The sequence below is a fragment of the Strongylocentrotus purpuratus genome, unplaced genomic scaffold (genome assembly GCF_000002235.5).
Source record: "Strongylocentrotus purpuratus isolate Spur 01 unplaced genomic scaffold, Spur_5.0 spur5_scaffold_11, whole genome shotgun sequence".
Lineage (NCBI taxonomy): Eukaryota > Metazoa > Echinodermata > Echinoidea > Camarodonta > Strongylocentrotidae > Strongylocentrotus > Strongylocentrotus purpuratus.
In genome coordinates, this window is record NW_022145596.1 from 29,411,625 (window position 1) to 29,483,713 (window position 72,089).

At 37.4% G+C, this 72,089-nt stretch overlaps 1 protein-coding gene and 1 non-coding gene across 2 annotated transcripts; both read right to left on the reverse strand.

The window, feature by feature from the left end:
* Positions 1 to 427: 427 nt before the first annotated feature.
* Positions 428 to 40,557, reverse strand: LOC577301 (cholecystokinin receptor type A). Its single transcript, XM_030981130.1, has 6 exons — positions 39,229 to 40,557; positions 18,721 to 18,974; positions 12,449 to 12,566; positions 9,666 to 9,982; positions 8,964 to 9,182; positions 428 to 3,295 (listed from the first exon to the last, which is right to left on the reverse strand). Exons 1-6 carry the CDS (start codon positions 39,590 to 39,592, stop codon positions 3,206 to 3,208), a joined length of 1,362 nt encoding a protein of 453 aa, XP_030836990.1. The 5' UTR covers positions 39,593 to 40,557; the 3' UTR covers positions 428 to 3,205.
* Positions 29,587 to 29,659, reverse strand: TRNAL-CAA. Its single transcript has one exon. It is a non-coding gene; the product is annotated as a tRNA-Leu (tRNA).
* Positions 40,558 to 72,089: the final 31,532 nt, after the last annotated feature.

A 72,089-nucleotide genomic window follows, 5' to 3' on the forward strand; every position in this document is an offset into this window, starting at 1 on the left:
AACCTTTCTATCCATCCCCTTGCCATTGCCCCTCTTTCAATATTCACGTCACACATTATACTTTTATATTCATAATCTTTCCTCACGCTATCTTTCGCTCATCACAGCACCGACATTAACACTTCGGTTGCTTTCTTTGCCCTTGTGCACCGTCACTCGTTTGGCACATGTGTGATTTTGCACAAAACAATACTCACCAATTGATGGAAGTGTTGCGTTGTGAAAAACAATGACATTGAACAATTTCCCTTTGAGAATCCAATAAGCTCCGTGATAATCCTTTTAACACGGGTATAGATTAATTTTGTACGGGAAACAGTTGAATTATCTTGAAGCCTTTGGTATATCTATTCCATCATAGATACAAAGTGACACAGGAAGATCATTTGTGTGACACAGTGAAAGAAGAACCACGTGACACATTCAATGTTGAGATAGGTAGCTTTATTATACAAAACGTTCAGTGAAGCATAGTCATGTCAAGTAAACACACTAAAATATAAGGTCGCAAACAATATGACGAAGGAGGAAGCAACGATTGTAAGGTAAATATCACAATTTAGAATCTTAACGTAAGAAAACAAAGCAAATAATCTAACATTTTGCGGGCTATGTATTGTTGCTCTCAAAGAAAAAATAGTGATGCAATACACAGTTCGTGTTCTTTTTTCTAGCTTTACTTCATCTGACAGGAGAAGGGGAAGTGTGATTTAGAAGTACGGTATGAATTTTCTTCAGTGTATGTTCCTAAGGAAATAAAGTACGATATCGTTCGAAATCCATAGTCATTAGGGACAATTTTTTAATCAGTTTTCCCTCATACTTGAGCTTAATGTAAGCCGTTATACATCGCCGAGCAAATCGATTTTTCAGTGATTGATTTCCTAAAAATAATTTTTTACAAATATGGGATAAAATGTATTAACCCTAACATAAATAACATATCAGTTAATTTTCTGTCCAAAGATAGAGTAACTTACATTTTTCTTTCATTACACATATTGATTAAAAACCCAGATTAATACTGCTTTGGGCTGTTTCAGACAAACTGAGAAATTATTAAAAAAGAAATATCGCTACCTCAGGCAGCAATTTCTTTTTCTTTATGGAGAGTCAATCGGTTCGTTCTTTTTTAATCATTGATCTCAATCCCAAAGACAGTCTGTACCATCATAAATTTCTTGGTATTTTAAACAAATGTTTGAAATACTATGTAATACTCGTTTAGCTGATAGAGTTTGGTAAAGATTTTGTAGACAATTTTTGTGAACTTTGAATTGTGAATCCTGAAAAGAAATTATGTGAATTTTGTTGCTGTGTGTCTAAAAGGGGGTTATTATTACATGAGAACATTATCATTTCAAAAGATCTGAATATGAGCGAATTGAACGGTCAGTGTTGTCACTCCAACTCATATAGCATTTATGGAGTTACAAACGAGGTAGCTAATTCTTCAATACATATTTTGAAATAAATTGAGGAAAAAGCTGATACTATCCTGACAAAGTGTACAATGAAATATCCCGACTTCGGGCTACTAGGAGAGAGACTACATTTTACTTTCACAACCACACTTGTTACGTTTCTTTATCATGTTTTTGCGAAACTCACTTATTTTGAATACGTTTCTTTTCTATCAGTGGAGAAAAAGTACACATAATTTCATCACAATAAAACATCCACAACTCTTCATTGATACACCTTTTCAATCAATTTTGAATAAAGCATTTTATCCATTACATGACACCATTACATGATTGCTTTTACTTTACACTTTAATTTATTTTTCAATCAGAACAATTTGTCAACGTGGAGAGAAGTGAACAGTTCATGAACCGGAAACCTAGTGTGAAAATATGGTCAACAAAGACACTTCATAACGTCTTATTTCTAATAAACGTAGTAATATTTTGCTATTTAATAAAGAAGTCGTCGGTCACACGTGTATTGCAAAACCACCAATCAATTGACGGAATTATTTTTAGATGTTTGGTTAAGAATGAAAATGAATCTTAAAAGTATAAAAACAATATAAGTTTCATTGCCTTTTATCAACACACACATACATCGAAATGCAGCAAAGTGAATGAAATGGAACTTAACAATGCGTTGGTGGTCATTATACCGATAACAAAATAATGACATTTTTGCTATGACGATGATTGCGGAGAAAATATACTTTGAGTTGACCCTTTTGGTCCATGTTATAATATATGTTATCCTATTAATAATGTGATAAAAGCACGTATCTTATTTTATATCTTGTCTATCGTCATCATCATCATCATCATTATTTATACCATGATATCGACGTTATCAATGTTCTCAAATAAGCCTATGTGAATTTAATTCATTTAAACTATTTAACGAACAAAGATTCTAAATGAATGCCATGTTAGCCCCATTATACTTCATCACTTACCACATCACTTTGCTTTTCCATAGCCATTCACACATACATCCAAACGATCGACTATATTTTCGTAATATTTTTTACTTGTTCTGTAACACCTTTAAATAAATTGAATATTAATTGACATAACTATGTTCGTTACGAATAGCTGCAAAACTTACAAAGAAAATTGTAAATGTATGAATTCGAAAATCAATGCAATGACGCGATAGAATGCGACATCAAAATCCCATATCAATAACTCATATAGGTTACATCTTAGTATGTTTTCTTTTAATCTAGATTATTTTTCTTATTTTAGACAAAACTGAAACTGAAAATCATCTTTTAATTTAATCATAGTTACAATGGCATCGTAATGTTTAAAAGTGCCAGCGCACAGAGATGAATCATAATTATGTCTTGTTAACACCTATAAATAAAGAGACATTGATATATTCCATAAAATGTAATCAAATACTGTATTACATTCAATTATCACAGAAAACATTTCATGATAATTGTCTCACCCTGTATTAGTTAAAAATAGATGGACCTAAATGTATATTCATTTCAGAATTTCAGATCGCAAGAACTAAATATTCTTAAATATTTTAATTCGTTTCTTTAATCTCTTTATCGTTCACTTTAAATCCAATTTGAAGATTCAGGTTACAATTTCTTCAATAATTATTGATATTATTTTTCGGTACAATGACCACCAAGTAAAACCCTTCGGGTAGTTTGTTTATCTTTAAATGAAGGAGAAGAATAATACGAGCCTTGGAATCAATGTTAGTCCTACGAAAATCGTTATACTGCCCTCACCAGACCCGGAGTGGTAATTTTGTTGAATTGTTGCGAGTGAACGATAAGTCGTAGAGCAGATTGCCCCGGCCATCTCTGTATAAATTTTGGTCAGGGAAAGTAATTTTTACACAAGTTTGCCTGCTCTTTTTTTATATTTTGCAAAATAATAGGTGATGCGAAAATTACTCATTTTATAATACAAAAGAATCCATAATTTCAGTGTAAGTGAATCATAAAATTTGTGGAGTAGGGAGATATTTAGAAAGTAAAGTCTTCGTTCGTTTTGTAGCTGTATGTGGTTCTTTCTTATGCTTAATTTTGGATTGTGTCGGGGGTTTTTCTTTTTGTTCATTGATATGTGGAGATATTAAACAAAATAATTTGCCCAGGAATAACGTAATTCACTCCCGACCTGGTCAAAGGCTCAAACAGGCTCATTCTCCTAAATATGGAGGTGATTATTCCAATAAGGTTTATTCTTCAACTCCTATTGCAGAAGCAAAACTGACGATCTGAAACTTCTGAAAGGAAAATAATCGCTATAAATTTACAAAATAAATGTACATATAAAGTAAGCGTAAATAATATGTGCAGCATGCAAAATGTAAGCATGGGTGATATAAACGACATTGATTGATAATGAATACTATAATAGAGTCGTGCAAACGTGTTCAACTACAAAGCATTTCTACTGACAATTCTGGCGCCCTAATATGTTAAAGGCATTTGTTTTTCGCGCAGTTTTTTTTTTTCAATTCCAAATTTATAAACTGAACATCAATTCAATTAACAAATAGTAAACATGCCTTGGACATTTGTTTGTAAAAATCTAGCTCCCTTTTTTTCTCTCTAAAATGACATGATATGATATAATTCACTTTATGATAATAAATACTCTTTTATACAAAGATGATACACAATATTTACGTAATAGTTTCTCTTAATATAATAAATACAAAAATGTACAAGCATGCACTTCATAGGTTTTCTTTTTACAGAATGGTACACAATTTATATAAGATAGAAAATAAGAACTAACCGAAAAAGATGCAATTTACACTCAGGAGTGACATTTTTTGTTCTTCTGTTGAAAAGGGGGTAGGGTTTTCACTTTCCTCTTGCTATGCCAGTCTTATTAATCCGTCAAGTTTACTTTCGTCGTCTGAATATTTTCAAACTACATTACGTAATGTCAATGGAAGCGAGGAAATAGGCACTTTCATCCCTCATATCAAATTTGGAAAGGGAAGTACGTCCTTGTAGGTCTCCGGTGTGGTAATGGTTGCATGATGGAATGAATGTCGGCATCAATGCTAAAATGTATCCTTGAGTTCGAGTGACGATGAAAACAAAAAAATAACAAATTTAAACCACCTTCAGAATGAAATATAAAAGAGTTTAAAGAAATCCGTCAAAATGTTTCGTATTTGCAAACAAGAAAGCGTACTTGTTCCCTCTTCTGCAAATGTGACTTTCTGCCTTCCAGTATCTATCAGCACGTTTGAATAAGGTAATTTTATTTTACTGACATAATGACACTGTGCTTCATGATGAAGAAGTGATGATTTGTTAAAAGGCAATTTCTCTCGAGAAGTCAAGATTACATATCATTGTGTCCGCTCGTATAAAACCCGTCAGTAATCTAATGGTAAATATTTGCCGTTGATCAGCTGGGAATTCGACAGTCAAAGTAGACAAAGATCGTCTTCAGTCAGGTAAATTGTCCTTTAACGGTCTCCGTGATGTCTGCAATCGCTTCCTTAAAAAAAATCACACGCATGAATCCGCTGTTATTAGTTTTATCCGTACAGGGAATTCAGTCGTGCATCAATTGCTCAGTGTCTATACTATCGAAGTTGTCTCCTATGTAATACAAAGTTGAGAAGGTAGAGTTGAGAGCGGTTGTAATAATATTTTTAAGTCGTGTTAAAGGTACAGTAGTGTTGCTAGAGTTGTCCAGATGTGTCTTTTTAAATGCGTCAAAGCAGTTTGGACGATTTTCATTCTACGGAGTAAAATAGATATAGATAACCTCGCAAGTAACATACATGAAATGTCGTCATGGTCTTCTGATATTTGACTGTCCGGATTGTCTTCGTTCATCCTGATAACACAGTCACATCGACGAGACCAATACCGGACCGAACAAACAATTACTTTACTCCGAAGGGAAAATAATCGGTCGGTTTGGAATCGCTATGGAGACGTTTGGCGGTGTAATGCCTCGGTCAGACCACCGGACCAAATACAAACCGGCCCTAGACCGACTGATTTAGGGCTCTATGCAATTGTTCTTCCGGTATATTGTCGGTCTTCTGTTGGACTCGTTTCGGTCACGTTGATATGACTAAGGTAAACTACACTCGTTCGCGGTCGAGTGGCGTCATGTCAATTGTCTGCTATCTACCTGCTCTGAAAGAAAAATATTAATTTTCAATGACTAGGCCTATACATATATGTCTCTAGTTTTTCGGATACTCCGTCTTCAGTTCTTGTCTAACTTGTAAGGTAGTAAGTTGTGAAAGCTGACTACAGAATGTCTCGGTCATGACTATGTATATTCATTTGGCTGTCAAAATTATCATAACATGCGTCCATTCGTTTTTGAAGCGATGCCACCTGATCTGGCGTTATAAGCTTTTTAGATATGAATAAACAGCTTACACGACAATATTGGTGACCAACGTCAGGCTACAGTGTCATCATTATCTGAATTTGGAAGTGTTGCTATGTAAGCTACCTAGCAACACATGTATACCCCTTGTATCCCTAGGTTTACCATTATGGCTGGCCGTCAATGCCATCAATATTGCGATCCATAAAAGGGTCGATCTTTTCCATTAACATAAATATATAAGTGATCTTTCTTTGAAATCAATCTTGAAAGGTAGATTTTGTTAAGCAGTAATCCACCAAAGGTCGATCTAATGTTTGTTATGCCGGACACAGAACTAGCCATTTTTCGAGCGAGAATCACCCTTTTTTTTATCAAACCATGAATCCCAAATATTTATTGAAGATCCTGTTTTTCCCCCTTAACAGTCTTCAAAAAGATGTTTGGATTACCAGACATAATCACAGGATGGCTCGTCCTCAACCTCTGCTTGTACCCAAAAAATGTCTTCGTAAAAATTATTTATATCTCGACATATTTCGACATTTTTATATTTGATTCGAAAATCTCGTTCTTTGTATGGCATCAACTGCGGCCAAAAGAGCCTCCACCGATATTCTACGTCAGTGGTTTGCGTAGCTATGGTAACCAGATCAATCCCGGTGCGGTTTAGGAAGGCTTAGGTCGTACAAAAAGTCGTTGTCTTAGTAAATGATGAGTGTGCATCAAAGTCAAGTTTATATTAGCTCAGGTAAGTCTTTGATAATCCTCCACACCAATCCTATTTGGTGACAGTCCAAGGGAGGAAATGACGTTTGGATCCAGGTAGCAGTTTTGATAATCTAAATAAAACCTTTGTTGGGGGAATTAAATTCCATATCACGCTCATTTTCTTTCGCAACCCAATATATTCTGCAGATCGAGTCTGGTGCGTGCGTAGTCGCGTGCCTTGAACTTTAGCATAATTAGAACACCTAGGTAGATGGGGAAATGGAAATTTATATTAATTTACACAAGAGTAATAAACCTAAATTTTTCTAGAGTGAATAAGCCGATGAGTGATAGATAGCACTGTAAGGTTTGTTGGCAACATATTAATTAAAGTGGAGTACGTCACTGTAATTAGTCTCTTCTAGCAGTTGTTGTATCACTTCGTCCGACAGTCTGTGAGACAGCTACGGGTTTCGACAACCAATTTCAGAAACCAAGTCCGACTCTTTAGTCGAATAATCGTCAAAATTCTCGGTAGCCAGTTTCTAGAAATATATAACAATTTTGAAAAGGTATCCTACAACTATTGTTCATCTGGAACAATTATTTACTCAGAAACATCATCATTTAGACACCCTCCCGTTCAAAGATAGTTGCCAGGCGACGGGACTCGACTGCATCTTTCTAGCAGTATGGATTTGGTATTTCATGGATAGTGGTGGCTCGGTTAGTGTTTGTCCAGGCGGTAAATGTCCATAGGGTTAGCCAACGTTCAGTACGGGTTATTGTTCGAGTTGTTGCTGTCTGTAATCAGTGACTGTCCAAGAACTGTTGACCGGATGTAGCTGTTCTACAAGGTAGTTGTCATGGACTCGATATCAGATACAGTTTGTTTGCATAAATTGGCGACCCCACTGTCCAGTCTGGCTTCCATGTCACTGAGTGGTCATCAGTAGTCAGGGTGGTTCATTCTCCAGTGTTCTCAGTTCAGTCCCTGTTTAAAAACCTCTCAAATATTCCAATTGGTCAGTCAGGTTCTATCGCCTAACCGTATCCTCCACCAGCCTCATTCGAAAGCCCAACTATTCTTGTCACACATTCATATAAATCAGTCAAGTCAACCAGTCTCGGTCAAAATGTCGCAAACGGATCTCGGCAACACAATATTTGCATCTTGTTTTGGTGACCAGTTCCGTCTACACAAGACTGCCTTCTTGATACAACACAAGTCTTGGTAGCTAGTCCACGTTAGTTCGCGAGATTGGCAACCACACGGGTGTTTTATTATTGGTCAGTACCATCTAAACGTTAGTTCGACAACTCGATATAACATTAGTGACTGCGAGTGAAGTTGTCCGGCAAGTAGCTGTCCTTGACTCTTTTTAGCAACCGTCTGCTAACCAATCTTGACAAACTCAAACTCTGTCAGAGTGTCGGTTAATATGTCAACGTGCTCAAGAGGTTATTTTTGTATCAATATGTTTGCTCAATAGTTGTGGGAAAGGGTGAACAGTCAGGTGATATTCAGTCTTAACAGTCACTTTAAATACATAAATATTTTCCGAGATAAACGTCGGAGTTCATTTGGACCAAGAAGGTAATCAAGGTGTTAATTAGACAGCTCTTTGTGACAGTCGTTTGTTCGTTGAAAGAAAATAAAAGGTGGTACTAGAAGGTCCAATAATGACAAAGAGAAACATCGGTCCAAGTTATGGTCGTCAAAAATTAGAGTCTTTTCTGTCATAACGGTCATCATCTTGTTAACGTAGGGAACTTACGGGTGCAACATATCAACTTATTCTTCGTGTCCTCAGTGAATGATCGAGAGTCTAAGATCGAGTTCTTTCATTAAGTCATTGAAAGTGACTACTAGTATTAATAAGCATGTTCATGTTTTGTTTGCATAAACCTTGCGTCCCCACATTATTCAGTTGATCGTTTTCCTTGTCAAAAAAGGTAGGATATCATTATTGCCATTTTTACAAACAAACTGTAATGTTTAGAACTTTCATCAAGTGGATTTCAGAGAGATTCCAGTGCGTTTGAATGGCGGGTTACGTCAAGTGTGGACTTCACCGGGTTAAAGTGGACTTGATAAGAAAATGGGTCGCGTCTTATTTCCCGTTAACGAATGCGTCATAGAGGAACATGGTCAATATGGGAGGGGTCAGAGGTCGTCATGAATAGAGTCAAGATGTGCAGTATAGAGAAGTCCTATCGATCCGACATGATGCTATCGATTTGGTGCTTCCTGCTGTCTGAGCAGATAGTCACGTGGTCAGTCTCATGTCTGGGCTGGCAAAACGGAGATAAACACCCAAATCTTCAATCCTGAATGCGTTTGCATTATGGTTATCAAAGTCCAATACTTTTCTCCATTTCTTAAATGACATTTATCAATCAGAATTAATGCTACACGGATGAATCGGAGGATACATTGGTGTAGTTCGTCGAGTGAGGGCGTTGCACTGGATGATTCCGTCTGACGCTGGTCTGGCTGGGTAATGATGCAGTGTCTGCCTTCTTGCCCACAAAGCAACAGCAGCAGCAGCCAAATGCGTCGATCAAGCCCTGACGGAACTTCTTATTCATGAAGCAATAGATGATTGGGTTCACGCAGGCCGAAGTGTACATCATCAGACGTATGAGCGTAACCTGAAGAGAGAAAACAACGATGAGTAAAAAATGTTAAGACGGAAGACATGACGAAACACAAAGCCTTATTCGTCTATGCCAAGGAACCTAGATTGTCAAATACTTTGTGAGAAAAATGTTTTTAAAGTGGATAAAAATCAATCAAACAATAGGTAGGAGCATATCTAACATTGATATTCGGGTCATGAACATCATTGGGGAAATTCTGGTACACCTACTCACCTCGACTACCCTTGGACACTACTAGTTCAACCCTGGATGTTTACACCTTAAGACAAGTACCCCGGAAACAAATTTCTTTCCACACAACACTATCCCTTGCAGTCACAAGAGTTGGAAATAGAAAGAAGTGTCGCTTCAGGGGAGTCTTTCACTGGACCGGTTGTTCAACATTTTACACATGGAACATATTCCTGCTCTATTTAATCTAAAGAATGGACTATGTTGATCACGTTAAGGTATCATGAATGTCTTCTATTATACCTGCAGAGTTGAAACAGATGAATATGCTCCCTTGGGGTCATAGGTCGCCCAGATGTTCATACTCCACGTGGGTGTCCAGCACACGAAGAAGAGTATGACGAGAACGAGCAACATCTTGACGACGCGTTTCTTCGCCGTGTTCGATGACGTACTCCTTGGTGTTGCGTGCGCGCTCTCGCCCTTCTTTGAGGACGCACCCGTGCCGCCGCGGGATTTCCGCAGGAAGCTCTCCGTGGCACTGCTGTCGTCCATTAATGCCTTTCGACCTTTCTTCTTCTTGCTCAGGTCGTTAAGGGGTGTTCCATTTTGTTCCTTTTCTGTGATAACAAATAACAGTAATGATTATAGTATTTCGTTTTCATATTCGATATGCTTTAACATATGTTTATCGTGGATTAGCTCACGTTGCCTTGGTCCATAACAAATACATCCTACCAACTACCAAGTATGTTATTTCTACCCCTGGGTCGAGCGAGTAACATGTAGATGATATGCTTTATATAATGGTATAGAGCCGTTTTAACGTTTGAACGAAGAGGACACGATACGATTTAGGATAATATCGGTCGATGTATTTGGGGGGAATATCTGTATTTCACTGTTGTTGTGTTCATTTCTTTGTTGTTTATTCAATGAAATTGTGCGAATATATTTCTTGGAAACCAAGAATGTAAGACAAAATTGCGTTTAACACGTACTACTAACGACGACTTTGGTATTAAAGTTTAAGAACTTCTTTAAAAACATGTTTGATGCCTGCACGCAAAGTAAAAATCTGTGCATGTGTCTTGTTTCTTATTGAACGCAATCGCATGCTGAATATCTCTGATTGAACGCGGGATATATTGCGAATTACTTGTCTTGGAAAAATGCATTTTTATCGGATAGGGTTACTGAGGTGCTTTAAGAAAATACTTCCAAAAGGTTATCAACTCCCACACACTTATTCAACTCTTTACACCATTTTTTAACTAGAGTGATCCCATCGCCCCCGCACCAAGATCACATGGCACTACTTCGTGTCTCTACAAAAACATTGACTAAGATTCTAGCTTCGACATCTCGAATTCATCATAATTTCTATTTTTCAACGAAACCATCCATTTTCTATCTACATAATTGATCTGACTTCAGACTAAAGGATTATTTCGCTAGAAACGCATTTTGTTCTTCTTCTTAATATGCCTTTGTTTAACGCACGATTTAAAAAAAGAATGTCTGTACGGCGTATAATGTCACATTTCTATCCATGCCGGGGTGTTGTATGCCATATTGACATCGAAAAACGTGTTTGAACCAAAGAATGAAAAGAACTACTGGAAAAAATCCCTGTTTGAACAGCCCCGGTCCTTGTAATGAAGTTTAACGGATGTTAAACACGATGCGAGTGCTCATAACTTTTTTTTAAAAGAATCTTCTTTTTACAAAAACCGTCAATTGAAAACATCTGATTTACTTTCATCTATTGTTACGATAACTGAAACCTCATGAAACAAGTAAAACACGAGACACGGACGGCCATGGAGGCGGGTCGAGGCAGATGAGAGAGAGAGATTATATACAGATAGAAAGGTGAAGTAAGGAGAGTTGGGAAGGATTTCTATGTAACTGTTGGTGGTATATTTCCAATTAAAAGGTACACAGCTAGGATTGTACTACTACGACTACTACTACTACTACTCATGGACGAGTGGATATGTCACCGGACTGTGGATCACAAGGTCCGCGGTTCAAGTCCCATCGCGGCACTAATGTCCTTTGGCAAGACATTGATCTACATTTGCCACTCTCCACCCAGGTGTTAAATGGTATACCCGCTACGGTAAGATGCGAAAGCTAATGTGCTTAGATTAGCAAAATTGCGCTTGTAAAAATGACGCCTGACTGGAATGCTCCCCAGGGAGTGGAGAATGTGCATACATTGTGTGCTGGTAGGCCTGAATCCGATGACCGGTGCGATAATACATATATCTGTAAAGCGCTTTGAGAGGGCCTTCAGTCCTGAAAAGCGCTATATAAGAACTAGCTATTGTTATTACTACTACTACTACTGCTGCTACTACTTCTACTACAGCTACTGCTTATAATATTCATAATGATGAAAATAATCTGCCATTTTTGTATGGGGCATATGGTATCATGATATACCGTCTCTATGTCCTTTCAAAACACTGTGCCCACATATAACTCTCGCTCGGTGCATTCAAAGCATATTATCATAATTATTACTGGGGCAATATCAAAAATAAATAAATGTTCAGCCCAGCAGTTATTTCAAGAATTCTATGAGCTTGCTCTTCTGGATCTCAACTGTGTTCTCTCCACATTAAACCAGTATGATAGCCGTGACAATAACCTCGTATTCAAAGGACAAAAGAGCAGATTATGAAGCTTTGTTTCTGCTCCAATCTTTTATGACTATAAAGCCTCGGGGAGTATGCAGCGTTTGAAGACAAATTAATAACGCCTTTAAAAAATTAATATTTACTCCCCCGATGCAATTGAGGTGATCTCTAAAATAATACCTAAAAGAGTAGATTTTCTTTCATGTACATTACGAGGGTAATGACATGTTCCTCTTGGAATAAACAGAAAAATACTTACGTGCTTTATCTCATATAATTTGATGGAATCTTTTTAATAATTCTTTAAGCATCAACGCACTTATTCAAGTTGTATGGTTTCATTAAAAAGTTATTTACTCCATTAAAAAAAATATATATATCTACGATTTTTAAAACATCGGGTACCATTTGGCCTTTCTTTCTTTATTTCTTTCTTACCTCTTTTTGTGTTTTGTCTCTCATAGTGCATTCCACGCCATAGCTCTCTGATGATCAACGCGTATGCGATACACATCATAAACAGCGGTATAAACATCAAGGCCATGAAGATGGATGTCTGTCGAGGTAAAGGTAGAGAAGAGAGAAATGGGGGTCATTACATCAAAGCAAGGTAATATGTTTGTACTCCAAGGTAGACTTTTATGGGCGCCATTGTGTACATGTAAGCTTTGAAATCAATCTTAACTTTAGTTTGTCATTAATCACACACATAACCAATCAGAAGCGGCAAGTTAGTGATCGTCAGTTTGTGATTGATTGCTAGACTTGCGATCGATTTGGACGGTCGCAAGTTAATAAGACCAAGTCTTAATTTTTGGAGCTGAAACTAAATTCATATAATGTTAGCTAGTGATTAATTGTTGGAAAACAGATGATTTTTTTTAAACGTTGAAATCATTTAGAAGATCATGTAGTACACATTTTCATTGTAAGAAGCAGATTACTTGTGAATCAAAATATTGACTTGGTGTTAGATAACATGTATGTTTTCTCTCCAAATGTAGACAGTCCTACTCGACTATTTTCACCACCCTCTCTTTTTTTCTTCCTGAATTCCAGATAAATAATCATATAAACGACAAAATCCATGAATTATAGGCCCATTCCAGTACGGAGAAGGCACACATAAATATTCATGATATATTAGCTATAAACAATATTCACATGCACGTACTTCCATAAAATAATGTTTATTCATAACAGACGTGACCCTTGTGTAGTCGCGCATGTACGTCCATTCACATCAACAACCGCCACGCAACCACACACCAGCACAAAAACACCCACACGGATAACATGGCTAGTTTCAAAACACGGAATGGTAAATCCTTTAAATAATTTTGATTAAAATGCACTGGATTCATAAGGCCAATATTTGTCTTGTAACGTCATTGTAGAACTATATTGTTCATCGGTATTTTGATTATCATGACTTTCGTATACTCTTGTTTAATCAGTGGAAAATACTGGGAACTGAATTTATTCCATATCATTTATTTCTAAAATAATGTCGTCACCTCCTCTGTTCAATAACCGTTAAAAGACTTATTCTTAAAAGAGTAATTCTTCCTTCAAAAACGGAGATAGTTTAACTTTCCATGCCCGACTTGTTTAGATCCATGTGTAATGCATAAGTTTTGTTTAAAATATTGGTGTTAAATTTTCTGTCTAAAACGAATCGACACGTTTTATCTAAAATACCTTCTGTAATAACGTTTTCATTCTTATTCGGCGTAGTTAGGGGTATTAACTCAACTATTTGATGCATATTGAGCAAACAGACAATGACACGTGGCATTAGAGAAGGTTCGAATGCAGATGACTAGTCCTTAACGATATGTCGTCGACGCATCCAAAGATCATTCAACCACACCTGATGGTGTCTGTGTCATTACACTTTACTTCTCCTCTCCACATTCTTCAAGCACAATATTACGAATAATACTGTAACGATAGACACTACTGCGTCATGAGAATTTTTCATAAATAATAGATCTTAATATAATACTCGGTATCGAATCCGGGAATCTCTTGCAGGGGCACAAGTCCGAAAAATTCTACGGCAAGCAAAGAAAAGGGCACAGGTTTTTAGTGCCCTATTCTGGCTTTAAAAATTCGTAATACCAAAAGGGTGAATATGTCGTTAGCCCATGATTCGTTTCTTCTTCCTCCCCTTTTACATCCTCTTTTTCCCGGGGGAGGGGCACGCGTCCCGGTGCTCCTCGATCCGCCGCTGTTATATATGCTCATTTCTCAGCGCTATGGTCACAATCGCTTCGCAGCATGTTTCGGTTCTTCAATTGACATTTCTCTGACATCAAACAGCGTCAATTTAAGTCATAGGGGTAACATTTTGACAAACGACGTCAATTCTTTTGTAATATCCTTTTTATTGTAGACCATTATGCTATATACAATCACCAAGTTGATGAGCTTGAACTAAACATACACTTTATAATAGTCTCCCTCCATCTCAGGATATTGCGAAGACGCTTTGAACGCATTGCCTACCGTAACCGATTTGTCGATGTATTATGCCTATGAGAAATAACGAATTCAGTAATCAAGGGGTTAAGATTAAAAAACCGTGCAAGAACCCCATCGCGTTGGGTGGACACGGATGATAATTGGAGCATAAAACCAATAGGAAATGGAAGACATTTATTTGTTATTCTCAAAGAAATGAGAAGGTTGAGGGAAATTGAAATGACCTTGCCCAGACGTCAACCGAAATAAGAAAGGATTTATTAGAGATATAGGCCCGAATTCACAATTCTGGCCATAAAGTGTATGGAAAAGGTAACATATTTCAGATAAAGAAAGCATTGGAAATTTGCCATCGGATCTCATTTATGTTTATAGTAAAAAAGGACACACTGTTGAAACATTTTGTTGTTCTTCGTCTAGTTCTTTTCTTCTTTTTCTTCTTCTTCTTCTTCTTCATCATCATCTTCTTCTTCTTCTTCTTCTTCTTCTTCTTTGTCTTTGTCTTCTTATTTGACTTCTTATTTGACTTCTTATATTACTTCTTATATTACTTCTTATATTACTTCTTATATTTAAATACTTCATATGTTACTTCTTATATTACTTCTTATATCTTCTTATATTGCTTCTGATATACCTCCCAATTTACCTTTTCCCTTTAGCTTTCTTTTGGATCTTGTTCTTGCTCTTGTTATTTTTCTTCTATAACTTCTCCTTTAATCTTATTCTCTTTCTTTTTCTACTTCTATGAGCTCTGTCATTACAATCAAAAGTCAATGTACCATATATTCTGTGATTGATTTAATTGGTTACAATTCTCAATTCAGCTCTTTCTTTTCTTATCCAAAAGAGGGAACTAGTTGTATTTTTCGTAGATGACACAGCCATACAAAATGATTACAATCGACCAATCAATTATCTCTTACAAAGTTATTTGGCATAAAGAAAACTTGATTCATTTTCAAATGGTATAACAGTCAAAGCTCCGGTCTTTTCAACCACTATCTTACTAAAAAATGTATTGCCCTTAATGTCATGTATAGTTCCAGTAATTTGGTGATTGCGGATCACTATATCAATATATTTCTTCAGAAGCGTGAGCTTTTATCTCAAAAGGTTACATCAAATTCATAAATCCCTTCTCTTTATCATTCGTATGTGACAACGCAATTTGCAATAGGCCCTATTTTAATTCGCGTGCGTCAGATGAATATTGAAGAAAAGGGGAGAGGTCTGCACCATCCTCCATATACAAAACGACACCCACACACACACATTCACACACACGCGCACCCACATTATGTAACCCACATACGCGAGGTAAGATGTAGGTAATAGGATGCCATCAAATCTCCGTTCCCTAAAGATTCGACGAGACTTCTGTGAAAAGTTCATGTTTTACATTTTGTGAATTGTATGTACTTTGGTTCTTTGATAATAGAGAGAACAGGGGGAAATGTTTATGCCCTACCCACCCAAGGATGTGTAATAAGATAAATGTTATTGCTGAGGAGGACTCTTTAAGAATAAACTGACAAAATCCTTTATATCTATTCAAAACTACTTATATTCTTTTTTTAGGTCGGTAAACTTTTGATAGAAAGTGTGGATGAGCGTATAACTGGATCATAACCGAATGGTCACCGAGTCCGCCCCCATCCCCGCATACATCAAAAGTCCTACGACGCCACTTGCAAACATCGAGGGCGTCGCTGTAGGTGTCTTCATACATCACAATGTGCAGATGCGACGCCAGCGTGAATGCTGCAAGCGGTCATGAGAAACATTAAACTCGATCGGGACTTCGCACGGACTGGCAGCCTCATGGTGTGCGCGATGGAATTACGATTGGCTGTAATGGTCTACTGCTCCTGGCTCAATTAGTCATATTTCAGATGTGCATCATCAAGAAAGTGCAAGACAGTTGGTTATCTCACTCTCTGTCTCTATCTCTGTCTGTCTGTCTGTCTCTCTCTCTCTCTATCTCTCTCCCTCTCTCTCTCTCTCTCCCTCTCCCTCTCTCTCCCCTCTCTCTCTCTCTCTCTCTCTCTCTCCCCCCTCTCTCTCTCTCTTCCCTGCTCCCTCATTCATCTTTTCTTTTTGTAGCACCACTTTGAAGTATTGAAAATGTTACTCTAATACTAACGATGATTGCCTTGATTTTAACTTCCTCCCCTCTTTCTCTCTTTCTCTCACTCCATCTCTAATTTTTGCTCTATATCTTTCTAACTTTGTCTATCTTCTCTATCTCAGTATCTCTGCATTCCTCCATATAAGGAAAAGGTGCGATATGATTTTTAAACGCGTCAAAGTGAGGAAATGGAAAATTGTCCCAAAATACATTACTCAGACACAGTCGGATGAACTAGGTTAAAATACAAACTTCATCATTATATCATTATAGAGTTTTGCCAACACGGTTCGAGTTGGACACAATAATGGCGACTGCTGCTTTGTTGGGCAAGCACAAAACAAAAGAATAAACGCCATGATGTGACCCAGTGAAACCAAGTTGGCCAAACTCTGTGTATAGACCAAAAAAGTAGCATCGCCATATTGTACTCGCACTGTGTTGGCCAAACTCTCCTGTTCAATGGCTCTGCTTGCATTGTGTCATTAGGGACTTTTATGTTTGAACGTCGACATAGTGGACTGCTACGTGTAACGTCCTTTCAAGGCACTGCATAGGGACTTTTAGATTTGCACGTCGACATATAATGTGGACAGTTACGTGTGACGTCCTTTTAAGGCAATGTGATGTTCTTTTAAGGCATTGTCAGTGCCTTAAAATGACATCACACGTAGCAGTCCACTATGTCGACGTTCAAACATAAAAGTCCCTATGCAGTGCCTTGACAGGACGCCACACGTAGCAGTCCACTATGTCGACGTGCAAATCTAAAAGTCCCTAATGACACAATGCACTATGTCGACGTGCAAATCTAAAAGTCCTTATTGGCTGCTCGGCGGCTGGTGGTCAAGATCTAATTCACTTTAGATCGACACGACCCGCGAATACCTAGATTGCTAAAGAGTGTGAGCTCAAGGGAAAATGAAGGAAATCTAATCCTAAGCAAGTACGATAATCTCGATTGCCTCAATCGACGAGCGGTCAAATTGTGGTGTGAATTTCAAATGCCCCTTAGCAGGTGTTGAGGGGAATATTCTCGCGGTCTAACCCCACAATATTTTAACGTTCAAATTCACAAGATATCATAGGAAAAATATGCCCGTGTCCATACAGCTGATCTTTAAACGTTATTACTTAATCTTGTTCCCCGTTCTATACACGGCATTGTGTCGGTTATGAACTGGGTTACGTCCATACAGCTGATGAGTAATTGCGTTTCTCCATATAAAGTGCAACATTTCACACCGAAATATACCGTTCAAATTGAGACGATTTATAACACAAATTAGGTCTGTGTCCATGCGATAGATTTTTAATCACGATTAATAACGTGCTGCTGTCTATTCGACGTCAAAACGCACCCACGCAATTTCACTGTCAAATTCACGCGATGAAATATTAAACATAGGTATTGTTCATGCTGCTGCGTTTAAATCGCATTGCATGGTCCTAACATACTCACATCGAAATAGACTGTGTTCATGCAACGGACATTTATTCATGATTAGTAAATCAAGGTTCGCAGTCCATATAGTGTCAGATCTAACACTGCCTTCCTTAACACGTCCAAATGTGTTACGTCGTATTGTCTACGAAATGCCATCTCTTTTCGCTGTTCCTAGGTTGTGAGATATCTGCTAGTAGTCGCCGTGTGAGATCTTAAAGAACGCGCGAAGCGCGCTCCTTAGGGGGGGGGGGTTGGTGCAGGGAGGAGGAATCTTTGACGTTTTATTAAAATATTAGAGAAAGAAGAAGACTCGTTGAACCGTTCTCGACTCTTAATCGTTGTCTGAATTCTGCCCCCCCCCCCTCTCGCGCGAAGCTTTGACGTTTTATTAAATTATTATAGAAAGAAGACGATTCGTTGTACCGTTCTCGACTCCTTTTCCCTTTTTCTTCTTACGTCCTCTTACCTTTGTTTCTTCTCTTTCTCTCTTTGTTTGTTTTTTGGCCGGCGTTTTTTTTTTTTTTTTTTTTTCGACCGCCCCACCGCCCCCCGGCTACGCGCCTGTCATAATTATTATCATTATTGTCATAACCTCCACCAACATTGTCATCATCATCAGCAAGTTCTCTTTGCCCTCATACTTACGATGTACAGTTTGTGAAATTGGGTGGGGAACTTTTCTCGGCACTTGTAGTATTCGGTATCGCCTATCTTCTCGTGTTCCGTGTAGATGGCGAACGGGAGTAAGACTAAGAAGGACATGAGCCACACTGCCACGGTGATCTTACATGCCCTGCTCTTGGTCTGCCAGGCACGGGAGGCCAGGGGGTTGCAGATAGCGTGGTACCGCTCCAGAGAGATGGCACACATCGTCCAGACGGATACCGCCACAGATGCACCTGTTGACAAACGGACAGGAAGTTTGGTTAAAGGGATCCGGTAACTTTTTCCTCAGATTCTGAAACAAAATCCTGGATTTAGCTCTTGCTGCAATGATAATCATAAACCTTACGGTCAGTCAGGAACCCCATGGATTTTACAAGCCGATCGCCTGTCTTATTATCAAGATATTTCCGATTGGCAAATCGAAACCAAATTTTGCGTTTTCCTAACGGTTTTCCTAACACTACAGTCTATTGGGGAAAACGAATATGGTAAAACCGGTCACTCAAAGATTCTAATTTTTTGAGGCACTTCTTGATGGAAGAGAGACGAAAGTAAATGGAGACGGAGAGAGAGAGAACAGAGAGATAGAGAGAGAGAGAGAGAGAGAGAGAGAGAGAGAGAGAGAGAGAGAGAGAAATGCATTGTGGAAGAAAAAACGAAGAAAAAACAACGAGAAACATGTGACAAGTATGTGAATCTTTAGACAAAAGTATATTGCATTTTGATTTACATGACTTTACTCCATTTAAATTACTAGACACTGAATTGATAGTATGTACCCGTCACAGAAATACTGGAAAAAAGAGTGAAAATTATGTTAGTACAGACCAAACAGTCATGAGTACATACCTAATGAATATGTACCTATGATCTCACAGTTTAATTTTCCGTGTACTTATTTCAATATCTTTTGTACATCATAAAAAGAATGTATGGGTTTATTCATAGAAAGCTCAGACATAATTCTGATCTAAACAGATTGCTAAGTATGCTTTCGTGAATAAGAGGAACGAAGTCCGTTCTCCAAAGAAATTTTCTTTCAATTCACACTTATCCCGTTTTCTAAGAAATCAATTATTAGCATCGTTAAGAGTAATGAATTTCTTCGAAAAATCATGAATAATTGCTTTTGAATTCCATCATAAAGACTCAAGACCTATCAAGCGAAATCAATTGTCAATGGCTAAGTGTCTATTTAACCTTAACCTTACCCCGGGAGATTGGCGTTACTGGACCAGACTTTTTTACGACTTGAAGCTGCCGTGATTTGGTGGTAATTAGCTGTAATGAGGTCGTGAACTATTCGCCTGTTCCTTGTCGCCTAGCAAGAACATGAACTTGAGAAATGCTTTCAAACGCGTTAATTGATGTGGTCTAGTGTAGAGGAGGCGCGATAGCTCAGTCGGTAGAGCTATTCGCCTGTTCCTTGTCGCCTACCAAGAACATGAACTTGAGAAATGCTTTCAAACGCGTTAATTGATGTAGAGCAGTGGTCTCGTAATCCGGTGACCCGGGTTCGAAACCAAGGCGATTCGCTAGTGCCCTTTGGTAAGGCATTAATCCTCACTACCAGGTCCCTCGGAGAGGACCTAAAGCTGTCGGCCGTCTGTTTGCTTACTTACAAGCATTTATGCTTTCTTAGCAGATAAGCAGATAGGTATCCGGACTGAGAACCACAAGGTACGGGGTTCGAGTCCTTGTCGCAACACTAACTCCCTTTGGAAAAACATGAAATCTACATTTTGCTGTACCTTTACAGGGTATATGGCAGGGGAAATTACCTGAATGCACTGTGTGCTGATTACGGCTGCCGGAGCTAAAGCTAGGGTAATAATATTCAAAGTCCTTTGGAAGCGCATAGATACGTAACGTTGTATCATAATGTGGTATACATTACAAGAACGGCATATAATAATCATTATTACAATTGGGAAGGATGAGGAAAAAGGGTGAATGAAGAAAACTCCTCCAGATATGTAAGCTAGGACCAAAATGTGGAAGAACCAGAAAAGGGAAGAAAGACAGTGTGGTGTAAAGTAACCAAGACGGTGAGCTACAATGACAGAGTGGATAAAATATAGGGAAGAAAGGTAAAGAAAGGGGAACAACAAAAAGTATATAGGAAGAGTGGAAGAGCAAGAAAGGGAGATGCAAATACAGGACAGAAATGGCGAAGAGAAGAGATAAAGACATAGCGAATGTGAATTAAGAAGTGAAAGAAGATCGAAAAGATAAATCAGGAAGAAAGAAACGACCGATAAGCAAGATTTATATTGTCATCTCGCTATCTCTCTCTCTATCTCTCTCTCTGTAGCTTTAATATAAGTTATATTAAATGACTTTGAGCCGTGTAAAAAGTAATTTACTTGTCTCATATTATCAAAATATATGAGAGATACAGTCACGACTTGTAAGCAATGATTGATATACACTGTCTTGTTACAAGTCCGAGACAATCTTTGAACACCCTCCTGGCCTGGGGCACCCCAAGCCAGTAGTGAGAGAACGGAAGCTCGTCAGATCTGAATTTAAAATGAGTCTTGACACGAAACGTGTAAATACTATGAATAGCAGGGCAGATAACGTCTAATTAACCTACTTCATTCTGTGGTGATAGGGTAGAGATTGAGGGGAGTGTGGGGGGGGGGGGGTTCATGAAGACTTTGAGTTAGGAGGCGCAATGGCTAAGTGGTCGAAGTTTACAATGTGACCGACTAACTTTGAGCAATTTAATTCCTAATCAAAATTAATTCTTCCAGTTATTGATCAACCCAGGACCGGTAATATTTGTATAATTTGTGTTACCACGAACAGGGCAAAATATAGCCTGAAATGCCAAACATTACATTGCTTTAAAGTGGTGGGATACCGATTATTCGTCATCGTCTAAAGTTGAGCTTTAAAATATGATACCAAAAGAAAATTGGAAAGCGCCTATCTAAAATGGAGACTGCACTTTATCTTTCCCCATCGGCTGACAAAAAGAATATGGAGAAAGAGAAAATTGAGGAGCAAAAGTAAGAAAATAAAACGCTTTTGATTCTTCTCTCTATCCTTCCACTCCCTTGTATTTCATCAAACCAGTTTGACCAGTGACGCCCCAAAAGCTAAAGCTACACTACGCAACGGAGAGACCGAACATGACAACATGACAGACAGGTTGAATAGACGTGGAGCCGAAAGGAGAGTACACAGGCCTACTGGAAGCAGATTAATATGAGCTTTGCTCCCACACTAAGTTAAAGGCCCACTGCACTACTTGTAGCTACTTGCGCCCTCTATATAACAAACAATGCCTAATCGGTGACCATTGGTCCCCATGATCCTCTTTTTCTTATGTTAACTGAGAACTGAGTTGATGAGATAACCACCTGTCCAGTGATCTTGCAGGTCGCTCTAATCCCTCCTGTAAACTATGGCAGATAAGCTTTAAAGTGAGATTGGCATCGAACTATCTCGTGTTCCGAGCTAAGACATTGGTAAAAATCATTACATTAATTGAAAGTGGCACATGATACAGCTGTTTGCCAGCGCAAACTCGTCTCTGGCAGATGGTCCTATCCACACCAATCACGGTAGTCAATGAAATGTGTGCTGCCTCCATCTTTCTACCCACACCATTCCAGACTTTACGTGAGGAAATCTAATAACAAACTAATAATTACATTGACACAAATATTTTCATTGGTTTGAAACCACAGGAGCCGGGGCGCCATCTTTTTTTTGTCACGCATTATTTTGTAACGAATACATCTTCCATAACCACAGTTTAGAGGAAGTAACAAAACATTTCGGCCAGAAATAAATCTCCATTGCACAGTATATTGGACAGATTCCAAGACAGCAGTGAGGGATGGCATTCTGGGGGAACATTATATTACTTCAGCCAGTTTGTTATAATTTAGGAATTGAATGTAATATGAAACTGTATAATCTCTATTTGTTTTGTATCAAACGTTATCAATTTGATCGTTTTTAAAGGAACATAATCATGTTTATGTGCAAAATTATCTTACACTTATGTTTATCTTCAGTCACAGCTAAGATTTTAACCGTCCGAATCTTCAGAATTCTTCTTATCGAATCACTACACAAGACCCGTCCAGTGGTCTACACAGGCTTTGGCATGGCAATTCACGATCATATTGGGTGCATGGCTCTGGCAGGGGGGAATCTTCAATGTCTATATCAAACATCCGTTTATCTATCTAAAGGCATCGTGAACTAAATACAATCACGATGTTGACAAATTGAAATGTTTCAATATAAAATCATCGAAGTTTCAATCATGCTAACTGAATTACTGTAGAAAATTTTGAATGTTTTCTGAAGCATTACCTATCAACATCTCCTGAATCTCTGACATATCAACAAACATTTTATTAGAGGATTTTACTTATTATTTGCAATGGGGATCTGTATTTTTAGAAATGTTGCCCCAAACAATTAATGTTAAGCCTCGGTCACAAATGCCATTACGAACTGCTACGAACGCAGTACGAACGATTTTCAGACAATGGAAATTCGGGAAGACAATGGAAAAACAGGTAGATTCGTACGAAATTATCGTTCGTACGAACCTTTGTGACCGTATCATTATCCCCAAGAAGAATTGTCCACCCCGTATCTTCACCTTTCTATTCGTGTCTTAAGTTCTGCAATAGTTATTCAGATCACGAAGTGGTTAGTATCGACATCATGGAAAATAATAACATTGCGATGGTCTCGATGAATATGGACTTCTATACACGTGGCGTTACATTACCGGTACACAGATTATATTTCACATGCGATATAATATTGGCATTTTATTCTTCTCAAAGTAGGGCACTGTTAAGTTGCATGATGGAGAGGATTACAGCGACCATTTCCGTCTTTCACCAATAAGCGTCTAGTGTTGGTAAAACACGAAACGGTGAAACCGCAATTCCTTGATTGAGTTTAAGGTAAATCGACGAGAAGCATGAGAGTAGGCTGGGACCGTCAAACAAGTCTTCTATAAATCGCATGCATTTTCTCGAGAAATCCCCTACAGCCATCTATAAAGATATTTTGTCATTCAGGCTGATTCGCTAAATAGATTACAAAAACTATAATATTCATGTTGATATATCCACAAATAAAGCACCTTCAGGAAATCACTCAGGAGAAACGGGATTTAAAGGAGAGAAGGGGGGGGGGGCAGATTCATCAACCGGAAGTGATACTCCTAGCTGACCTATGTGGATCTTTTTAAGTTTTCAAAGCTACTTGAAGAAATAATGTTAGTTGTTTGGTTTTTATAACATATACATGTAGATGCATCAGGCTTCAAATCGAATAATCGGGCTTCATTATTTATGACTTTGACGAACGACGTTGAATCATTTGAGAGAAGTTGATAGGAATCGTAGCACTGGGTTATAAAAAATGCTTATTTCAACTCCCAATATAAAACTTCGAAATAATCCTGTAACTTCAGTTGAGGAAAAAACGAAGGTAAGAAGTGTAAATTTTAATTTTCAAATTATAAGAAAGGGTGTTATTGAGATTAAAATTAAGCACAAACATATTTAAAAAAAAAAAAAAAACATTCCTTAAGCTGATCAAAGCTGATCTACGTCGCTATCGAGGAAATGCGAAATATTTGATGGAAATGCATGAATTGAGGGAATGGGAGAATCGACCCAGACAATTACTCTAAAAAATTCAGATACCTAAACGGTTGTATTGGATAAAGAGAAAACCCAAGAGTCTTCGGTTAACAAAATTACTTAAGAAACGAGAGAACATCGATTCGCACAACTGTTCTCTGATATTATCTGTAAAATACACCATCACAATATCCGCGACACCTGTATCTTTGGCACCCATCGGGAAAATACTCCTTCCGATACCATCTTCTCCCTCAGCGGTTGTCTCTTTCTTCCTCATCTTCGGTTTGTTTCTTGAATCAGGGGTTCTCCCATTTTTTTCTCTCTCTCTCTATCTATCTACAACTCTCCCTTTCACTATCGCTTTCGCTCTCTCTTTCGCTATGAGCTTTTTTTTTCTCTCTCTCTCTCCCTTTTCCTTGAATTTTTGAAATACGTATTTGGTTTCCGTGAACTCCTCTAATTTTTAGCAAAAATTTGTCTTTAAACTGTTTGAAAAAAGAGAAAGAGAGGGGGTAAGGAGAAAGCAAAATATAGATATATATATATATAAGAGAGAGAGAGAGAGAGAGAGAGAGAGAGAGAGAGGGAGAGAGAGGCTTTGCTAAACTATTCCAACATCCTGTATACAGTTGTATGTCTTGATCCTAACTGTTTTTTGTAACCATGCAGGTTACACTTTTGCAGTATCTGTAATAAATATTGTAATATAATCACTCCAAATTGATTATAATTTCTTAGTTCAATTTGCAGTGGATTTCTCTATGCAACAGCTACTCTACTTGCGTTATTTAATTTCTAAATGTGAGTCCACAATAACAAATATGTATATCACCATTCACCTAGAATGTTGGAACGTACAGTATGCCATGTTCAAATTCACACACTTTTTCTTCTACCTCTGATATTACAATAACTTGTCTCTTCTTTCTTGGTTTTTAATTCCCTTAATGCATGCACTACTTGCCTTAATCAATCTCATCTTATATAGGTCTACAAACTATGATCGTCAATTACTCGGAAAAGTTGCTCTTTAGAATCGAGGCAATTACTTATCCTATTTCACTTTCCTTGCAAAATGTTTCCCACGAGGCAAGCTGTGATCACAATCATAACAGAACTAAACAGGATGCTAGCTCAGTAAAACTTAGAAGTAAACTAGCTCATCAGACACAAAACGTGCGTACCCCATGAGAGATGCATTTACACGTTGGAAAAGTTATTATAAAAAAAAAACAGAATTAAGTTTACATTAGAACCCTACCTTTTAAACCCTCCGTACTAAAATGAGTTAACATTCTTTGAAATTGTTTTTTTGTTCTTCCATTTAGCTATTAAGTGAAAAAGCGATCATTGGAAGAATCTTCGACTACAAAACGAGGTTACGAGGTTGTAAATCGCTGTTGAGTGAATATATAATACATTTCCATTAATGGGTTCCTTCCCACACGCACATCAACTTACCAATCCATCAATCATTATACGCACTGAGTAGAGAAACGTTTTTTATTATAGTCACATTCCCTAGAGGAATCCCATTTTGGAAGGAAATTGTTTCAAAGGAAAATAGAAGGATTCGTGGAACGGGTGAAAGTTGGAACAATGATAACAACAATAGGTTCAAATAGAGCAATGACGCCATGATCGCCTGTTTAACAATTCCACTAGTTTCAACACACAACACGACTGAAAATATCACATCCGAAACTTATCACCGAAGATTTTTTTAGAACCTAAACAAACATACTGTTTGCAGTATCCATCGAGTAATAATAATATTAATAATATTCGGCTTTTATAGCGCCCAATACATCGATACAACGATGTGTCATAAGCGCTTTACAGATAATATACTACCCCGGTTATCGGATTCTGGCTTACCCGCACACAATGTGTGCACATTCTCCACTCCCTGAGTACAGTTTCACGGGTATGTACTAAGTTTCGAGAAAATAATTGTAGTGTTACAAGAAACATGATGAATAGGAAAGTGGTCCCCAATTGCATTACAGTCATTCGCCAATATGAAATTTCCAAACATGGAATGATCTAAGTTGTCAAAACATCCATGGCGTCTTTATTTTTATCGGATTTTTTTCTTCAAACTTTCATTAATCACATTCCTTTGTATTGTTTCGCTTTTCTTTCAAACTAAATTACAATCAGTGTCAGATTGCCCTACCCCCTCATGGGTGTAGCCAGAGGACGTGAAAAATAATTGTACCCACGTTACATATATCTTATTGTTATAATCTACATTATAAAGGCAAATTGAGCGCCTATTATCCTTGTTAAACTTGTCTGAACATTTGCTTTGGCTGCCCCCCCCCCCCCTCTTTTTTGAAAACATGGCTACTTCAATGCTCACTTTCCTAAGAGAGTCTGCTCAGAACTTATTAAGCATGCAATGTATGCAGGTGGGCTAATGTAATACAACGACCATCAAATCCTCTTAAAAACAACGGCTATGTTTTGAAGTCAATTATGCATTAAAACATCTGCAATCACCTATTTCTTCTTTCTTCAACGTTATTTTTAATCTAGATTCTTCAACTGGCAATTTTGGGGATGGAAAGGGCGTAGGTTAAACAGTCATGTGATAAATCAACATGGTTAGCGTCTGGTTGAGATGTTCCTTACTTCTATTACATATTGAATGTTACTGACGCCAACTCCCAAAATAAATAACACCTAATTTAAAGTTTTTCATAATAAAACACATCTTTCTACTGTCGCTAATTCATGTAATATATTTGCTCAAAGCCATTCCACCTAGAAAAGGTTTCTTTCACTAAACCAGTTATATTTATTGCTGAATAAATGTTTCCGATGAGAATTCGATCAAAATAATATTATTGCTTACCACGCAATTCGTTGTGATTATTGTTATAAGCCTAAATTGGCAATGATTTAAAGACTGTCTGCTCGCGTTCATCGCTCGCTAGCAATCAACTCTGCGGATCATTAGAACACTGTCGACAATAAAGAGAGAGACGTGAAAATGTGAAATCGAGTTTTCTCTACCAATGTCGTCATGTTCGATAGATGGCGCCATAGAGAAAGAATGTTCCCCAATCGGTGCCCTGCGGCACTCCAATCATACATGTGGATATGCGTAGAAACCAGAGGGGAGGTTGGTACGTGCATAAACCAGCATCTCCTGGTTAACCATCAGCCAAGTCGAGAGGAGGAAATAATGAAATGGCGGAAGGGTAAAGCTCATCTTCGGGAAAATGAAATTCATGTCATGTCTCTTCAAACGCTTACCAATATTATTGTCATGAAGTTAATGTTTGAACGCACAACTGCACTGGCAATGTCATTTCAAAAGTATGGACAAAGACGTTTATAAAACAAAGGTCGACGAGGGTAAATACAAAAATATGCATCGTGAAAAAAGTTGCAGAATGGGGCAATGCGCTGATATAATATTCACATGTTTGGGGAAACCATGATGTCAAGATTTTCTTCTTATTTGATATGGTTTGAATTATGATCCTATGTTAAAAAGCACGTATTAAAGTAGTTATCAGTATAATATGTGAATTTGCTGTGCTAGGATACATCAATCTTAGTCATTCTTTTTTCGAAAATATAACGGTGTAAAACATAGAGTATAGAATATATTCAAGATAACATTTAGTTCATTAGAGTGAGTATGAATTATAATTATGTAGGACAAGCTGGTGTATTCTATTCATTTGTCATGGTTGCACCCACTCATAATTATTATGGGAAGTATTATTTTACAATCAAGACTTGAAAGCAGGATTAATTCATCTCAATCAATTGAAATAATTCCATATAACATTTATAAATGCACTTTTAATAGAAGTTCGTTTATACCGTTTTAAGCGTTTGGATAAATACGTCACAATAGGACATTGGCCTACATTGCAAACCACGCGATTATTTTTTATTTTTAGTCGATATCACGTAAGACATAAGCCTGACTCGACTGTTCACAATTTTCACCATCAAATGCATTTATATTCCCAATGTAATCTGCTCTATCGAACCCATTGTTCAAATCTACTACCATGATCCAGTAAGAACTGATTTAGATTACTGCGATTGATACTTTATCCATTATCCTAAAAATAGCATTACGTTTTGTAATCGTTTGTTTTGATTATCTTTTCCAGCTTGAATCAATGTTCATAAGCTGTTCGCACCATTTGCGGAAATGTGTGTTTTTCATTGTTTGCCCTACATAGCAACGTACTTTTAAAGATACAAATAATCACATTTAGAAATGAAATCGATAGAGTTTTGCAATTAGGCGCAATAATCACTAATGTTTTCTTTAATTTGTATTTGGTATACCTTTTTTTCTTTCTTGTATTAAAGCAAGATACAAGTTTTATACACATTTTTTTTGTTGAGAATCATGAAGTAGAGTTATGTTTGTTTTTTTTTTTTTTTAAATCGATAGAGTTTTGCAATTAGGCGCAATAATCACTAATGTTTTCTTTAATTTGTATTTTGTAAACTTTTTTTCTTTCTTGTATTAGAGCAAGATACATGTCCTTTACACATTTTTTTTTTGGGAATCATGAAGTAGAGTTATGTTTGTTGTTTTTTTTAAAAACGTTTTATTTTAATCTTCGTTCTCTCTTTGTTGTTGTCTCTCAATTCCTTTGCTTCTCCTCAGGCGCCTGTCTCCATCTTCCCTCTATTTCTCACCTGTTCTCTATATCATACCCATGAGGATCCGTGCACTATTCAATCCTCACAATGGTTGTCCTATGGTTGCCATATTTCAAAGATTCGTTCTCAGTAAACAACTCAATAGTCAAGATATCGTTCATGGTAAAGTTGATGACAGCATTAGGTCTTATTAAACTTGAACTTGACAAAATTCTCTAAAAATACCTCGCCTGTTGCGTTTGATTATAATCCGCCACTTCCTTAACATTATGAACATTTCACTGCCCCCCCCCCCCCCCCGTAGGCGTACAGCCCTTAGACTTGCGGGAGTTTAAGTCATTCAAGAATGGGGAAATACACAATATCAGGGCAACCATCAATTCATATCCTTAATAATAACGTTTTATTTATTTATTTATTTTTATTTATTTATTTACCCAGGGTAGCCCCTTCAGTTATGAAACTGCTTTACCAGCGGGCCCTGCATAACATAATATGTTATTACTATATGCTGAGCACCTAGCTGGAAGGCAGAAGGTCCCATTGTTAAAAGTCTTTGGTATGAATCGGCCGGGGTTCGAACCCACGACCTCCCGTTCTTGAGGCGGGCGCTCTAACCACTGAGCCACCATGCCCGGTTGCAGCTAGGTTGATTTTATCTCTTTTTTTCTTCAATGAACTGAAGCCCCCACCCTCGCCTGTCAAATTTGTGCCCTATGATACGCCCATACCCATTTATGTTTGTACCATGAATTCCGCCGCTCGTTGTAATACGTCGCGGGCTAAAAGCTTCCTCCTATTCTCTTCAAATCGTTTTGCGTCATCTCGCCTCCGAATCGTCTCTACAAGGTCCCTGGACTGGGGTTATTTAGTGCTTTGATTAAGTGCATTCGTTTCGTCACAATGAAATAAATCTTTATCTCGTCCGCACTGCAAGATCATCGTCGTCCGTTCTCTTTGCATCTTTTTGAAAATCGATAATACGAAATTGTATTGAAACTGTATCAATTCATCGGCAGGAACATCGTGTTCAGTTTTCTTTGTGTTTCTTTTCTTGAAAATATCAATTCAAAATGTTCTTGATACTGAATGAATTCAATGAAGAAACCCAAAGTTGATATATGTTTACTCTATATATATCAGTATTTTATGTGAAAGTAAACAGACATTAAAACGATGGATGTGGAATTTAAATGGGTGATGGCTGCGTTGGTAAATTGCCCATCTCAATATGGCATTTTCTTTCCATACAGCGCACCCTTGGTCATGTTGATTCGGGCGATGCTGGAGGGGGAAATGAGCATAAGAGGTGAGGAAATAAAAGATTTAGATTTCTGTCACAAAATGAATAAATTTGATGGTTATTTTAATAAATGTTATAGACTTTACACCAGAATTCGACGATTTTTATTTTCGTTTTTGTTTCTTGCGTAGCCGGATCATAATTTATTTTAGTAGATTTGTTTCCTACATCGCCCCCTCCCCCAGTATACATGTTCTAGTGACGCCCCAGCTTTTAGTGGCTTTTAAGAATGCAATTATAGGGGGGGGGGCACATTTCCAATGCCAACAGCCCCTTTCATTGATTCGTCCATGAAAATGCTTTTAATTATACACCGTGCTTCATGTGCTAATATCTACCGCGTATCAATTTTTAATTGTAAAGGATGGGTAGCATTTTAACGGCGAGGTTATTTGATTGTAGTGTTTCATTAATAAAAACTGTGGCTTGTTGACAATTGCATTAAATGTTCAGTACCACAAATAGGTAACATATTTTAAGGAGAGGCTGGTCATATCAAGTTAGACATAATTGATGTTATATGAATAATTGGCGTGGTTTGAACAGACTAGTTGCCCAATTCTTCCCTTGCCGATTTATCAATGATTAATTGGCTAAACTTTATGGTCCTTGAAACAATTTCAATTTGCATCTCGATAGCCGCATTAATTACGAACAAATCCCTGCACCTAATTCTCTCCTTCTTCTTTTTTTTCTTCTTTTTTTAGGGGGGGGGGTTATGTTTCAGTTGTTTTCTTTTTAACTGATTATTCACAACTTCTCGTATTATTTGAAGAAGACAAAAATGCAAATCGTAACTAAATATTAGTCTTCATAGCAAATATTTCATGTGTATTTTTGGAAGACAGTGAGGTTTTCGATACAATAACCTCGAATTATCAGTTCGCTAACAAAACATCAATATTACGTTTTTATATGATTTTCGTGCTACCATGCAGTCACCAATAGAGTTTGTTCTATGTGATTAAACATTTGTCAATCTTAATTCTTGAAGACAATTTGATATTCAGTTTGTTATTAAATTGTTCTAAATATACCTGACTTGACTTTTCAAGGTGCTTTTGATTCCGATTTGCTAATGGATGACGTACCAGCAATGACCTTGAAAGTACGAAGAGAATGGTGACGAACAAAAACATTCATTTGTAGCTCAGTGCCTCAGTCAGAGTTGGAGAAAGTGATTAGCCTCTACATATTGATCTGTGCTATTGACGTGCAGGATGGATCAAATGTTTGGCTTGACATCTATTCATCATCCTTTCCCTCTTATGCTCCCCTATCCCTGCCTCTCTCTCTCTCTCTCTCTCTCTCTCTCTATCTTTCTCTAGAGTTGTCTCCATTTCTCTCATTTTCAGTCTGTCTCTCTTTCTTTGTCTCTTTCTCTCTCTGTCTCACTCCTTCTCTCTCTCAAGAATGGATCAAATGTTTGGCTTGACATGTATTCATGGTTCATTCCACCCTTTCCCTATTCTGCTTCCCTATCCTTACATCTCTCTCTTTCTTTCTCTACAGTTTTCTCCATTTCTCTCATTTTCAGTCTCTCTCTCTCTCTCTCTCTCTCTCTCTCTCTATCTCACTCTCACTCCTTCTCCCTCTCAAGGATGGATCAAATGTTTGGTTTGATAAGTCATGTATTCATCGTTCATTACATACTTTATCTCTTATGCTCCTCTATCCCTGCCTCTCTCTCTCTTTCTTTCACAAGACTTCTCTCCATTTCTCTTATTTTCAGTCTGTCTTTCTCTGTCTCACTCTCACTCCTTCTTACTCCTTCTCCCTCAGTCAAGGATGTATCAAATGTTTGGTATTCATCGTTTATTCTACAATTTCTCTATTCTGTTCCTCTATCCCTGCCTCTCTCTCTCTCTCTCTCTCTCTCTCTCTCTGTCTGTCTCCCTCTCTCTCTTTCTTTAGCTAGAGTTTTTTTCCATTTCTCTCATTTTCAGTCCCTCCTTCTTTGTCTCTTCCTCTCTCTGTCTCACTCTCACACCTTCTCCTTCTCATGGATGGATCAAATGTTTGGTTTGACATGACATTGTATGCATTGTTCATTTAATCCTTTAACTCTTCTGTCCCCCCCCCCCCGCCCCCTCCATTTGAATTTCTCTTTCTTGTTCTAGCGTTTTCTCCATTTCTCTCATTTTCAGTCTGTCCCCCCTTCTTTGTCTCTTTCTCTGTCTGTCTCACTCTCACTCCTTTAACCTCTCAAAGACGGATCGAATTCGGAGGTGTGACATGTACCCTTCTTCCTTCTTCTTTCTCTCTCTCTCTCTCTCTCTCTCTCTCTCTTTTCCTGACAGTCTATTTCTATGCTAATATATCTGCTTGTCTCCCCCTCTCTCTCCCTCACTCTATCTCTCTCTCTCTCTCTTTTTATTTTCTCTCTCTCATTCTCTCTATAACATTTATAAGATGGATGAAATGCTCGGTTTGACATAATTATATGAATTGTTCATTCCATCCTTCCCCTTCTGCTCCCCTATCCCTGTTTCTCTCTATCTTTCTCTAGCGTTTTCTTCTCTCTCTCTCTCCATTTTCTCTGTCTGTATTTTGTACTTTCTCTTTACTCTTCCTAAGGATAGATCAAACATTCGGTGTGATAATAATGTAAGATTGTTCATGTCGCTATCCCTTTCCCTCTGTATTCCTCTGTATATGCATATCTGTTCACCTCCACTCTCCCCCCCCCCCCCCCTCTCTCTCTCTTCCAACCTCTCCCTCTCTCTTGTTACCTTTCTGCTTCACTGCTTCTATTTTACCCTCACTTCCTTCACAATGTCTTTTTCTTCAACATTTATATTTGCAATCAACATCTACGTCATGCAATTTAAACTACTAATGCCGATTATGTGCACAACCTAATGAAGAGAAATGCCTCTGACATTTCATAGACTGATCCCTTCTTTAACCATAAGACTTTTGGAAATGAATGTCATTTAATCACTTTCATCACGAAAACCTTTGCATTTTTTGTATTAAAATGATGAACCAAGATTACTTTATTTTCACAAAGACGTTATTTCTTATTAGAACTCTATGAACACAGAGAAACACATTACACACACTCTCTCTCTCTCTCTCTCTCTCTCTCTCTCGTGAGCATTTGATTGCCAAGTGGATTTGGCGCCATACAAACCAATATTATGTATTATTATTATTATTATTATTATTATTATTATTAGCGTTTTCAACAGCATACCAAAGTCTTTACATAATTCTTTCGGTAGAAAATTGACTTTTTGTATCTTATTGTATATAATTTTATCTTTTTCTTCTCGTTTTTCTCCCGCACAGTGATTAAAATGTATAATAATGCTCTCCTATATGACAAAACGTAACTATAAATTGACTCCCACAATAAATCTCCTCGAAATCAAGCATTACTTATGTGCATATAGAGAGCTTCAATATCGAGGGTTTTTTTAGGTAATGAATAAATTTCACAACATTAGAGACGTGACAGTTAATGTGATAATATTTTTGGGTTTTAAGAAAACATTGTATTACCAAATAATAATTTAAGAACAAATTTTCGCACTTGTGGAAGACTGTAGAAATCGTCAAGAAAATATAATGGACCTGACTGTTTTCATTTTTGCTAACTATTGGAAGACTTGGAAACTGAATTATTAAATCATCACTTGGGCGGCTATAACTATTATATTGCCATTCATTACAACCTTCATTAACAAGTTAAACTATATCAATACTGCTTTGACCTACATGCGCGTAAACAAATACGACAAATGCTCTTGAATGTACAGCTAATAATCGGTTTGTGGCGCTGCAGTTCTCATCCAGACCATAATATAGGCCTACAGAGTTTGGCCAACTTGCTTTAAATAGGTCACATCGTGGCGTATATTCTTTTATTTTGTGCTTGCTCAACAATGTAAAATTCGCAATTTGACCCTTATACTACTAAGATTTAAACCCGATGCTAAGCTTAATCTTTTGAACAAAATCGAGTTAAACATTTAGTCTCAGGTCCAGGTTTTCTTTTTGTTAAACGCGATTTCAAACCTAGAGTTTGGTTTAACTCAATTAGTAGTATGCGGACCACTGAGTTCATTTGCAACTAGAACAGCGTTTGCCAAACTCTGTATATAGATGGCTCTGCATCAAGTCTTCGGCATCTAGCGCCACTGGATGGTGATGATGGGCATCAGGAGGAGAAAGGATGCGGTGTTGGTCTGATGATGGAGATGATGGAATGCTCGACTTGTTTGTATATTGGTAATTCAACTGTACCCTGCTATGTTTATCGAGATTCTGGAATGTGAATTGTTATTAGCATACAATCAGATTTCCTTTTTTTTTATTAGCAGCTGCCGTGGCTCACCCACCAACTTAGGATGCGTTTGGATATTGTCCCCGCGAACCCAATTGCCTAATACCATTTTGCTCCCAAAATATCCCACCCCTCGAACATCTCCCCTCCGCTCCTTGAAATACTTCGCTTGCATCATGATAGTCCTTTTCCTAATTCTATCTCAATCTTAACTTAACTCATGTTTTGCAATTCTTCATGTACTCTCAATTTTTAATATTCACACCCTCCTTCAGGTCTAATTACTTCATCAAGTTCACGATTAAAATGGGCTTCGCAAACAATCCACGCCCTTGCTTTATGAGTGTTCTCTTTGCATTTCCCTGGGGAACATTATACAAAACCAATTCCAAAAGAGTAGTAGGGAGGCTTTAAAGAATAACACATTTCCCCAAACAACAAAAAGGCGGTCTGTGTGTACCTCTATCTCTAATATCCGTGCCTACACTAGCACTCTGTTTACATAGTCCACGGCTTCGCATCGAAATTAAATATCTTAAGGTGTACCCTGAATTCCTCGACGCTCTCTCGAAAACGGACCAAACGCCTCCAACACGTCGCTGTAAGAAGATACCGGGGAGATATTAGAATTTACTTCGAAAGCTCGAAACAAACCAGAAAACAACATCAGAACGCCGGAAATCGGATGCCTTTTCAGCGACAATAATTTCTTTTCTCGGTGGCTAATCGGGGATGTCACGGTCCCTGGGTTTCTCTATAGGGACGTAACGTGATACAACACTCAAGCTTATCTCGGACATCAATAAAATGACTCTAACGGTTGAGGGTACCATGGACATGACAATGCAATGTGTACATCGCTTGGCCACTGTATGAGAAACTCTAGTACGACTCTTAAAGCCAATTCCCCCCCCCCCCCCCGAGCTTTTAGGCACCTGGACTTTCTCGTTCATTTTCAAGTATCTGTTTTAGACCTATAAAAGCGTAATTTTGTTTGGTATATCCTTAAGCGTTTCGTACGTAGTTTTTAATACTTTCCGACACCGTATCTTGTGGCAATATAGATTTTATTTTGTTTTGATGTAGCTGACCGTGGAGATCAGATACTTTGGTTTAGAGTGTGATCTACATCCAACGCTTGCAGATATGAAGATGACATTTTGTTTAGACTAAGCCTTAGGATACTGCAAATTTCGACTTTAATACTTTTTCTACACCGTATCTTTTGGCAAAACTAATACAAGAATGAACGTGATCGTGGAGATCAGTTTATTGGGTCTAAAGTTATACAAATCGAGCACTTGCAGCTATAACGAGGGCATTTAGTTTTGAACATGCCGTAGGAATACTGGAAGTTTCATTTTGAATACTTTTCTACACCTCATCTGCAAAACTAATATAAAAATGAAGTCGTCTGCGGATATCAGATAATTGGATTTAAAGTAACCAAAATCAAACACTTGCTGTTTATAAACAGAACGCATATAAAGTCAATCCAACATCTTAAAGATCAATATAATTTTGAGGTACATGTATTGATGAAGCTGAGTTAAAGAAGGTGAAGGAGAAAACAATCAAGAAGAAACAAGATGAGGGTGAAATGATATTAAAGTTGATGACTTCACAATTAAGAGAGAGCTGTGTAGTACGCTTTTGAAGGCTCTTGACTCTCACTAGAGGTCCCGTTTTTATCCTCAATGATTTCATCATCGGAAAAGTTGTTTCGATTAAAATTGCCCCTCTCGACCTGGGCGTTTTAAATGGGTATAACTGACGATGCTGGGGTGTATATACATGTACACCTGCGGGGGTCCGCAGAAAAGAGCGTTATTAACGCTGAAATGGTTACCCTAGACAAATAATATCAAATGAACATTTCCTATTATATGATTGAAGGTTTCTGGGCTATAATGTGGCAACCCAAACTTTCATTCTTACCAGAATTATCGGGAGGGTACAATTTGAAATTATTGGTGCGCAACTAGACATTTGAAAATCTTCAACAGATTTAATATACTCTAAACCAGAGGCCGGGAAGAAATAAGAAACTTGTTAATACAAGGGATAGAGCAACGTCAATATGGCGCTGCTCAGTGGCTGCCGGGCTCACGATCAATTGGGCAAAAAGAATTTCCGTTTAGGTTTAATAAAATTTGGAGTGGACTATTAGGCTATTATTATTATTATTAAATTTTACGAAAGGATCGTTCGTGTTGCCTATAACTAATTTCCACACAAATGATTTGACTAATATAATTCTATCAACTAACTCTGTAAATTGTAGTAACAATGTATGCTTTAAGAATTTTTTTTCAACAACAAGACTCGGTGCAAGAAGGTAACTCTGTGGTAATTCGACTCCGATTAAGTAAGCAAGTCTATAAAAAGCTTCCCGTAAACACTCCTTCATACCTCACTCATTTCCACTAATCCCATCGACTTAGCTGTAAAATGCTTTAAGCTATACACCACACGTGCTATGTTTCTTAAGTCTAATGAAATTATAATTACGTCTTCCATGTCTTAAGGTAACGTATCACATTGGTTTTTAACGGCTCTAGTTGTAATTACACAACGCATTTTCAGTCTATACCTTTACACAACGTAAATGTCAGGTACAGTCCCAGTTTTTAGTCTGATCTGTTTGTGGAAATGTTTAATTTGATGTCACTAGAATATCGTCAGCCCATCATTTAATTTATTTATTTTTTCTCTCGAAAATAGAGAACCAATAGTCATGTGTCTGATATAAAGAGTGGCTACTTCTACAATAACCAGGTCGAGTAAATACACCTTTTAATTAGATTCACTAGAATATCATTCAACTGTATATCTAAAGCCTACCTTGTCATATTTGTGTTTCTTTGTTACGAGTGAATTACCAAGCATGTGTATGATAATAAGCGTGGCTACTTCAACACCAATAAATCAACCATCAGGTCGAGAAGATATAATTGAATAATTTTAGCAGCATAACAAAACACATACAGGGTAAATTTACAATTTCTATTCAATCAAATAACATACCATAAAGGATGGGGGAAATGGCTGCAAAAATTGGACTCAGTCTTTATATTTAACATTCACTTTGCATGGAGGTATTGATTTATATGTAGTGTATACAATATTTTAACGATTATAAACACAAATGGTATTTCATAGATTCAACGAATGTCACATTGTGCCCCTACTTTTCCAGAGTTAAATTGTTAAAATATGATTTGGGATATTTTTACGCCTGAGGGAGGCACCATGTTCGCATTGACCGATACTATTGTGCTCTTGAAGTAAATAAAATAAAGATTACATTATACACAATCGTTCTAGATGGTATATGAGTCTCCAGGCGCTCTAACCACATATTATACGACACTCCGACAACTCAATGCTTCTTCCCTCCTTGTCTATTTAACTATGTATCCTCGCACGTGGAACCAAGGATCGAATTACACTTCGCTTTAATTGACGGGCAATAGCAATCATTTGAATCGAAGTTATTTGAGAGGACGTTATTTATGTTAGTGCAAAATTAGACATCATAGAGGGCCTGGAGAAGAGCTGCTTACTTTTAAAATGTTTTCTTCATATGAATGTATTCGTATTATTATATTTTGACATGTTCGTATCCTTAATTTAGACTATATGTATAGATTAATGATTTTATCTATGCATGAATGGTTTGTTATATTGATTCCTTGTCTACAAAATGTATGTAGTATCTCGATACAAAAGGGCAGCTTTCAGTTATTTCTTAGCCTTTTCCTTTAAAAAAAAACATCCTACTAAGATAATTTATACGCCCTTTTTTAATATTTGAGACAAATACAGGGTTTTTATGGTGAAAATCTATCTAATGCTTTAATTTATTTTTTACATTACACTTTTTTCCATGTTATGCCCTAAATCTATTATTTTCTACTACAATAAATAATATACAGAAATGTGGGTGGACTTATGTATCCTCTACTATATAATAATAATAATAATAATAATAATAATAATACTCAGTTTTTATATAGCGATGAGCATGTATGCTTTGGCAACCATTTAGGAATGACATCATCCGTATCATATTCAGATTAATTATGTTGCTGCTTCATTTCTCATTTCCCCCTTATTTGTCACTGTTTTGCAAACCGGGGAATAAAATGGGCGCATGTATGGATGTTTGCAATATGATTTCTGTTTATGTTTACAAAATAGATGGCAGTAAAACTTAAAACTCGATAAAAAATTTCGATATAATTCAGTTTATCCTTAATCTCTCTAGATTATACGTCAATGTACATAGTCACTTGGGTAAAAATGATATATAAAATCAGATTACTGATTTATGTATTTATGTATTTTCTATGCTATCTTTATAGAAATTTCTATAAAACAATTATTTTGCGAAATTTTCAAAAGTTTTAAATACGCGAACGATCCTTTAGTGAAGGTTGTTGGAGGTAGACGACAGTTTTTCTTTCACTCACCAATATGACATTAGTTGATAACGATAATGATGGTACTTTGAATAATCAAATGGATAAGCTAATTATACGATTCTCATACAATACGGCAGAGCACTAATTTATGGCTCTATAAAATTAAGGATTACAGTGGCTTACCTTGAAAGTAAGATATGATCTTGCAAATTCCTTCCCCAAAAATGAACCTCTGTAGAATGTTGCCGACCAGCGTGAATGGCATACACAGAATGGCGAATAAAAGGTCACTGACCGATAAACTCAGTAAGAATATGTTCGTGACAGTGCGCATGCGCTTATTCTGGACGAGAGTGACGATGACGAGGATATTGCCGATGACGGCGAGGAGGAAGATGATTACGTAGATACAGATGAGGAGATAGATGTTGACTGTTTGGCTCCTGGGCACCGTATCGAAGGGTTGCTGGGTAGTCGACGCGAAGCTTCCCCCGTCCCAGTCCGTCGCCATGCCCCCAGTGGAAAGGTCTACGCTATTGTTTGTCATGATGAGTGCAATTTAAAATCCCCTCGTTTTATATAACAATTCTTGATGAGTTCTGAGGTGTCGCTAAAATGCCTTAAGATAAGGCTGATTACAATCCAACAGGATGCAGATGAAAATATACTTGAAGACTTCCTCACGCTTTTGCGAGTCCTGTAGTCACGGGTGATTGTTGTCTGATCAAAATTTCCGGTCGATGTTTGACGATATATCGGCACGATGTCGAAATTGTTCTATTTCCAGATAATTCAAATTTCATTTGGCCGAGTGATCCGAAGTAGCAATATTCACCATAGCATCCAAATATAACAGAGAGAGCTCAAACAGAGACTGTGTACTCGAGAAAAGCTTTTCACTTGTGACTCCGCTCGAAGACTTTGCCCCACTAGGACGCTTCTTCAGTTGTGCTGGTAAATGATTAAAGCAAACAACCTTCCGAGATTGCTGCGGGACAAGAAAGGATACCAGAGAGGAGCCATCAACATGAGCTTCATCTGACGTGACGTATTAATGACGCAACTATGGATCAATAGTATCAAATCACCACGAACGCTGGATGAAGTTCACCGCCGACCAGGTAGGGCGATATCCTAACCAAAGTCCGTTCCAATACAAGCAAACGAGTGGCCCCCTTAACGCCGAGGGAGACAACGCTACTTCACGTCGTATACCGCTCATCAATGTATAAACACCACTCATGGACGCACTCCACAAAATATCTCCCTGATTCGTGCTGGAGTTTGATAGTGAATGAGTTTACGCGGGCTTTCACAATCGCATTTTATTCCAAAGCAGACGACCACGTCAACGTTGCTATCGACCACTAGCGATACTCTGGGCGGTGCGCATGCGCCAGTCGCACCTTGGGCGATAGAGACACAGAAAGGTATATGGATTGCTATAATATAGGGTCCATGTCCTTCAGTCGGTCATAATTATGCAAGGCAAGCATCCACGACAGCTATCTGTTTGGCTGTAAAGGAAAAGAGACATAATGCAATCAATTTCTGTTCAATCAAATTTTGTTTAGAAGCAATGTTATTACAAAGAAAATCATTAATGCCAACTTCAAACAACAATGCAGTATTGCAAGGTTATTCTCATACTGTTTTGTTAAAATTTATTTCCTTGAAAAACTTATATGTGCGAGGTTGCAAATAAACAGGATGTAAAATCGTTACAGTACTCATGAATTCTCACCCCCACTATAATAGCAATTCAATGACGCATTCTTAAATATTTTGAAAAACAACATGAAGCATAAGATTGAGTTCCAAATCTTTAAAGAGAAATTGATTATTAATAAGCAGTTTTGGAAGAAAAATAATTAAGTCTACAAAGCATTCATAAAGTAAAAAGCAACATTTTGTTTACTCAATAAGAATATTCGCATCGGTTTTTGCTGCCTTTCATTATTTTACCTGTTCAATTTACTTTAACATTATTCAAACACACACATGTGTTCAGTTGTAGCGGTTTTCGGACCATATTCTTTAAGTCCACATCAGTAATTTTTGCTTTCTCCCCCCCCCCCCCCCTCTCTCTCTCTCTATGTCCGTCTGTCTCTTTGTCTGTCTCTCTTCCCCTTATTCTCTTATCCAATCTCTTTCTCTGTCCATTACACTCTATTCCTTCTAGGGAATTTCTTCATACTGGTACATATTTACTTCTTCTGGTTCCGATGTGCTAAAGGTAGATTCGAAAGGAATTCTACGGAGCTGATGGGAACCACTCGGAAGATGCATAGTGATCGGAGGCAAAGCTAAAGAACATTTAAAGAAATAAGTACAGTACATTGTACATGATGTGGTTCTTAAAGTAACCACAGAGCCGAAGAATATCAGTGCTATTATAGGAATTTGAACCCCATAATGTGTGGCCTTGCGTCCGGTGGTCAAGTAACCAAAGCCCCAAAGGACATTGTAGTACTATTGAAGGAATTTTAACCCCGTACTGTGTGGCCGGAGTCCGGTGGTCAAGTAACCAAAGCCCCAAAGGACATTTAGTGCTATTAAAGGGATTTAAACCCCGTACTGTGTGGCCGGAGTCCGGTGGTCAAGTAACCAAAGCCCTAAAGGACATTTTAGTGCTATTGCAGGGATTTGAACCCCGTACTGTGTGGCCCGTAGTCGGGTGGTCACAACACGTATCGTAAAGCTACTTTACAAAATACCGCGCGAGGCACAACATTGCTTGTTTTTAGTACTCTTTCTTCCCCAAATAACAAAACCAGAATACAACGATCTTCGGTAGATATGGACGTACCGTAGGCGTACAACACAAACTGTCATCGTATACAAGCGAAAGATTCCTTATGCTGAATAATAATCGACTTTGTATCGAATCATCTCAAAAGAGAAAATTACCTGAAAAAATTCTCATATACTCAGCCAGAGCTTACGTTTCCATGGCAACGCATCACTATGAATACACGGAAGAAAGTGGACTCTGAAAAGCGAGAAAATATGAACTATGCCTAGCTTTCATCTTGTTACAGAGATGAATACAATGCGTTTCCTTCACTTAAAAAGCGCCTGTATTCAGAAATGAAGGTTATTATTTTTTACTTCCAATCGAATTTGTCTATTCATCTATTCACAAATGTCAAACTATGAACTTCTTGAATTTCTTTTCGGATAGTTGTTTATTCTTCATGACAATGTCTAGCGAAATGGACACGCTTGTTCACACAATAGTCCGTTTCATAAGTGGGGCTGTAAAAAGGGTGATTTTAATACTTTGAAAGAAGTTTTCAGTCTTCCTGAATGGCGGTGAAAAAAGGCACTTAAAATGAAACCTAATATGTCTTGTTAGACCCTTAAATTACGCCCTTGCTTCTAAATTTTAAACATCTATACTAACTACTTAATAACCTATCCAAGATGAAAAGAAGCTAACGGTCAACAATATTCGGCGCTTAATTCACATGCCTACGGTTTAGAAAATTGTGATGCTCACAAAATCAGAAGGCTAGAAAGTGTTTTTCTTCTAAGAGGAAATGTGTTAGATTTATATCTCTTTTACCAAATACTGAGCCAAGTTCTGTTTTTCGTTATTAAAAAAAACGTTATACACCGTTATGAAGAGCACTTTGATATCATATCAGAATCTACCTTTAATACATGTTAACGAAATAGTACAAATTAAAATGCAGTTCAACGTATGTGGTATATTTTATCTTCGTACGTTCAAACTTCATGAGTGTTACACAAAGATAAATTGATGCTTAAAAAGGCGTGTTTCTGGGCTTTGACAGTCTGCAGTTTCTTCTAATAATATTTAGACTTCAGTTTTGTCACTTTTTACGTTTAACTACAATGTTTATAAACATTGATGGTGCTTCTCCAAAGTGTGTTTCTAAAAATTTCAAGTTATAAATTTATCTTTTACTCTTCTGATATTATAATTGTTCCCCGGCATTACGATCGTACACAGGCTCATACACAACTAATCAATTTCTTCGCCATCTTCCAATTTCCGAATAGCCAATTTACTTTCCCCTTTCGGTCTCGTCTCATTGCAAATATGCCAACAGTCATTTCTCATTTCACTCCTCTTCCCATCTTCTTTCTCTTTTTTGTTATTCATCTTCAATCTTCGTCATCACCATTACCGTTACCTCCTATATACCTTTCTTTACTCCCTTTGTTTGTCGATTACAGAGATGGAGAACCTGGCTAAACATCGGTAGCAATAACAAACCCGTCTCCGATTTGAGCTCTTATGTCACCGCGCCCAACATGAATGTGGTTGTGTTTGTATTAGCCTGTCGTCAATCATAATCTTTTTCCCATCTTCCAATGTGCATGACTGATGTGTGTATACGGGAGGAGTTTATTTCCAAAAGGCGTTACATCCACTGATAGCGATCTCGAGTATATCGAAGCATTTTAAGTTTCCCACTTTTTCTAGATGTGATAAACATATCAGAGCTTTGCGATAACCGGAGTTCGTTCAACGCCTTTTGATAACATAAATGATGATTATTTACAAGTATCGCGTACCGATTGTAATGTATAACCATAAGACATTCAAATAAATTAACAGTTTTGTGGAAACTGAAGTCTGATGCTGCCTTTTAAATGTGGAGAGATTTAATTTGGTTCAAAGAGACCATGGGACACTGTACCGCATAAATATATATATACATGTATATATATATATATATATATATATGTGCATCGTTTCTAGTGAGTGCAATGGAAAGAATAATTTTGGAGTGAGCTACCTTTTTAGAATGTAACCCCATATAGACCCCTTGCTCTACCATTTCCTACTTTCGAAGGAAAAAGGAAATGCGATATAGTGTTTTTGATTTGCATGGGGAAGATACGCCAATTTATCAATTTTTGTAGAAATGGACTTACTACCTTTTGAATTCAAGGTCGTCATACTTATATCTATGCTTCCACATCGGCAGTACACAGTAAGGTTGACGCAAAACATTTTCCTTTCAAATTGAGATCTGTCTATCACCATGCAAAGCTAACAGTTGTACCACTGCGTGTTTTCTTGTTGAATAAACGTGAAACACGGGAGGAACGATCGAGAAGAGGGATGACTGCGATGCGAATGCCCTTTCAATTGGCAAATAAAGAGATGGGGTGGGGTGGGGAGGGGGCACGCCTCCCGCCCCGTTAAACATTATCTATTATATCTTATATGCACATTGAATAGGCCAAAGAAGATGCACATAAAGATTAAATAACGAAAAGATATAATTTATATAAAGAAGGTGCCCAAACATCATGATCCCGGAATCAGTTTTAGCCCCCCCCCCCCCCCCCCCCACAGGAACTTAAAATTATTGATATTTCTTCTTGCTCGCTTTTCAGACAATTTCTTAGTAGAACATCGCCACAAATTTGCGATAAACTATTTTATTGTGTTTTCGCTGCAGATTTGACGTGCTAGCTCCCTCACCCCTCCTACACAGACCAGAGAACCCTTCATTCCAATATCCTTTCTGAGATTTAAAAACTGTTAAAAAAAATCAATCATTCAAACCTCGATATTTTGTGTAACTTTTTTTTGTACTTCAAGCCAAATAAAAACAGAAAAAACAAATGTAAGTGGACATCTTCAATGTTGGTTTCATTAATAATCATCTTTATTAAAATACATGTAGATATTAATTTGAGTTATTTTTGTTTGTACTTCAAGCCAAATAAAAACAGTATAAATACAAATATAAGTGGACATCTCAATGTTGGTTTCATTGATAATCATCTTTATGAAAATACATGTAGATATTGGGTCATAATAAAAGTACTCCCTACATCTAGAGACTAGCCATAATTGATGCGATTTAAGACGCTGGTCTTATTCCTTCCAAATAAGTGTGTAGTGATTTGCATTTTCTTGACAGAAGACCAGTACTTTACCTGGTTTAAAAATCTCATCTTGTATTTTCTCCCTCTTTATCTCTGACTTTGTTTTATTATTTGACCTCACTTTATTACGTTGAGAAAGAATCTGATATTCGCGGGAATTTAGAAATACGTTAAATTAGTTTACTGAATAGAGCCAGTAAACAACGCAAGGTCAAATATTCTCCTCACAAAGTATTCTTCTTTTCTATGACATCCCATTCTCTCTCTTTCTTTTTCTCTCTTTCTTTCATCAGATGCATTTCGATTTTCATTATGAGGAAGGCTTGCCAGTCCGCCTCCGCATCTCATCACCAATCTCCCATCTCTCGGTGCTCCTGTTTTAAGAGAAAAATAAATCCTCAGCCTCGAAACAGAAGCCGTTTTGAGCGGTCAACGGCGGAATGTAGAAATACAGGCGACCGACCTCTATCCTCCTACATCAGTCGGGCTGTTGAAGCCCGCCGCCCGTAGCCGAATAAATTCATTCTTGTGCCAAAACATCTGCATCATTCGATACGAGTAGCCTTCTCCAACCTGGCGCGTGTTTAGGAGACCATTTAAAGCTTTACATTACCGCGTTCTGTCCCCATCCATAATGCAAACAAGTATATAAGGTGTGTTCATACTTAAACTATAGAATAATTGAATGTTGTGAAGTAAAGAGGTAAAGCGTGTTCATACCCAAAACAATATCAGAGAAAATTAAAGATGTTATGAACTAAAAAAGTGACTGTTATACTTCAAACGACAGAGCCTAAAAAGGATGTAAATTAAAGACTGTGTCTAAACAAAAAATATGAAAAGTGGATTATGTACTGTATGTGTGTCTGGAGTGTGGACTGTGGAGTAACAAAAAGAGTGTGTATATACTCAAAGCAGCATAGTTAATGTTTGTAAATCAAACGAATAGGTCCAGCTATACGCAAATTAAAACTAAAAGAGGATTTTAAAAAATCAAGTAAATAAGTGAGTCTGTTTTAAATAGAAATATATTTTGTGTGTGTGCTCTAAATAGGGCCTTGGTCAGACCAGTGGAATTCATCTACTGCCAACTTGAAGAAATTAATCCCAGAGCCCTATGTCGGACCAAGTGGCAGCGACCTCTCAAGAAAAGCCTGGGTCAACCTCAACCGTATGAGAACTGGAGTTGACCGTACACAATGTTTCTGCATAAAATTGGAGCTGATCTATCGCCAAACTGTGCGTGTGGAAAGATCCAAACTATGGATCATGTCATCGATGCTTGTTCTATCTACAATCCCCTCACGATGCTTCTGGACCTCGAGAGCTCGATGATGAGAAAATTATTTGGCTAAATAAGGGGAAAAAAGAATCTTACTATAAAGATGATGTACTCATTGATATTCTTGTACAAACAAACGAGGGTCGTGTTTTCTTGAAAAATAAATAAATATATAAGCTCTAAATATTAAAAAAAAAGGTCTGTCTGTACTCAAAGCAATAACACAGAAGAGTCAGATTGTAAAGTAAAGAAGAAGACCAATCTATAGTCAAAACAATAGCAAAGGAATTCAAGTGGTTGCAAAGTAAATCTTTCTCTATCTCTCTCCCCTCCATATCTTTCTTTTCCTATCTCTGTTTTGATATCTCACTTTCTTTTTATTTCTGTTATCCTTGCTCAGGAGATTATTAGCTATACAGCAGTCACTATAACTATGTCCTTTCCTCCTCCTCCTAAATATCTCGCTATCTGTATTTCTCTCCAACCACCATCCTCTCTCTCTCTCTCTCTCTCTCTCTCTCTCTCTCTCATGTTGCGTCGCTTTCACATATTTTCTTTATTTTCATTATCAGATCAACCTTGATTAAACGTTCTGGTTTTGTTCAATTCAATTCCTTTTAGCTAAATAAGCAATCTTTCCAAAGGGATATACTAGATTAAAGAAGATACATGACCATTGCAGATGGGATTACACACTTTTGAGAGTGATCAATACGTTCCAATCGAAGCCCATAGCAAAATCACTTAAAGAGCGGAGATTCTCAGTAAAAATCACTCAAAAGACCTCGAAACAACTGTGAAAGGAAAAACAAGAAACTTTGATGTCGGTAAACAAGACATAGAAACCAAAAGAAAGCCAGTCAAGTGAAACAAATGAAACGCTCAAGTGATCAGCTTTCCAACTCAAGGGTGGTTTGATTAATTTATAGTACAAGGTTAAGTTGGACGTCCAAGCGTCCATGTGGTCAGAAGTTATTGGACGCAATTAGGAAGAAAAGCAACTGTTTTAGTGGAACCCGTATGTCCAGCAAAGTAGTTGGGATTTAATGCGTGTAATTAACAGCATGAAGTTAACCAAAAAATTAATCAATTTTGGAAAGAGTAACATCGAACAAGCCATGCTGTGTTCATAGAAAGACACACGCAATATCATAACAGAACAATCACAGCAGGAGATCGCTCTAATTATCTGACGATGTCACGGTCCTACGTTGCTGTAAGTACTGCAATGTTGAAAGAGACACGCGGTTCGTCAACGTATAGCGCTGAAAGTTGCAGGGGCGCTTTGATAGATTGAAAGTGAAATGGCGCCGTTTGAGAGAGCGAAAAAGATCCGACTAGCACAATTTGGTCAAGGGCGACCGGGCCTCAACCCCGCTATTTTGGTCCATCTGCTGTCGACGGAATCGTTTCCCAAGTAATGATCTTCAAGGGAAGGTTACATTATAAGTCGGAGAAAGAGACAGGAACGGCAAGGGAAAAGGAGGAAGGTATATAACGACATAATACCCTAATCACGCAATTGTGTCATTGTATGGTACCGCGGAGAGGCAAATTAGTTTTGACATTGGGGAGCGTGGGGGTGAAACCGAGCAATTCAATCTGCCAGATCTTACCGCATTGCAGTACGAGTATAGCATCCAGGCGCCAAGAAATGGATGCATTTTTACCCCAATCTCTCTAGTTTTTTTCACTCTTCAATTCATACCCTCGTCTATCGTAAACGTCTGTCACATTTATTACGAACCATTACTATTGTGGTGATATTTTCTCCTTTTTACTACTTAGAAAGTCATAAATCATTTATCCAGAAAAAAAGTAAACGAATGCTAAAGAAAACTGTGCATCCACCAAACCAAACCACCGAAACGCTGAATCGTTCTTCTGTATGCCGTTGGCAATAACATTCAACTGCGCGCTAATATTAGAATTCAAATTGGGAAAATGGCTGTTTTCATTTTGGCGCCGAATATCGTTTATGTAATATGTAACATGACAGAACTCTCACGTGAGAAGCTTTTGTTTTATAATGTAAATCGAACTCGTACAGGGTCACTGCTATCACAATCGTTCAAGACATTTCGTGATGCTGTTGAGATTTATTTTTCCTTTCCCATTACGTTGGTATTACTCCTATAATTTGTAATTATTTGAAGACCTAGTTCTGCAGCTCGCGTTTTTCTTTTAACGACGACTCCCTGTGGATTCTGAATTTGTTTACAATTTATTTATGTATTCATGGAGTTGAAATAGCTCAAGAAAGGAACCGCGTTTTTTGTAAAACCATAATCGATGACTTATATATTAGTGTTTGGTTTTATTCAGGTTTACCATCAACACTTTTGTTTTCATTCATACGTAACCATCTTTTGTGTATTCCGAGACATTTATAATTTCTGAACATGCTAAAGGTCTAAAATGACATGTAACAACTTTTGTGAGTACAATTCTACCTCTCTCCACCCCTCCCTCCCCCCTCCTCGCTCTTTCTCTCTTTCTCTCTCTCTCTTTCTTTCAATCGGTTTATCTCTTTCTATACAGCTCTATTTGTATCACTCACCCTCTCTCACTCTCTTTCCCTTTTTCTCCCTCTCCATCTTCCATTGTCTGTTATTTCAATATACAGCGCATGCACATTGTTTGGTTGTATAGTTGAACTCAGTTTTCGGACAACGATCAATGCTGGTTCTACTACTTGCATTGCCTAAGTAATATAAGAGACAAGGAGAGGGGAAGAGAATGAGAAGGAGGTCACTCCCGTAACCCACTGGCTACTGAATTCTCAAATTTTCCCGCATGTTAGATACGCGAACAACCCGATTCCAGGAGGGAAAGGGTTAAAAACGTACGACTTCTGATCAAAGAGAACCACGGACAGACAATACCCTTCTGAAGTTTTATTCGAATCCCGTCGGATAAGAATAACCTCGTTACGAAATAGAGAGTGAGCAACTACATATTAACTTGATTCCCCTTGAGGTTCAAATGTTCAATTTGTAAGCTTAGAGTAGATTATTGAAAACCACCAACTCTACGGTGCAGAAACGGAAAGCCAGGTATAACGGTCTTTAAAATACCACGAGGCTACTTTTAAAGGTATATATTTCTTAACAGGTGAAAAGTTTTAATTGTAATTCTACCTTTTGGAAGTCATTTTGATAACTTCTAACTTCTTTTTTGGAAATCACTGATTTAATATGTCTTTTAGTTTTACATTTAGGACAATCGCTAGGACTTTCATAAAATAAGCTTGTTGTTGTTGTTGTTTTAGTTTTAAGGGCGTGTGTCATTCAATTATGAATATTTACGCTTTGTGGCGATGTCAATAGTCTTGTGCATCACATAATGAGCAGTTTTAATATCACAATAACGTAATACGTAATGCGAAAATGATTTCTTTCAGATATACTATACGTTGTTGACATTGCACCAGATTTCTCGACAGATTTTCCGAGCGTGTAATTTTGTTTTTAAGGTAGGAAAATGATTTGTCTTTAAAAGAAATGATTCATTATCGGATGTTTAAAAAAGAAAAAGAAAAAACTCATGGCGGATAAACAAAACTGAACTCTCTGACTTCTCATCTGAAAATGACACAACCGAGCTTTTTGAACGTGCAATAGGGCAAAATGCTTTGCACCCTGACGCCATGATTCTGTGAGAAATTGCGATGAAATTTCACGCAAAACGGGTCCTCTAATCGATTCCCTAATGAACCCAAAATGTGGTGATTCAAAGTGAAATTTCACGATAATAAAGAACCTAATCCCGGATAATTGCTTCATTTAACGACAAATCTGTTAGGAGAAGCCAACTATATTTTCTTTGCTTCATCGTGATTTGATATGTCATGTATGTTTAATCATACTAACGTGCTGCGTCAAGCGTGCCTTAACGTGCAGACGACACAACGTCACGATTTTTGCACGCGCTCACCATGTCGCCATTCCCGTTGGCGCCAAAACCCGACCAGGGGCAAAATCACGTCCGCGTTGCGTGAAAAATAAGAAATATAAAAAAGGAGAGGTATTAAGAGTATAGTCTGATCAGCCCGTCATCTGAATATCCACTGACATCCCATGATCATAAGAATATCACGGCTGGGTGACGAGGAAGTTAATCCAGCATCAATCATGACTGAGATTTGATCCGCATGGCACGAAAGAAAAATAATAAGTTTGTTATGAACATGGGTTTTCTCAGTTTACGTAGCCTTCATAATGCGAAAAATGTATTTTGGTTATGATACTCGAGTTGGCATATAGTTGACTTTTTGTTGTCTTTTTGGTGACGCAGGCAAAGATAATCTCTGTCAAATAGATTTCTTTTTTAGATGTATATTTTTCTTGATGGAAGAAAAAAAGGCGAGTTGGTTGACTAAACATATGCAAACAAACAAAATTCATCAAAAACTGAGGTAATTCTTTTATAAAGAGGGGTGCCCTATTGGCTGAAGACAATTACGGCTGCACTAACGTCTATAATAATTTCTCAATCACTCTCTCTCTCTCTCTCTCTCTCTCTCTCTCTCTCTCTCTCTCTCTCTCACCTTCTATTCTGTTTTTTCTTTACCTCTCTCTCTATCTCTAGATTTGTGTCAGTCTAAGTGACTGAAAACTTCCTCATTTCACAGGGTACAACCGTCAAATCTATCTATCGAATGAACAAAATATCAAACGGCTCCCGCGTTTATAAAATGCCTATATTGGCAAGAAATTCAAATTGTCGATCACTAGGAGATATGTGCGGGGTGCACCAAATAATCCATTCTGCACGAGTAGTGTAATAACATGATTTTATTTAGAGTGGAACGAAAAAGAAGGGCACCTGCTGTTATTCAACCTTCCTTGATTAAAGATACATGCTGGATACAAGACAAAGTACAGCTGTCGATGTTTAGGAATGTTCGATGTGATGTCAGGGAACACAGACATTCTTGGGAGGTAAATAATGGTTCCATAAACATGTGACGTCCTTAAAGACGTTTTGAGAACGTTTTTAGAACGTCATGTGTGTTTCATGGCGTATAAGTCACAAAACGCACCGGCGCCAATACATTCTATTTCTTTTCTCATCAAATGATCAGACGTTAATAAATAACTAATACAAATTGAACTAACAAATATTGAAATAAATGAATAGATAAATATATAAGTAAACAAGTAAATGAATACAAATACAAGTAGGATACTAATTGTGTCCTGATGCGTAGCGTGGATCGAGTCATTAAAGGGCACTAGGTCTTATAGGTAGATGTATATTATTGCAAGAGAAAAATTTCATCGGGTGAGAGAGAAAGGGTGGTGTAGGACGGGAAAGTGGCGGATCCAGGGGGGCCGGGCCTCCCCCCCCCCCCCTTGAGAAAAAAAAAACATGTAAAAACACGTGATTTTACCTTTTTGGGGGTTGCCCCCCCCCCCTCCCCCGGCGCTCAAGGCGTGGGGGGGGGGGGGGGTGCAAATTGCAAATTTTCGAGGACCAAAAAAAAAAAAATGTGCGTACCTCCCCCCCCCCCCCCCCCCCCTGGCGCTCAAGGCGGGGGAGGGGGGGGGGGTGGGGTGCAAATTGCAAATTTTAGAGGACCAAAAAACAAAATGTGCTTACCTCTCTCCCCCCCCCCCCCTCCCCCCCCCCCCCCCCCCCCCCCTCCCCCCCCCCTCCCCCCCCCCCCCCCCCCCCCCCCCCCCCCCCCACTGAGCGACTTTTCGGCCAGCGCGATTTTCAAATTTTCTGGAGCAAAAAAAGAAAAAGTTTGGCCCCTTGCCCTAAGAAATCCTGGATCCGCGCCTGGGACGGAACGTGTTATCCTTTCTGCGTTGCCTCCCCTCTCTCTCTCTCTCTCTCTCTCTCTCTCTCTCTCTCTCTCTCTCTTTCTTTCTTGCCGTCCCACATCACTTTGGTCACGTGCACCATGTGTCCCGTGCCACTCATTTTGTTGTGGTTCATCCCAATCGCAAGGATCCGATTACAGCACAGACAGATTCACATGCAACTATACAGTAGATGCATTACAACCATCAATTGAAGCCAAAAATGAGGATAATATATACCCTTTCAGTTCATTTTCAATTCTAATCAATAACATTAAATTAAATTACAGTCCTAATCATGGTAATAAAACTATTTGTGCTAGTTCGTGTGACCGTAACCTGATACCTTTACAGGTTCGCTTTATTTCAGGAGGGAGAGATTCCTCAAGAAATCCGTGGGCAGTTCTGGGTTTTCAGTATTTGTTGCCATGTCTGGGTGTTCGTATCCATCTTGGTTTCAACACAGGTCGAGTTGAGAAGGTGAAACTTTTTCTTTTAAAAAGTGAAAACCTGATTCAAGGAATGAGTTTTTTTCTACAAGAACACACCGGTTGATTGACCCCCAAGCCAGTCAATAACCGAGAAAGTCTTCTTGAGATGACGGTACAATTCAAAAGCGTTTCTAGCAAGTTTCTAACTCTGGCAAAGGCTTTAAAAAAAATCGATGTATAACTATCACAAAGGGAAAATAGATTTCTTTATCATTATTCTTAGTTACGAAGGGAATATAAAATCCCAAAGAGCGCTCGCTATGAAATGCATTATTCCCCTGATGGTACGTAGCTGTAACCCATGTCTGATAACTAAAAGAGATAAATTCCAAATCCATCCTTTCTTCCGACTGCTTATTCAGCTTTACCCGAGCGACCAAAAAAAAAACTTTTTCATTCCCACTTTTATATATCTTTCTTTTCACTCTGCAGTGTTGACTCGATCGATCGTGGGTTATGCTTTACTCAAGGAAGGAATTTCTGCGAGCGATCGCTTTCCGCAAATGACAAAAATGTCATTTGAAGACCCAATTTGAATGCCGAACAAATATCATATTCAGGTCAGGCGCAATAAAACAGTGGTTGTTCTCTATAGCTCTGTCCTTATAGTTTTGTTTCCCATGCGTGTCATTTATATACGAAGAACGTGTTTAAACAAAAAAGAAATAGCGGGGGGGATTGTTGGTGTCTAAACGAGAAGTCATTAAAGTTGTCCTCTTTTTCAATACGGGTCATATTATTGGAAACCTTTGAAGAGCAGAGCATTTCCCAATAGGAAAAAGTGTGTAATTGGGCATTTCAGTTTTCAATAAGCGTTTTATTTTTATTACATTTTATACACGTAGAGTTGAAGGTACGTGCATTTCCATCAGGCCTAGGCCATTCCCGGGGATAGTATATAAACAATCCTCAACATTCATACAACCCCCCCCCCCCCTCCCACTCTCTCCCTTCCTTTCCATTTATATGTTTCATTGTCTCATTATACACACATCGCATTTGCACACAAGCACACACACACCCACATACAAATATAATTACACAATATGACGTGATCAAGTTGAATGTCAAATGATTACGATTGTGATTAAAATTTAATGATTACTGATTACAATCCGAACTGCAATTTGAACAGCAACCTGCAATATGAGGGGAAAATGTATTATTGGTCTTCTCTCTCTCTCTGTTTGTATTTTCTTTCTTTCCCTTCCCCACTCTTTCTCTCTCGAATCTATTTTGTACATTTGTTGTACAATTTATGTATATAGCTACCTTTTTTAAAAATTATTTCACTATCATAATTGCATGCATCTATCTCTTACACGTACATGTACGTATTATAATTTTAGGTCAATTGACTGATTGCTGACTTTAAATGGACAACGTTCCTCCGGCAATATACAAAAAAAAATTACATATCTGAAGAAGAAGAAAAAAATTGAGATCATGTACACAGCTTGATGATGTAAACATAGCGAGACACCGTGTATGTTTTTTTTCCAAGAAATGAAAATAATTGCAATCAAAATGATTGAAGTTAAGGGCCCTATAGTGAAGGAGATTGCAGCAAACCGTTCGGAAAAGTAGCGGGGAAAAGAGAGGCAAGAGAGACGGACAGAGGGAGAGAGAGAGAGAGAGAGAGAGAGAATGAGAGAGAGAGAGAGAGAGAATGAGAGAGAGAGAGAGAGAGAGAGAGAGAGATGAGAGGCAGAAAGTGAGAGGGTGATATAGAGACAGAAACAGGAAAGAGGGGACATAGAAATGACGAGACAGACATAGAAAGAGAGAGAGAGAGAGAGAGGCGAGGAGGTAGGGAGCGATAAAGGGATAGCAAAAGAGTGATTTTGAGGTAGAGAAAAGCGAGATAATTACAGAGGGAGTGAGAAAGAGAGAGAGAGAGAGAGATGGAGAGAGAGAGAGAGGAGGTGGGGGAGAGGGAGGAGAGAATAAACAATTTTGCTTCGGTTGTAATGGGTGAAATTACCATGACTACCTATCGATAATGAAGCTTGTATTCTTTGTATGCACTTTTAACAAACATGACCAAAGAGATTCATAATTGGGTGATAATAAAACATGAGTTCGTGAGATATTTAAGGAGCAATGAACATACGCCCCAATACCTTCTCCTCATGTTTAAAAAATAAATATTTAAGCTTTGTTTCAAGAAAACGAATCTATTCTATTTATATAATGCATACAAACTAGAAATTGAAGTACAATAATCATATTGATATCCATCGGCGGAAGGCATAAGGAAGAGATAAAGAATTAAGTAATCAATCAGTCCTACTGTAAATTACCCTTGGGAGCAGGAATTCATGAATTAAAACCAACTACAATTTTCCATAACCGGAACTATTAAAATTGATGAGGATGAATTTAAAGTGTTCAAATCGCATGCATATAAATATAAAATTATCTCTTTACATTAATAAGTATTGAGAAGATCTACATAAGACGATTATCGTCGAGGATTTTCAAAGAAAACCCTGCATTCTTTGTTTGCTTTTGCTTCATTAAATTATTGCACTTGAAGGAATTTCTCCAAAAAATGTTTTCATATTAAATCATATTGAAATTTACTGAAACATTTTAATACATTTTCGAATGTAATCTTTTTATAAAAGGAAATCATGTTGTGAGTAGTCGAAAATCAACACAGTGATCATTTTATCCTTGCTCATATACTGACGACTTTCGTTCCAATTCTGTAGCCTTACTATCCTCAGATATATCATGTTCAATTCAATTTACCCATTTCTTGAGAAGCTTTTGCGTTTTTGTCTTGCCAGTCTAAAAATAAATCATGATATACACATATTGTGCTGTTGTTGAGCCCCAATTATTATACTCTATTTCATGTAACAGCGCTGTCAATCAATGCCCATTGTGTTCCAGACATGCTGAGCTGTTTTTATTCATCCAATTTATTTCGTTACATGTGATTTTTTTCCCCCGATATTTCTCTCGAGCTGAAGAACATTGGAAAAGACACCACAAAACAGAACCGAGGGTGCACAAAAAAGGGGGACAAACTCGTTTAAATCTAATTTGGGAATCACCACTGAGACCCCTGTCTTTTTCGGGTTTGCACACAAATCTCCTATACATACTGGATCGTCTTAAGACTCGTTCTGCTAAATGCAAATTGAATTTGAACTGCTTCACATATAAGTTACCATGACAACGCAATCGACGTCACGTTGACTTGTTCCAAGAAACCTTCCGCGTAAATACAAATGGCTACTTGTACAATGCTTTCATGACATCTATACATCTATTGATATAACTCTTCTCCTATCGCATTCTGAAAAACAGTCCATTTCCATTTTTCTCTCGCTATCAAAACATTATCACTGCTGACAATGTATCAGAGTAAACTCGAATATGCTTTTGCTTGAATTGTATACAACCTGCCCTGAGAAAGTAAACAAATGCGAGCGAGACATCCAGACGACTTTGTACGCACACGCCTGACCTGTCAATAAAAAGGCGGTCAATTTTCATCACGACCATTGGAGATTATTTTGTTCTGTTTTATGCTTCACCATCACTTTGCTTCCACTTTCGGTCAGGTTTGACGGACATGTGAGAGTTTCTGATGTCCCGAGGATCGAAAAACAAATGTATGATAACTATCAGATGACATAGCGAAGGAGAGGCACAGGGGCCCACTCGTCGGCAATTTTTAAGACATCTCCCCCCCCCCCCCCCCCCCCGTCAATGAAACCTGGATCCATCAGTATTCTTACTTAGGAAAGAATACATAATATATCTAGTCCTAAGAAAAAGAGTCAATGTATACTTAGTTCTGAATTAATTATATTTACCATAATTTTCCCTGAATTCTTTTTTAAGATTTGAAAACAAAACAAGTACAATAAACATCTCTTACGAAGGCATGTTGGGGATTCTGAAAATTAACATCGCAAACAATCGTTTAGTGCTTTATGAATGCCATGTGTCTGTACAAATACGATAATAGCGATCGGAACTTACTTTGAGGCGCGTTGCATCGCAACAGATTGCTATAAGACCAAATCATTATAGCCCAAATCTATAGCTATTCGTTGACGAATAGACATTGCTCGCACTTGATTAAACGCACACGAATCCATGCAAAAATTTGGCAATTGCTACCAAAAGCATTTCCTCGCAGAAACAATGGCAGCAAAAATGGATAAATATCACGTACTGACGCGTAAGAGTTTAAAGGGAGGCTTTACTACTTCAGCAAGAAAGAATTAGACCACCCAGTGAGCCATCGAGGTCACTGTGACAGGTGGCTATCTCATTAACTCAGCTCTCATTTAACATAAGAAAAAGAGGATCATGGGGGACCAACAGGCACCGATTTGGGAAGTTTTCTATAAAGAGGGAGCAAGTAGCTACAAGTAGGACAGTGTGCCTTTAAAGGTGCATTAGGATGTTGTTGGGTATTGTGAAGTCAAAGCTGCTTTTTTTACTATGTTTTTTTAAATCTAAACGTCATTGATAAGGTAAAAAATATGGGCAAATCCAAATAGCGATGTATTTCAACTTTATTTATTTATCTTAGATAAATAAAATCACAGGTTAAGAAGACGAAACCATCCCAAACAACAACCATGAGAATAAGGGTGAATAAGTATACAATTGAAGAACTTCGTGATAAATTTCACAGTGCAATCTTCCTCTATACATAAAGGCACAGTTTTGTCAGGGGGTTGACGTCTTGTGCCCGAATGACTAATTGCACATTATTTTCTAAATTTTGCAAAAGGGCAAATCACCTGGGACCCAAAATCAGCGAATGTATTTTTTGAGGGACAGGTGATAATGCGATTTTTTTAAAATCACCAAACAATTAGTGTAAAAGCTTCAAAGAGATCGTATCGTAACGTATTTTGGAGGTGAGGATCGCCCCAATAGCGTACAATTCATTTTGTTTTGGTGGGGAAAATGCCCAGCCCCCGGCTTGCTTCTCTTAGAAAACCGTTTCCAATAAACATGATTAAGACAACTAGGCTACATGAATTATTAAGAGGGATTATACACTGATATAGATGTATTACTCAAGAACAACACAACTTCGAGAGTCAGGGCGTCTTCTCACAAAACCATCGTAAGTTCAAAATACACATCCCATTGAAACGTGTGTTCAATTCCAATACATGAATTTTAATTTGACACCCGCAATTTAATGCGATGTCCGCGAACTTATACTTACGGCGGTTTCATGAAACCTTGCCCAGATCCATTTTGTCGCATCGATATCGGAGAATGTCTCAGAGGATAGTTATAATCTAGAGGCCGATATCGCTGAGTGTATATCTGATGCTACTCGAGAAGGACTCAGGGGGCGTCAAGTAGTTAGTCAGACATCATCGTCCGCTTCAACATCAGGATGATAAACGATCACATTCAAATTCCTTCTATTTATATCAAAATCACAGGTTTTGGTGCCATTAAAAACGTCATGATGACGCGGTCAAACTCTTCTAGGCTCTACGAAGGAATACTTGGAGTGACACGTAAGGGCTTGGATAAAAATCACAGATGGGGTTTCGTTTATGTTCCCTCTTATTTTAGTCTTTTTTTACCCTTGCTTTGGGGACTTCGAGTCCATGATCCATAGATATAGCCTCATTAGTCCTACAAACCGATTACTTAAAGACAGATAATTCAGCTGAGGTATCATGTTCTCAGCTTCTTTATAAGGAGTAAACGAACTACGGGATATCCGCTTTCTTAACAATACTTTCATTTATTGTAATCCTCAATGCATCACCATGTACGCTGCTCTTTACCCAGTAAAGTTCCCCTGCCTTTAATACAGCCATGCATCAATCCCTTAAAATGTGTAATGAGAATTTCAAATCTCCTTTGGGATAAAATGCTTCCTGTATAATTATTGATGAAATCGAGATCTAATTTAAACAAGTAACACCGACCTGTATTCGATATAGAACGCTGATGCAACAATTGTCCTCACCCCCTCCCAATCCAGGCTCTTCTACCATTCATGTTCATTAAGATGTAAGATTTTGCACATTTGCTACTTAAAGCTAGGATACATCTTTATTCTGCAAATTCTTGGATGATAACAAATTCCTCTCCTGTTTTCTTTCGCCTTTAATTATATATTTTCTACCTATTTTCTCTTATAGTCTATTGTTGATCTTACTAATTTTAATAAATTTCTTCATAATAATATCCCTTCCCAATGAACTATTATAGAAAGAATATAACGTAGCACTACATGGCCATTTTGTCCCAACTATTGTAAAGGCATGGTCACAAATCTACTGGCAGATTGTTATACTGCAGGATTCTTATCTGAGGAATAAGTTGTATATCGTTTTGATTGCGAGAAAACATCACGATATTACTTGGATAGTCGATGTCCCCACCCTCTTATTGGAAAATGATTTTGTCCCGGATAAAAGGATTTATCATAACTCGTTCCGAATAAAAAAGAACTTCCTATAATCCAGTATAGTCGCAGTCATCTACCTGCTCGTATATAAGCAATCACATATCCACAAACGAGCAGGTCGATGGTCGAACATCCCATTTATTTGTTCATATTGGTAGTCGTAAAAACAGGAATTCCCAAACCAGCAAATATTTTCAAAACAAGGCGATTGGAGAAGAGAAAGAAGAAAATAAGTGACATCAAGCCTATTTCTGTCGACAAGGTTATTGGCGGGAAAAATGGTGTAGGAAATAATTTACGTACCGGCCTCATCAAGATGAATCGTTCTGTAAGAATAAAATTTACTTGGAAAACCACAACCGACCCTCAAGCGTCCTGATTTGTATTTATTTCCTACCATTTCCTTTTTCCTACCGCAAAAAATCTTTTAGAATTATCCGGTTTTTCCCCCTGAAGTGTTTTGTTATGCACTGGATGGCTGAACTTTTGGTATAACTGGGAAATAGGGATCAGACTAGATTTTAATAACAGTTCATTTTTCCTTTGAGGTAAAAAAAAACAAACATAATAAATACCATTTTGCCAAGGTTGGTGGCTTTATTATTAGGTATAAAAACGATTGAGTATTTTAGGCTCGTCCACTGACATTGTTTTATTGATTTATTTTCCTTTAACAAATTTGAGAAGCAAATAGAAATCTGCCAAGTGAATTATATATTACATCATTGCTGCAATTTTCTATTCTTGTCAACTTATGACATTGAACAAAAAATGACAAACCCTGTTGGCAGGTCTGTTAACGTATTGATTAATAATTCTGTTCTCGCTTGGACGTGCCTACAGAGAACAATATCAACTTACGTGCTCGTGCGCGGGAAAATTGTTTCCATTTTAATGTCATTTTGTTTGAATTTCATCGATGTTACCCAACGCCGAATCCATAGATGGATATGACATTATGCCGCATGCGTTTCAGTGTTTTCAGCAATTTCGTGCTTTTCTCGACTTTCATTGTGAGATAAAGAGAAATGATTTCCGACAAGGATTTGTCCTGGGTAAGCAAAGCGATATAGATAAGGAAAGAATTCAAGGGGAAATTTGAAATTTACAGGGAAATGTGGTAAAGGAGATGAAAAGAGAGAAGGAATGAAAGAAAGATCAGATGAAGCAACAAAATGTCATCATAAAGAAGGAGGTGAAAAGGGAAATGTTTTACGTGATATCGTGTAAATGTTTTGTTTTTTAATGTGGAGAATGAACAATAAGAAAACTACAGCGCAAACGAATAAATTATTAGAAAATTAAAGCAAAGTATTAGAAGTTAAAACAAAAAGATGAAGAGAAAATGAAAAAACGGAAGTGATAAAATGAATAGGCCTAAATGAAAACAGTAAGTAAAAAGGGAACATGGAAACTAAACCGCAAAAGAAATTTTAAAATAAAAAAGAGTTCATATCAAAACAGTGCAAAGTCAGACAAAGGATGCGATCAATAAACCTACAAAGTATATCCCAATAAATTCGATAAACGATTTATTTCCGTTTGAATGTAATCATTATCCGTTTCGTTTTGTGCATGTTTACAAACAAACAATGACACTATATCCTCGACCTTTTTCTGAATCGCACCTTTTAAAAACAATCATCCAATAAAATCAGAAAATTACAAAGCAAGAACGTGAATTGCCAATACATCGTTTTTTTGTAGAGCACGATGTTGAAATATGATGCCGACTTCCGGGGAAACAAGTATACATGGGAACAGAACACGAAGATACGAATTAAGCGCTTCTAGCTAGAAAACGCTCAATTTCCAATACCCTCGGTCAAGAATCTAGTGCAACTTAGATAATAAATTTTCTTGCGTTTACGGAAGAGGAACTAACCCAGCAAATCAGCTTTCCAGTTTCCATATACTATTTCACTTACATCGAAAGATACGCATAAACGAATGTCTATAATTTATTTTTCGCCTGAATTATATCGGCCGGAAGGCTATCATCTTGCTGTCTATAACAGCTTCGGGGTTAAACAAGTTTACACGGAATCAATATAGAAGTGAAACTCGATCACCATGTTTTATTGATTCGATTTGGCAATACGGCCTTTCCGGTCGGTTAGAAATAGGTTTAGATTCCGTGACTGGGTATAAATTCAGCTAATCATTGATGTATAAATAACTAAGTCTTAGTTCAGACTCCAACGACGACGATGTAAACAATGTAAACAAGGTAAAGTTTTGCTATTTTATCTTATTTTCTTTCCCCCAATAGATAGCGATTGAAACCTTTAAAACATTTGACGTTAATAACTTTGGTATTTACATATCATACCTTAATGTAAAATGTATATATTATGCATACAGCTAGGACAGAATTGAATGAAAATATATTAAACTTCAACTTTATGAATTGATATTAAAAGGATAATATTACTGTGATAATAAAATTACGTTTGAATGTATTACTTTATAACTCAATTTTTATTTATAAACTTTCATTAATCATAAATGATTCATAAAGATAAGATGCAAAATGTCAAATTATAAATATTCATTGTAGAACGTTTTTATGTTAATAGAATTCCCCCGCAACTACAACACCTACGGTAAGGGCAAGGTGTAAACGTGTTCATACTCCATGACGACCAAAATACAACACTTCTTGAGACCAATAATTAAAATGCAGATTAGGTCGATGGATATCTTGTATCAAGACCACGTGAATTAAGCCCAACGAACACTACACTATCGTCCTGTGATCTGGTATTCAAATAAATGTAAATTGTATTAGACAGGATATCTAAACACAGTTCATCATCTTCATGATTTAGCTTCTAAATAATAAGAATACCAACACCTGGAATGTAGTGGGATGAACTCTTCTAGTCAGATTCGGCTTCAAATCCTAAACAATAGTCATGATGATTCTGAGCCGAAATAGCTGTTCCTCTTCCAAGAAAGCATGAAATCGCTTGGAACTATTTTTTTTTAAATAATAGGCCTTTGAGTATTCATATCCTTCATAGAGATTTTACATGTTTGAGTTTTTGAATCAATTGCTATTGCAAAGTCTTCCAAAATCGGACCGTGGTCAGATCGTGTAGTGTGCGGTAGGCTTTACCTGTCTAGAATAATTCTATAGATTGACCTAGTCCGCATGCAGAAACACAACCTGACAACAAATGATTCCCCCTCAGAAAGTGTCTCAATTCAAATTAACACCGCTGTGCGGGGTCTCCATTCACTTATGCATTCCAGGTTAGTATTGATCTGCCTAATTGGCATCGATCTTCGCGCACACCGAAACGAACCATGGACCGTTACGAAGCCAATGCCAAGGATCGGGTTTCGGGTGTGATTTTCGCGCAAGGTACGAAGGGCCATTTCCGTTTGCTTGTTCTCCGTGCGCGTCACTGCAACTTTAATTACTATGCTGTCTGAATGAGTGCGACAGTAGGGCAGAGTGTGATATCTGAACTAAGCTAATTTAAGCTATTTTCTCTTCCATCATTTTATTTATCTAACGAACCTAGGAGCATGGATTAAATGACAACTTTAGTTCAACCCTTCTAGGATTTATACACGGTTACTTTATACATGTGTATACAAACCGACAAGATGGTTTGTATGTCTTCATTATATATCGGTGAAGGATTGATTTTCTTTAAAAAAACTTTTAGAATTGAACAATGTACGTGTGTGCATACGTGTATGTGTGCCTCTTTTTCGGACACTCTCAGATGATATAATGCACGATAGTTCCTGAAAAAAGTCTAGTCTCTTTTGTTATTTCTGCTTATGATGTTTTGATGTTTTCCAATAGTTTTCGGCAGGACTCGATCCAAAAATATTGATGAATTTTAACCCATTGCCTGCTGGAACTGGGTGGTCCATGTTTTAACCCTAAGGAAATGAGATAATTCAGTATTTAAATCAATGGATTAAGGCTCTGTTATTCGTAGGTAGAACACAATGGAGCATTCAGAATAAATTTAAGCAGTATCTTTTACTGATGACCTGCACTCGAAATATATTTTGATACATATATTAATCATCTATTGGCAGATACCGACCCGTTTCATCGTCAAACTTCAACGTTGGCATCTATTCCTACGTCAAGCTGTGCTTTTCGGTACTCGAGTGATACGTGATCACATGACACTCTACGCATATCCACAAGGAGCGGTCACGTGATGCTCGTGACGGCGCCGACGGTCTCCCTTGGTCACGCAGCGCCAAGTCTTAATCAATTGCGACAGCGGTATGATAGGGAGTTAGGTGTACTTTGATACATTGCAATATAGGGTAATTATCTTCCATACAGCAGCAGTAAGCTGTGATGCATCCTTCCTAATCTGGCGGTAATGACAGGGGTAGAACAGCCGGTGGCGGTTAGCTGGACCTCGCTACGGCTAATGACACGTAAAATTAACATGTACAATGTCACGCTCTTTTGCACGCATAAAGGTGAGTTTCCCCTGGAATTTATGAACAATTTGTCTGCTACGCGCCAGAAGGGTGTTAACCATCTAAACAAAGTTATATGAAAGCAACGTCCTTTTAGCTGCCAGCTGAAAAAAATATCCAGAAATTGACAGACATCGTCCATTGTATATTTCGAAGGATAGTTAAGATGAGGTGTAGTTAAAAAAGATAAATGCAAATTTCTTTTGAAAGATATATTTATGTGAACTAAAATGAAAATTGTAAGCGCGGATGTATGTAAATTTGTTTAAAACGAGTCTTATTATTCGCTCAAATACTCAAAGTTACTTAAAGGCTTGGAAACCAAGAAAATGAATGTATCCTTTTAAAACAAGAATGTACGATTAAGACAAACAATTTTTCCTTCGATCCATTTTTTTAAATTTTTTTATATTTTAGTCAAGAACCTCTTGATTGAAATTGGAGAAGTGTATTGTATTTACAAATTCATCTTCCTCCGGTACTTAAAAAAAAGAAGAACATGTTTCAGTTACTAAATGTCATTTCATAACTTGCTTACGAAAGTCTTAGTCTGCCTCAAGGTCCATCCTGTCTGTCCATGTGGACACTGGGTTTCCTTGTTGATGCACTCAGAAAACATCATGTTTTCTTACTGAAAAGAAGGAAACCCCATAGGGATGCAATTTTGAAACCGCTTAAATAGAATCGATATATATGCTTTCCTGTATGAACGCAACGATTGGCGCCACACGATTTGTTAAGGATCAAGACGTACTCATCATCTATCAAATCCTTCGATGCATATTGTATTATCATATCAAATCCTCAAACATGGAGTGCAATAGTAAATACCCTTTAGTCCTTGATAGCATGTAAACTCGTGGTTATCAATCTAACGGTCAAATAACAAAAAGGGTTTCCCCCTAGTATTTTGTTTTCTTCAAAATGGCAGTATTAGAATATTGCCATTTTTGAAGAAAAATGAAATTCGAAGGGGATAACCATTTTCATTACTTGACCGTAATGTTGCAAATGTATTTAGATTATTGTAATCTTACTTTAATTGACTCTCAAAGACACATAACTTTTTTAAAGTGTATGTGTGCAGTGACATAGCTCGGGCTCATGTACTGAGGGGCACTGATTTCGTGTGTATGGGGGGGGGGGGGGCACAGGAAAATTAGTTTGAATAAAATGCCAAAGCTCAAGGTCTGTGGGGTAAAGTCAGGAGGTTAAAAAGGGTTTCACTTTGGTGGTCTTTTCAAGTTACCTTTCTCCTCTAAGTTTCATTCTCTCATTTCCATTTTTCTTATTCGATGGGGGGGGGGACGTGCCCCTGTGCCCTACCATATGCAAGTCACTACACGTGTACACTTAGTTAACTTACCGAATGCTAACTACTTAGGGAGCAGGTGATACAGACCTTGAGATGAGGCGTGTAGAATCTGTGAAGAGAGGAGATAATCTGTTAAGAAGACAGAAAATAAATACTGCCAAATGAACTACTAAGTTCCAATTATCCAATTAAAACCCGATCCTTGTGGGGTTTCTATTTGTCACTAAGAGGTTACAATAAAAAAACATTAGATATACGATTTTAGCATGCTTAATTTGTATATTGGATGTTTTTATAAGTATACGATATTTAGTAGGTACTGACCCAATTGGTGCCACATGTATTACACGACTATTCGATCATTAGTGATATTTGAGTAAAAGAGATATCGAGTTTATATTGCTAAAGGTTTGTAGTAATAATCAATCCATATACATTGCACAAGCTGGATAAGAATAAGATCTGAAGTAAATATTGACCCATGAGAGGTACACATACTAGATACTATACGATGTCTCATTACAGGTACACAAACTGGACCAGTATACGATCTGAAGTAAATATTGACCATTACAGGTTCACATACTAGATCACTATACGAGCTTAAGTAGATGTAGACCCATTACAGGTACATATACTAATTCACTATACGATCTTAAGTAGATGTAGACCCATTACAGGTGCACATACTAGATCAATATACGATCTTATGTAGATGTTGACCCATTACAGGTATACATACTAGATCACAATACGATCTTATGTAGATGTTGACCCGTTACAGGTATACATACTAGATCACTATACGATCTTATGTAGATGTTGACCCATTACAGGTACACATACTAGGTCACTGTACGATCTTATGTAGATGTTGACCCATTACAGGTACATATACTAATTCACTAGACGATCTTATATAGATTTGACCATTACAGTTACATATACTAATTCACTATACGATCTTAAGTAGATGTAGACCCATTACAGGTGCACATAGTAGATCAATATACGATCTTATGTAGATGTTGACCCATTACAGGTACACATACTACATGTAGGTCACTATACGATCTTATGTAGATGTTGACCCATTACAGGTACACATACTAGATCACTATATGATCTTATGTAGATGTTGACCCATTACAGGTTCACATACTAGGTCACTATACGATCTTAAGTAGATGTTGACCCATTACAGGTATACATACTAGATCACTATACGAACTTATATAGATGTTGACCATTACAGGTTCACATACTAGATCACTATACGATCTTATGTAGATGTTGACCCATTACAGTTCACATACTAGATCACTATACGATCTTATGCAGATGTTGACCCATTACAGGTATACATACTAGATCACTATACGAACTTATGTAGATGTTGACCCATTACAGGTTCACATACTAGGTCACTATACGATCTTAAGTAGATGTTAACCCATTACAGGCTCACATACTAGATCAGTATACGATCTTAAGTAGATGTAGACCCATTACAGGTACACATACTTGATCACTATACGATCTTATGTAGATGTTGACCCATTACCATTACCGGTTCACATACTAGATCACTATACGATCTTAAGTAGATGTAGACCCATTACAGGCTCACATACTAGATCACTATACGATCTTAAGTAGATGTAGACCCATTACAGGTGTAAATTTGAGATACACCAACTGGATTAGTTAACTATGCCTATCTTTAGGAGGTATTGGCAAATTATAGATACACATTTAAGATAAGTATAGATCTTTAGAAGATATTGAGAAATTAGAGACACGCATTCTAGATTAATATAAGCATGGCCGTGAATTCGCATAACTTTTAAACATTATTTTTGTAAAATGGAATGAAAAATGTGGGTATGCCAAAAAGTCCACCGATATATGGATATCATTGACCGCAAAAATTACGAGACAGTGTTATTTTGTGATAACATTCACGATTCTTGTTTTAATATTGGTGTCAGGAGATCATAACACCTGGGAAAACGTGAAGTATTCCTGCCGAAAACATAATATCTGCTGAATTATCAAATGATATTTGCACATTAGCTTTTGTTGTTGGTTGAAAATGTGACTTTTGCTGTCAAAAGGCTCGTAGAACTCTTGCGAAATGCGAAAGAGCGTACAGTACATCCATGTTTTAAACTTGTGTTAGAAATGACTTATCATTTCCAAACAATGACGGGAATATACTGTGGGATACATTTTACGAGCACTAAAGGTGATCTTAAGAAGAACAGAATGATCATATCGAATGTACACTACACAACAATTTTGTTTTCTCTTTTGTAAGTCATTGTCTGGTTTGTGACATCTGCAAAAATGTCATCTGTGTCAAAACACCAATAAAGTCTTATTGGATTTGTGAAAATAATACTTCTGTTCGGCTATATAGTTTTGGCGTCATATCGAGCATCTATATCACATATCAAAGGGTAGTAGAGGTTACTGCCCCCATGGCTAGACAAAGAAATGCTAAAGATGGACAATTTCCTCTTTTTCATTTACGTGGTTCAACCAAATATGAAGATCGCAGTCAAGTCATGACATATATTGACATGCATTTCGACTCGATTGTAGTCAAAATTGTGTTCTAGGAAATTGGTATGTTAGTCTTAAATTGGAAGTCTGTCATCGAAAATTAGAGTTAATTGTGTTTTCAGTACCAATTAATGCGATACACATATCGAGACGCCGGTGCTAAAAAGTTGTTAAAGAGAACGGATCATCAGAAAATTTATCTGTATGTTTGAATTTCAAGCCTGGTATCGCATATTTAAAAATTTCATGTTTAAAAATCATTTAGTGCAAAGAGAAATTTCAAATATCGAAAATGCCCTTTTCCCCTCTTACGTAGTATTCAGTATATTTCACCCAGAGTTTTTCTAGAGTGGATGGCTTGGATAAATCGCAGTAGACGCACTCGCATAAAATTGAACGTAAGGAAAACAACTCCGAATCAACTTCCCTAATGGCCTCTTTATGCTTTGTAATTGTTCACTATTTCATCATAATTTACGGTTGGTTATTCTATGCCTTTCAAATATTAAAATGATTTATTACGTGGGTTGGTTCCTTTAAATTGAGGTGTTTGCTACAACGTCAGGGTCATGGTGATAAATAATAAATGGAATTAACGGAGCATTAGAGAGTTGTAGTAGTTATCCTAAACGATCTTACCACTTGGCCTAGAGCCTGACGCCGTACGCCTCATCAATTTTTACTTAAGCTTTCTATCATCTGCTCTGGGGAGAATAGTGAGGATAGTGGAGAGGAGATTAACGTCTTTTGATAGGAGGTGTCTCGGTGTGTAAAGGGGGAAAGGTGAAGGTCCATTTTGGAAGAGAGCTGGGTCCTTTGGAATGTGTGCATGGGAATGCTATTAGCCCTTGCTGCCATATAATTATAATCACATTTTAGGCTCGTGTCTACTTCATTATTTGTTCTCCTCTTCCGATAACCATCGCTATTATCAACTTTGTTAACGTCATTATCATTATCAGTTATATTTACATTATGGACATCATCATTGTTAACTGTTGTTAACGATATCCTTAATGCACTCAATATAATCAGTGAACATCACTATCGATATGATCATTGTTTCCACCATTATCAATGTTATTGTGTTAATTATTATCGCTTGAAGATTGTTATCATCATTTACATTGCTCTCATCCAAATCCTCATTATCATCGTCATGTACCATCACAATTACCGATTATCCCCCACCACTGTTATCAGGAGTACAAACAACATCTCCTTCCTCCTCCTCCTCCTTCTCCTCCTCATCATTATCCATACCCTCGCCACCAGTAACATCATTACCATCGCATTATATCATCATGATTACCATTTACATCATCACTGACAGCGAAGTCTCTATGATTATTAACATAAACACCACTACTCTCATTATAACACGATTGCAACTACTTTCGAGAACCAACTCAAGAGCGATTCCAGTACCCTGTTAATCTCATTTTTCGCACCTTTCGAAAGGTGAACTACATGCCATTGGAGTTTCCTTAGGTTGACTTTTCGAAAATCGTTGCGGTCCTGTTTATAAAGAAAATTCAATTATGCAAACACTTCTCATCATAGACCCACAACTTCAATTTCTTACCTGCCATCGCATCGATAGCTGTCTAGACTGGATGTAATTTTGTATCCTCATCTCGTTCAGATTATAACGTGTTATTTCTAGATGAAGGAATGATTACATTTAGACTCGCGGTATGTCTTGCTAACTCGTACACATGTCTAAACGTTTATCCGGCAGAGCAGAAGAGAAATAAATACATGAAACGCAAATCAACAAGATTTCGTAAAGGTTGGAAAATCCATTAAGGGATTGACATTCAATTTCAAATAGCACTGAGAAAACATAAAAATAATTATGGCACTGATCTGTCGAGTTCATGTAAGCCGTCTCACCGAGTTTAGTTTAATTATTGCATGAAAATGTGACCTAAATTTTATGGCGGCCCGAAAATAGCAACAAATTAACACGAATCAGGTCACTGCAAATTGATTTGATTAGTCACAATGAGTTGTAAAAAAAAGCAAATAAGTTATAATGCACCCAACAAGTAGAACGCCATAGATTAAAGAATTGCAGTAAATACCTTCAATACAGGTTTGAATATCTACCTTCATCTATTTTTCCAAATATAACTGAAATTGTCCATTAAGACTGTTGAAATCTAATCAGAAAAGTTGAAAATAGTATAATAATAGTTATTTGGGACTGTTTGTACCGTAAAAATATGAAATATTTGCTTGCATCCACTTTATGAATTTAATTTATTTTGATTTATTTGGAGCCACATCCCCAAAAGCAAAAATGTTTCTTTTAAGAGAAAACTTCAAATTATGACTTTGTAATATTACAAACCATTACCAGTAACATAATTGCTTAATCCAGGAAACAGGTTACTCCTGTGTCAAATCCTATGGGAATAAAAGTTTTCACTAGTCAATGGATTATTCATACAAATAAAATTGGAAGCCACATTAATGGGTTCAATTATTTCTTAATGCTTCTATCATGCTTCACAATCTCACTTAAACTTGTTCATTTCCGGCCACGTCATAAGTAATCTCACTCTGTGGAGTTTTCTTGATACCTTTACCCGCAACACAATACCAATTTACGACTCTAAAGCGGTCGCATATAAAACCCCTTCAGCAATCATTAATACCACTGGGAATCGATTCAGGTCTTTCAATGAAATTAGATCGTGCAAGTGTGTATTTAAGCACATTAAATGTTGGCATTAAACGTCCTGTTAAAGATGCTACTTTTATTCTAAGGGAGAAGCTTCCGGGCAAAGATTTATGATGTCTGAATGTTTGAACGGGACAAAACATAAATAACCCAAAAAGATTAAGCTCTCTACACATTTACTCTAACTCACAATGTAACACATAAAATTAATTTGTTGGAAATCCTGTCTCTTCCTTTTCCTTAAGACCAAATTATATTTAAAAAATTTCTGAGTCTGAGAAAGAATTATTTGCCTCGTCGTCCTTAACTGTGGAAGTTGTCACATTTTCTGAAGTGAAGTGTTTAAAGTGCCCCTCTCCCCCGCTAATTCCTTTTCTTCTTGCCTATTTTCTATAATTCTTTTTTTAATTTCTTGAGGAATTGGGGGTCTATTTTTAATTGAACTATATTTAAAAATCATATGTTTTGTTAAAAGAATAATGTGATTTAACAGTTGTTCTTCTCCCGCATTGGATCTTTTTTTATCCCGATATGAATTTCTTGCCAGTGCAGATTTTTTAACGCTGATAAAGCAAAATGGTCACCGCAGTCCTTCTAAATATTTGCTACCTTTTCGCAGGTAAAAACAGATGTTCATAGGTTCATAGTGTGGTTATTATTTTCCGATATGAAAATTTTGCTACCGATGCAACTACTAGTACTACGTGACAATTTATAATATTAAACGGTTAGAAGTGAATAACCATGCACTCCTTCGATGCCTCAATGCCGAGGTCGGCTAGTTAATTATTGTCCAAAAGGAGAAGTGTCTGTCATTAAAAAAAGGAATTTAATCAACATGTAATCTAGAATTGAATAATGGATGGGCTTAAGTAATGAATAAACATGTTGCGGTTATTTTCCTCTCGTAATACGCATTCACACGAGTCAGGCCTTCATCGCTCCTTTTATTTCCAAATTAATTAAAGCATCCAACGAACCGTTGTTCATCAATAGTGTGCGAGTGTCAGATAGTTTGCCATTAAAATGTGATCTATAGTCCTTACCTCATGCAGTAGTATTAAATTTACTTCTGTTTTTTTTTGTCTGAATAAACGGAGAGTGCTTAAATGCAACATTTCTGACAAGATCATGATGATAACAAAATACTTATCATCAGTTAGATTCTTTCCGGTACGTTTTCCTCTTTCAGTATCCATGAGGAGCTCTTGCACAACTCATTTGATTAAATACACTCTGTCGTACGTGTATTCACCACTCCCAGGCCAAATAGATAAACACTGAAAAAAGATGATCATCTTTTTTTTCTTGTCATAATTACATCATGATAACTATTGACCGTGAAAGGTGTAAAACCATTATTTCAATGTATCATTAAATTGATTATAATCGGATATAACCGATCCCTATGAGCATTTAATTTTAAATTTCAACACATAAATGCGTCCCTATTTCCTCTTCTGAGCCATTAAGAAGGTCTCCCTGGCCTATTTTTCTTGAGGTATAATGCTTTCTCGAGAGAGAGGTGTATGGTTTTAAATCGTCTGTCTAAAACTTGTAGGTTAGTAAACTTTAGTACACAAACACTTACACTGACACCGCACCTGCGTTACAGTCTCATTGGAAAGTGCCTGTTATTAGTTAGATATACATGTACCAACACTTAAACTGACACCTTACTCTAACACCGGACCTTTACTAAATACACTCTAAACTTTAGTACACAAACACTTACACTGACACCGCACCTGCGTTACAGTCTCATTGGAAAGTGCCTGTTGTTATTAGTTAGATATACAAACACTAATACACGGACACCTTACTCTAACACCGGACCTTTACTGAATACACTCTGTTAATAGTCCCGCTGAAAAGTACATTGCAGACGACCATTAAACGTGTTTCGAGCTCTGTTGGCGCCCTTTGGGGTAAGTAGGTGACAAGTTTAATAGTAATATTCTGTGCAGATGCATCGCCTGGGGGTAGTTAATAACGGTCGCAGTTTCTGACAATCACACTTTGCCTTATTCTTGATGTTTGTTCGCTTTTGGACGAAGGGGAAAACAGGTAGCGAGCATGGTAAGAAAAAAATAAAAGAGAGATAAATAAGGCATGGCATACGTG

Excerpts from the sequence above, each read along its gene's own strand:
- LOC577301 (XM_030981130.1), bottom strand. The coding sequence starts at position 39,592 with ATGACAAACAATAGCGTAGACCTTTCCACTGGGGGCATGGCGACGGAC. Across the intron at positions 18,975-39,228 it reads GATCATATCTTACTTTCAAG|GTGCATCTGTGGCGGTATCC; the intron begins GTAAGCCACTGT and ends GTTTGTCAACAG. Across the intron at positions 3,296-8,963 it reads ACTCGACGAACTACACCAAT|AGATGGCCGGGGCAATCTGC; the intron begins GTATCCTCCGAT and ends AAATTTATACAG.